This window comes from Vipera berus (genome assembly GCF_964194415.1).
Source record: "Vipera berus genome assembly, chromosome: 6".
Classification (NCBI taxonomy): Eukaryota; Metazoa; Chordata; class Lepidosauria; order Squamata; family Viperidae; genus Vipera; species Vipera berus.
Window position 1 is genome coordinate 74,413,270 of NC_138208.1, and position 61,676 is coordinate 74,474,945.

The following is a 61,676-nucleotide window of genomic DNA, read 5'->3' on the forward strand; positions in this document are numbered from 1 at the left end:
AATGCGGTAATGGATAGAATAAATAGAGGGTTGAACTAGATATCTATGCTATCCAACTCTTGATTCTGTGGTATTAATCTGACCGTTTCAAAAAATGGTGATAGAAAACTGCATGACCCTTTCTTTAAGATCAAAGAAATGTACAAGATCCTCACATAGTTCAAATAGTCATTCTTCATTCTTAACAGGATTCCATCCCTCCCTGCTGGGACTGAAGTACCCATGTTTACTCTGGGGATCCATAGTGGAATTTTCTACATCCTTTTAAAAATGAATGTAGACACTAATTAAGAGAGGAAAAGCTAGAGGGTAAGTCCCTTACGTGCATGTGTTCTCTTTTACGCTTGGGCGTGAGTCAGGCTTCTTTCCATCTTTATTCTTCAAAAGAAGCAAGAGCCCATCTCTCGTGCTTCTGCTGAGTTATCCTCGTTATTGTCTGTATTGATACCTAAATATTCTGGAAGAGAACGTGACATTCCACATGGCAGCAATTTGTTGATTGGTCGAATTATAGTTAACATAAAGAAACAGCTCTTTCTGTAGGTTGTAACCAGCTTTGGATGCAGAGGCATCGAAGTGCAGTTATCCCAAGCTGGCTTAATACTTTCTCTTTGGAATTTCATCAGACAGGAGGTGAAGTAGGCTGTAGTCCATTCTGTAATGCACGCCTCAATTTTAAAGCCACTGCTTTGGGGGACGATACTCACACCTTCAAGCCAGGAAACGTGGGAACCTGGGAATCTCACGGAAGCATCCCAGGGTCCGGCACGCTCCAACCCCGATGATTCTGGAGCAGGGGTCTTCAAACTTGGCCCTTTTATGACTTGTGGACTTCAACTCCCAGAATTCCTCAGCCAGCATGCTGGCTGAGGAATTCTGGGAGTTGAAGTCCACAAGTCATAAAAGGGCCAAGTTTGAAGACGCCTGTATCTGGAGCAACGATCTTTCAAAGAGGGAATGGGACGCTTTGGCCCCGCCCCAATCCCGACATGCCTCGCGCTCAGCGCGCAGTGGCCTTTCCGTAGGCAAGATGGCGGCGCCCACGCTCCGGGTTGGATGCCTATGGCTTTTTTCGGCTCGGAGAGGAGCGGCGCTGTCCCGGCTCCTGGTTTCGCAGGCGCGGCGGCAGCGTCATGACCAGCAGCCAGACGCTCGGCCGGCGCCGGGTTCGCCTGTGGCGAAGGGGCTCTTAAGCACCCAGTACCAGCGCGGTCTGTTCCAGGAGGTGTTCCCGCCTCAGCCCGCCGAGGAGCAGCTCCTCGACCTCCTCCAGCCGGGCCGCCCGCCCGTTACGGCCTACTGCGGCTTCGACCCCACGGCCGACTCGTTGCACGTCGGGCACCTATTGACGGTCCTGGGCTTGCTGCATTTCCAGCGCGCCGGCCATAACGTCATCGCCCTGGTGGGCGGAGCTACGGCGCAGCTGGGCGATCCCAGCGGCCGCACCAAAGCGCGCGAGCCGCTGACGGCGGAGCAGGTGCGGCAGCGCGCGGCGGGCGTCCTGGAGGGGCTGCAGCGGCTCTTCCAGAACCACCGGGAGCTCTTCTGGGCCGAGGATGGCGACCGCCTGGGCAGCGTCCATTTCCTGGACAACGCCAGCTGGCTGGAGCGCGAGTCGGTCATGGGCTTCCTGGGCGGGATCGGGGGTCACCTGCGGATGGGCACGTTGCTCAGCCGGCAGAGCTGCAAGGCCCGCTTGAGCAGCAGCGAAGGCCTGGGCCTAGCCGAGTTTCTGTACCCGGCGCTGCAAGCTTACGACTTCCTGCATTTGTACCGTCACTACGGCTGCCTCGTTCAGCTGGGTGGAGCGGACCAGCTGGGCAATATCATGTCTGGATACGACCTCGTCTCTAAGTAAGACAGTTGGAGTTGGAAGAGATTTCAGGGAGCCCAGCAAGTCTTAATGTTGCAAAGGAGTGTGGGTGGGTGCATTAGCCTGTCATTGTGTACTTGCATGCGGTACAAGTATGCGGTACAAGTACAAGTAAGGGACGCGGTGGCTCAGTGGGTTAGGACGCTGAGCTTGTCGATCAGAAGGTCGGCAGTTTGGCGGGTCGAATCCCAAGTGCCGCGTAGCAGAGTGAGCGCCTGTTACTCGTCCCAGCTTCTGCCAACCTAGCAGTTCAAAAGCACGTAAAAATGCAAGTAGGAAAATAGGGACCACTACGGTGGGAAGGTAACAGTGTTCCGTGCGCCTTTGGCGTCTAGTCATGACCACATGACCACGGACAAGCGCTGGCTCTTCGGCTTTGAAACGGAGATGAGCACCGGCTCCTAGAGTCGGAAACGACTAGCATGCATGTGCGAGGGAACCTTTACCTTTACCTTTACAAGTATGTAAGTCACAGATTTTGTGTGATGTCACAGTTTTTGTCATTTGTCTCTCTTGGTCTTCCTCTTATGGGTTCCATGGGAGGTAAGCTTTAATTTTACAGTGTCTTGTGGGGAAATGCCTGCTTTAACTAAACCAAAGTGTTTGGAGATAGATGCAACAAAGTACATTTTATTATCATGCACAACTACGCTGATTTCTTGGCCACAAGAAAGCAAAAGAACTCCAAACTAGCCAAAGTTGTTTTTTTTAATCCCATTTATATCCCGCCCTTCTCCGAAGACTCACGGTGGCTTACAATCTAAAGCACAAATCAATGTGCTTAGCAATAGCCTTCATTCTATGTATATGCCTGCTTATTAGGGCTTTCGCCCCCCCCCCCCCCAGCGGCATTATTACAAAGTCAGCTTAGTTGCCCCCAACAATCTGGGTCCTCATTTTACCTACCTCGGAAGGATGGAAGGCTGAGTCAACCGTGAGCCTGGTGGGACTCGAACCTGCACTAATTGCAGGCAGCTGGTGTTACTTAAGGAGGCATTAGCCCACTGCTCCACCAAGTTATGGGTTATATACTTCCAGAACTGGCCCATGGTAAGAAAGCAATGTAAATCATATTATCACTTTTATAGCTGGAATGTAACATCTGATAATACTATAGAATGCCCTTGCTGGAGTCTCCACCCAGAGCCTCTATGACAGGGGTGTCAAACTCACAACATCATGTGACGTGTTGTGACATATCACAACTTTTTCTTCATTGCCAGCAATGGGCTGGGTGCGGTTTTGGCATAACGCATCAGGCCCGCAGGTCGGCAGTTTGACATCCCTGTTCTATGAAGACTCCAAGCCTCTTCTACTAATACTACGGCCTTTTAACATAAATATTGTCGTACTCATGTAGTATCTCCTTTCACACTAGAAAAAGGGGCACAGTTTGATTTCTGTCTCCTTCCCTTTTTGGGTCTTTGGGCTTTTTCAGATTTGCTCTGTCTAATAATACATTTCAGAATCATAAGGAAACGACTGAATATTATTTACCTCCCAGTCTCTTCGGGAGGGAGCTGAGGAGAGCATTAGTGGACTTTATTAGTGGTAGGTTTTCTAGTGTCTTTCAAAATTTTGGATATACATTCCTTCCACAACCTAATATGCATCCAATGTCCTGGAGTATATAGCTACTGTCATTCCCCAGCCAGTATACACAGGTGATTCAAAATAAAGGAAGTTGTACTATAGTTTGATATGTCAAGATGATGTTAGGTTGAGGGACATTGCTATAAAACATAAATATATTTGGTTTGTAAATGGTTGGGCTTTTAAAAATCTGTGCTGACCATTTAATATGACCTAAGAACTTTAGAGCCAATTTGGTCTAGTGGTTAAAGGCACTGTCTAGGAGCAGGGAAACCTGAGTTTTAATCAGGCCTTGGGCATAGAAGTCAGAAGTTGAAGCAGTCACTCTCAGACCTAGGAAGAAGGAAACAGCAAACTAATATTATGCATGAATTTGTCCATGTCGGGTCCAGTGTCAGTTGCGATCAATCAGATAGTATATCAAACTCTGTTGACAAATAACATTTTCATTTTTTCTCTCTCTAAGAGTAACTGACAACGAAGTATATGGAATAACTGTACCTCTTATTACAAGTACTGCTGGAGATAAGCTGGGAAAATCTGCTGGGAATGCAGTTTGGCTTAACAGAAATAGGACTTCTCCGTTTGAACTGTATCAGTTCTTTATCAGACAGCCAGATGCCACTGTAGAAAGGCAAGTCTATTTCTACACGAGGAGTTATTTTCCTGCTAAAAACAAAAGGACTTGTTTGCTAGAATAAAAACAAAAGGACTTGTTTGCTAGAATGATGATTTATAGGATGCTGGACTGTCAGTGCGGGAGACCAGAATTCAAAGCTTTTTAACTACAAAGCTCACTTTCTTTCAGTCTAGCACATATAGGTACCCAGATGCTTTCTAATAGTTTCTGTTTACATTTCCAATAATGTTGGTGTATAAAGGGCAGAAGATTGCATTTGTTTTAACTTATTTCACAGGATTGTTGTGACAATCAAGTTGGAGTGAGAACAGAAGTACTCATCTTGAATGTCTTAGAAGTTAGATAGAATGGTATATGTGATAGTTAAAAAATGATGCTTAGAGCACTCCTCACAATTGGTTTATGCCATCTCAAACTTCAGGAAGTAGCACTTTTGACACCCAAAGAGCCTTGTTCTGTTCTAACTGATCAACTGGATACTCTGACAAACTTTAAAATTAAATAAAATACTTAAGACTTAAAACACATCCTCAATTTTATGGGTTGATGAATAGCAAAGAAGGCTCCACTACTTGCTGTATAAATTACAATAGAACAGGGGTGTCAAACTCAATTTCATTGAGGGCCGCATCAGCATTGCGGTTGCCCTCAGGGGGCTGGGTAGGCGTGGCCAGGGTGGGTGTGGCCTACTGGGTGGGCGTGGCTAGAGTGCGTATGGCCTACTGGGTGGGTGTGGCCAGCTCTACATCGTTTGCATCAAGGGTGCCTATGGGGGCTTGGGCAGGAGTGGGACAGATCTGAGGGTCTCTGGCAGAAGGAGGGTCTCTGGGCCAAGGCAGTGGGGGCCGTTCCCTCTCTATTTCCAGGATGGCTTTGCGGGCCACATGAAACCACTTCGAGGGCCGGATCCGGCCCCCGGGCCTTGTGTTTGACATGTCTGCAATAGAAGTAATACATTCCTGATTTTCAAAAAAAATATCCCCTAATTTTCAGAGCTCCTGGTACACTTCTGAATGTTTCTGCATTTACTGTGGTTGGTTTGTCATATTATTTTAGCTCTATCTGATCAGAAATGATTATTGCTAGTGTCCGATTTTATTTTCAATATTTTTAGAAAAGGAAACAGTGTATTTGTCTCACTTTTAGTTTATATATACTGTATATATATATATATGTATGTATGTATGTATGTATGTATGTATGTATGTATGTATGTATGTAAATCTATATTATGTAATACTAAAACAAAATAATGCTACCCTCTCTTTAAGGTATTTGAAGCTTTTTACTTTCCTTTCTGGTGCGGAAATTGATCATATCATGCAAGTGCATGCTAAAGACCCTGAGAAGCGGGGACCTCACAAGCGGCTTGCTGCTGAAGTAACTAAGCTTGTTCATGGCAGGAAAGGTCTGGAATCTGCCAAGAGGTAAAGACAAATTGAATTTGTTAAATCTCATTTGTTGGACAAAAATCCTGTGAATGGATAAATAAGCAAGGACTGTAGCTTTACAGATAGCAAACAAGAACGCAATTAAATTATGGATTTCCCATCCATCCAAAGTTGGAAACATTTAAATTTTAAAAGGAAAATCTAACATAAGGAGACTTTCTCATCATTTATTTCATGAATGGTGCAGAGCAATGTTGAGGTACACAATTGGTGCAGAAGAACTTTGGAACTGAAGCCTTTCCAGTCTCCTAAACCTACTCTATCCCCAAAATGAAAATAGCTTCTCCTACTGGGAGCAGCAGAGGTTTATTTTGATTTTTAAAGTGAGGGAGAAGACATGAAGCAGTCATTATTACTGGTTTATTGCCAGCAGGATGATTGTAAATGCCAGAGCACTTTGAAGTATACAAATGCTCTGCCTAAATTGAGAAAGACTGATATAGCAAATAATGATGTTCATATTTTGATAGCTATTTTTTATTACCAGATGTACAAAGGCCTTTTATTATAGTGATGTAGATGCATTAGAAAGTATGTCTGATGAAGAGCTACAGGAACTCTTTAGAGAAGCACCTTACATAGAAATGCTACTTGAACCTGGAACAACAGTAATTGATTTGTGTCGGAAAGCTAATGCAATTGCAGATGGACCAAAGGGGTAAGTTGACACATGTTTTTGTCTCTGCTTTCTATATGATATGCTATAAATTGCCTTACATAGAAGTTATTGTCTATGAGTCCTAATGTACAGGTAGCTCTCAGGTTATGATGGCAATTGGACTTGGGATTGCTGTTGCTTAAGTGAAGCAATGGTAAAGCACATCACATGACTACATTGCTGAACAATGGCAGTCCTGGTTGCTGTCACAACTCTATAGGGGTCATTAAGTGGGAAACACGGTGAGTCCCAGATAGAGTGAAGGGGTGTCACAGATAGGTGGGAGAGGTCAGGTAGATCCTGGGAGTTTGGGGATCCTGGGAGGCTGGCAGAGGTGATGGTCATGTGTGGGCAGGAGATACTTGCAATTCTATCAAAATACAGGGTCTCTTGTTTTTTCCAAGTTTTAAAAATAACAGTCTGCCCTACTTAACATTTCTGATAAACGCCGATTGCTTCTAAACTCTCTGAGACTTATTAGCAGTAAATCCAACTCTGTAATTTCTTCTTCCAGATACCGTGACATAACAGTTGGTGCAGTTTCTATAAACCATATTACAGAAACAAATCCTGAAGCTGTGCTTATTCTTGGACAACATATTCTCAGTAATGGTTTATCGCTACTGAAGATTGGAAAGAGGAACTATTATATTATAAAATGGCTTCAGTTGTCACATGAAGAGTGACAACATTAAGGTTTGTAATACGTTAGGGAAGGTCACCTTTCTTCAAAGATATCAGAAAGGCATGACCTAGAGAAGTACGCATCAGATGTTAACAAGGACAATGGAGTAATGTGTAGTTTTTCCCTCACTAAGTGAGGCTTGCTTACCTACAGAATCATTTGGAAAATGGATGGTGTTTTACTTCATCGTTCAGTAATGAAATACATGTAATAGTTTCGGTTATAATGGAATTTAAATGTATAAATCATTGTGGAAATGTTCTCTGCAATAAGGAGATTAAACTGAATTTACAAAGATTTACTAGTTGCATTATTATTTGAATTACAAACTAGATAAAATTGGCCTATTCTAAACACTATAATTTTGCTCAGTATTTTCTATGATAAAGTTGTTTAATATCATTCTGTGGGATGGTTGGACAGTGTGGACAACACTTTCTGGAGAAATGCAGCTAAGTTGCTATTATTGAAACATAGTAATTTCAGCTTCAAAACAAATATTGGGATAGGTGAGAAATGTTCATTTTATTATGACTGAGCTTTGAAGTCTTATCTAACTGAAAAGCCACTATTTTTAAACTATCAAAAACATCAGGCACTGTATACTTTCCATATAAGATAGTACAGATATTTTGTATTGTCTTTACTGCTTCCCCAGCTTGCTTTTCTTTAAAGCTTAGTTTTTTTCTGAACTTATTTATTATCAAATTGTTATTTACTAACAGCAGTGCTGGGCTGTATCCCTAGTTGTATTTATATAATTGGAATCAGATCTGTAGTTTAATCTGACATGCCCAGTCTGTTATAGTGGGGAGTTAATCATATGCTGGCAATTAAATATTTCTTTGGATGGCCTTACTATCCACAAGAACCAGAATTGCTAATGTCCACAAAAGCTAAAGGCCATATCTTGCAAGTACATTTGATATATTGCTTCATATTTACTAGGGTAGAGGTTTGAAAATTATAAAAATTGGGACTAGTAATAAGCATTGTGTAAAACATGTATTGGGAATGGAACATTTTGGGGAAACCCAAGGACATTCCATCTTCTTTATCTTCCCTGACAGAGAACAAGCTTATTTGGAACATCAGAAACAGTTCCTGCTCCAAAAGAGCTACTTCTCAAAATTTGGCAGTCCATCACTAGAAAGATGGATCAGTGTAGTCTGAAGAAAGACATCATATGCCAGGTCTTCCCAAAACAGTTGTGTTGGCCCGTCTCTAGGTAGTCATGTCATTCCACTTGGATTGATTCAGAGCTGTTGTTAGTACTTAGAATTTCCTGTATCTATGTAACTTAGAACAACTTACTTCACTCAAAGACAAACTTGGGAATTAAATATTGCATGAAATATGAGCTTTGCCTTCAAAATTACATTTCACATTACTTTTAGAGCAAGACGGACTTTTATCAAAGACGGATGAACATGTTTAGTTTGATCCATGTTCTTGTTTACTTTTGAAGATGCAATGGAAACTTCACCATCCACATCTCGGTCACAGATCAATGCAAAAATTATCAGGAACAAGCAACATTACCTATGCGATGGAAAATCTTTAAATCCAGTTGGATGTTCCCACTTAATAGCAATAGCACTTATATGCCGTTTTCATATGCTTCGCAGCCCTCTCTTAAGTGAATTAGTGTCGGCATATTGCCCCCAACAATCTGGCTCCACATTTTGCCAACTTCGGAAGGATGGAAGGCTGAGTCAACCTTGAGCCAGTGAGACTTGAACTGCTGGCAGTCGGCAGTCTGCAGAATTAGCCTACAATGCTGCATTCTAACCATTGCACCACCACAGCTCTTAAAAGGTAGGATCCCGTCAGAAATTAATATAAACAAAGAAAAACGAATCCCAAAGGTGCTTTCCCCCCCAACTTTTTGGAGGCAACTGGACTTACTTTTAGAGTTCTTGAGGCCATTTGCTCCAAAGAATGCAAATGACCAGCTGTCTGCAAGGATTATAAATCCTTCCATTTCCTACTATTCAGTCACAGCTGAAAAAGCTTCTTGGATGAGAAGCAAAACATCTTCAAAGAAAAACAAGAAAGTCCAGTTGCCTCCAAAAAGAAAAGAAAAAAAAACACCTTTGGGATAAACCATGACCTGGATGACTGAGAATCCCCATGGACAAGAGAAACATATTTCTTCCATAGTTCCTCTAAAACTGAATAATTTCCCCAGGGGTTAATTTGGGCAAATCCTTGGGGTAATGGAATAATGTGTAATTGGTTGTTTGTGAGTTGAGGATACTGCTTTTAAGACACTTGTGTAAAACAACAATCTGGGTTTGGTGTGCTGGTGTGTGTTTATGGGGTAATGACTGGGAAAAGAGATAATACAATACTATTATACTTCTAACTCATATATGAATGCAATTCACTGAACTCTGCAAGAATCTTGGCATAGCCGTTATTAAATTCAAGACCATCTAGTTCCATAGATTTTGCAAAGGCCGCAAATGAGATTCAAACACAATTTTATTTTTCGTATGATTACATGTGGGTGTGAATTTCTGTAATAAATCACAGATACATTTAAGAGCAGTAAGTGCAACTATGTTTCAGTGTAAAATAAGGTCAGAATTCATACTTTCAAACTTAACCGAATATTAAAAATTTCTGGTCTCAAATGATTTAGGTCAACTTCTTTTCAGCCTGTTACGTTGACGTTATCAGGCAAAATTTGGTTTTCCATAAGAACTCATGGAAGCAAGCATTGCGCCTAATGTGTGCTGCTCAAAGGAAGCTAGAAATAGTCATTTCAAACACGACAGTTAATGTTTCCTTTAAAAAGGAAAAAAAACCTATCTGTGTACTTTAAAATAAAATATTCAGGGATCAGTATGCCATTGTTGCTTTTGCTAGTCATAGACAAGTCAAACAAATTGGCTGTATCACTGGTGGTTTTTTTTAAACAGGCAGAACTTAGTAATACATTCTGGTGATCCAAGTTGATCTGATGGACAGCTGCCTTTACTTCAGTGTTCTTTCAAAGATTATTAAGAGAGACATGATCTTTTCATACTATTTCTTATTTTTTTAAAGCCTGGTATTTTAGGGAACGGTCCCAGGTTTTTGGTCCCATCCAGAGGAAACTAGTGAATGGAAATTTCTTGCCAATTCTACCGTTTCTCAGCTAACATATTCCATATTTATATAACAAAGAGAAAAGTTCAGTAATACCAGAAGTTTAAACCATCTTTGAGTTTACATATCAAATAGCTAAAAGGCAATATTTCTCTTGTATGGTTTGTCTGCTTGAGATCAAGGGCATGCAATTAAATTCATAATTAAATATTGTAGAGTCCTTCTTTCACGGATAAAAACTTATATTGCAAAAGCAGCTGAAAAAGCTACATCACAATACTAAACTGCTCATCTTATTCACAGGCAACAAATTTAACCAAACCAGGCCCTGGGATTTTAACCTAGGTTTTTCCTCAATTTTAACTTAATTCAGTCCCACATAAAACAAGGTTATTCTTTGTATCAGGAAACAGCCGTGAGTAATGATGATTAAATATTACTTGCTTTGCAAAGTACAGGATGCTTTTCTGTCCATAGACAACTGAACCAAAGCAGACTTTACATGCTGCGATACACATGGAGTTTCATTAGTATATAACACCTAGCCCTTTTCAAGTCTCTTGTTTCTTCACCAAAGATGTGTTTCTCTAATCTCTGCAATAATTTGACTGGCTCTTTGCAGGGCCTGAAAAAAAGAAAGAAATCATATACCAATTAGGGCAAAGGACATCAACCCAGAAGTGCTTCTTTTCAGGCAATATACAGCTCTTAAATGTAAAGGTAAAGGTTCCCCCGCACATGCGTGCTAGTCGTTTCCGACTCTAGGGCCCGGTGCTCATCTCCGTTTCAAAGCCGAAGAGCCAGTGCTTGTCCGAGGACGTCTCCGTGGTCATGTGGCCGGCATGACTAGACGCCAAAGGCGCATGGAACGCTGTTACCTTCCCACTGCAGTGGTCCCTATTTTTCTACTTGCATTTTTACGTGCTTTCGAACTGCTAGGTTGGCAGAAGCTGGGACGAGTAACAGGCGCTCACTCTGTTACGCGGCACTTGGGATTTGACCTGCCAAATTGCCAACCTTCTGATCGACAAGCTCAGCATCCTAACCCACTGAGCCACCGCATCCCTACAGCTCTTAGGACACCCTTAATCATTCTGCTCAATAATAGTACTGCAATTTTGTAGGGAAAGGAATATATTAAACATTGTAAAATCAAGGGGGAAAAATCGTGGCTCAGATTTTTCGTGTGATGTTATTGTATCTTCACTGACTTCTCTAGAAAGAAAGATACTGAACATGCAGAAGGAGGGAGACGGAGATGCTGGCCCCTCAAAATTTGCTCACTATTTTATATAGACTTTGCCCTCTGTTATGGATTCAAATGCTCAGTTGGGTTATTTAGGTTACTTTAAAGAAGCTAATGCTAGGGGAGAGTGAATGTAATCAAAACTTAAATTATTTGATCTCCATGAGCATCGTGGTCCATTTGCATGCATTTATAGTAATTACTCCTCTATTACTGTTCTAGCAACTCAGTTATATCATGCTTACTTGAAAGTAAAAGTAAATAACAGAAATAGAAATTACAAGAGCTAGGGAAGTACATACTTCCTGCATGGCAGGACATTTATAGGAAAAACAGGATTTAAATAAGGATGTTCAGCTTTTAAAATGTGGGAGGTTATTTATGCTACAGGGGCAATGCGGTGACTCAGCGGTTAAGATGCGGAGCTTGACAGCTGGAAAGCCGGCAGCCCAAGTTTGAGACCCAAGCGCCCATACGATGGGGTGAACGCCCGTCCTTGCCCCACTTAGCAGTTCAAAAACATGGAAATGCGAGTACCAGCTGTTGTGATTCAGGGTCAGCCTGTGGGTTCGGCAGTTGGGTCGGATGACTCGGATGACTCAGATGAGGGGGAGGAGGGGGGTGTTGAAGAAGAACTTGCTGATGATGGCTTGGAGGCTCCGCAGAGCCCTCAGCCAGGCCCCTCTTACTTGGTGGAGACCCAGCTGCGTGAGCTCGACAGTGTGGATGAAGATGACCCACAGCTGGCCCTGTTCAAGGACGCCCGACGCAGGAGGCAGTCAAGTAGGAGCAAGCAGAGAAAGGCTGTGGGACTTCTCGGAAGGAGGCAAAGAGAGGCCACGCCCTGAACTCTTATAAAGGGAGTGTTTGGGGGAGGGCTGGTTTGCTGAAAGCAACCGCTCCGATAGAGGATCAAAGCTCCGGTATCTTGTTTCATGTTTTGTTGTTTGTTTAATAAATTTGGCAGACGTTTTCCAGCCTCTGCCGTTTGTACAGGAGTTGCCTTTCTGCAAGGCCGGTAGCAGGCTGGTACAGAACACCAGCACTCTGTGATGTCATGCTGGCCACAGGACCACGGGAATGTCTTCGGACAGCGCTGGCTCAATGGCCTTGAAACAGAGATGAGCGCTGCCCCCTATCATCAGCAACTACTAACAGAATAAAATCCACAAGGATTCCTTTTACCGTTACCTTATGTTTTAGGGCTAGGATTCTGCAAGAGGTTGTGATTGAAATAAAAAACTTCATTTTTTGACCTTCACACGCCAAGCACTGCTAGCTATAGATATATAAGTAGTTCTCAACTACAATTGTAATGTTGGTCTTAAGCAATGATGGTTGTAAAGTGGATCGTGTGACAATCCACAATTTTATGGCTTTTGTGGTGGTCGTTATACAAACCCATTCATATAAATTGAATAAATAAATAAATAACAGGCTGGGGTTTTTTGTGTTTGTTTTTTTTTTTGCCAGAAACTGGAAGTAAATTCCAAAAATGTCATAAAGTACGGTCGTCTGAAACTGCAAACGGCGGAAAATATGGGGTGGTTTTTAAGCACCCCAAATGTAGTCATCTGACTAGGGGGGGGGGGCAGGGAGCAGATGTTGGAACTCTGAATCCAGGTCATAAATAGCTTTTTTGGGGACCCATCGTAACTTCTAACAGTTGTAGGTCAAGGACTTCCTTTAATAACTTTCATGGAGAGGTTCCCTTAGACCTGAAAATTATTCCAACGGTTCCTCCAGGGTAAAAAGGTCGAGAAAGGCTAATCTAGGCACTGGGCCAGAAAACAGATTTTTACATTACAAAACTACTTTGCCCCTTTTCTGAATTATCACTGAATTTACTGTCCTAAAAAAAATGTTTCTCTGCTCACCCTTGTATCTAGAATTTACGTAGAACAAAACCAAATGTATACAGATTTATAATGCTTCAGATTTAAACCTTCAGCAAAAGGTCTGTGTACCTGTAACATGTCAGCTGCCTCCTTCCTGCGCTGAGCCATGTCTTCTGATTCAGTTAAAAGATCATCCAGCAGTAAAGCTTTGTACAGCTGTCCAACTAGCTCACTCTGAAGAGTATCTTTCACATGGTTCACCAAAAAATGCATCACTGCTTTTGGTACACTGAAAGCAAACAGCAACAGTTCAAGCATACTGCTGCACCTTTCTGAAAATAAACTGCTTTAAGCTTAGAAAATAAAGGGAAATCTCTCTTTAAACGGTTACATGTGTCTCTGCGGTCCTAGAAGTGAACAATCAAAACACAAGAAAAGTCAAGAGATGTAGCCTGTAGTTTAACAATTGCAGCTCTGTGGTCACATGATCAAAATTCAGGTACTTGGCAATCTGCCGACAATTACGACCTCAGGGTTTGCTTCAACTCCCCCCACCTGCCCATCTGTCTCCATCTTTGCCCTTTTGGCTGCCCTGCGGTCCACCACCTGTCGCTCCCAACTGACCTTCACCATGATGAGGTGTTCGAAAATCAGGTCAGTAGCTATCTTGCCAGGCACACCTCATCAGCAAGGGAAGGAGGAAGATGGTGAAGGTCAGCTGGGGACAGCAAGAGCAACGGAGCACAAAGTGGCCAAAAGAACCGGGGGGGGGGGGGGAGAGATAGGCAAGGGGCGGGGAGTTGAAGCAGAGGCAAGCATGGCACTGTAGAAGCATGAGGTTCTCCCCTAACGACGGTGGATTCCTTGCCTCACTCCTCCAACTGGGTCTACCAGTTTATCTTTTATCTTTTTCAAAACCAAAAAAATTGTTAGGAATTGGGCAGCAATCCAGATCTGAAAGGCAAAATATGATTGGAGCTTCTGCTGGCATGCATATCCTAGCAGACAGGAACTTTTTAAAGCAAGCACATATTTTTCTGCAATCCTGTAAAAGCTGCAGAAGATAACTGTGCGAGCCAGAAGAAAACTGCAATTGCTTTAAGATTCTATTTTGATGTATTCATTCAATGTACCTGGCCACCAAATCACATTGTGCCCTTTAAATATGGGCTTGTGCCCAGCACTAGAAACTGACATGCTGCTGAGTGAAGCGCCAACCTCCAACAGGGCAATGCTTCTGAGCCTCAACACTAGCTCCATGAACATTTTTACAAACTTAAAACTGGCAGGAGGCTGCAGATGAGTGCTTGTTTTAAATGCACAGGAAATAAGTGAAAGAGTGGCTGGGGTGTAAGTGATCTCAAACACTTTCCCTCTGCCCCCACCCCCAGATTGGTTTACTCTTGCTTTAGAATCATTATTTGCTTAAATTCTCAGTTAGCATAAGGAACTAAAATGGAAGCGAATTGAAGGACTGCATTCAAATCAACCTAGCTGTGTCTAGGTCTGCAGAAAGACTGCCATCAAAACATTCCTGTGATCATGGATGCAAGTTGCAACTATCACAATGCGAGCTTCTTGGGGTTTTAATATGGCTTACCTGTCTTGAATGTTCTTCCTGACAATTAGGAAATAGGATTTGATGAGACGTTCTATCACTTCACAATCTCTTTGTTCCCGGGCTGAAAGCTTGCGTGAAACAGGAACAGGCTAGGAATGTAGCAAAAGAAGAAAAATCACAAATAACACAAATACATTAACTGTAATAGGTATAATAAGCAACACTGGTAAATGCTGACCTGATTTTTTTTAATAGGACACTGCTATTATTATTATTATTCTGCCAACCTAGCAGTTCGAAAGCACGTAAAAATGCAAGTAGAAAAATAGGGACCACTACGGTCGGAAGGTAACAGCGTTCCGTGCGCCTCTGGCGTCTAGTCATGCTGGCCACATGACCACGGAGATGTCCTCGGACAAGCGCTGGCTCTTTGGCTTTGAAACGGAGATGAGCACCGGCCCCTAGAGTTGGAAACAACTAGCACGCATGTGCAGGGGAACCTTTACCTTATTATTATTATTGGTTCATAAAATTGTCAAATCAGAAAGAGTCCAGCTTAATCTCAGAAATAGTTCAAATGATGAGTTCTCTTCATTGTAATAGAATACTTGAGATCAATAACTTCATCCTCTACCAAATTTTAGCTTTGCTTAGTCAGGCTCGTGTAGGAACTTACCACATCTAGCAAGTTTACAGCATGGCCTCTTTGAGGGCTGGCAGGTAAAACTGTTACTGGTTTGGATTTTTCCTCTGCTAACGTATCTTCTGTCCTAGATGTTTTCAGCATTCCTCTCCAATTGCCAGTTCCAGATTCTGAAATTCCTTCTCCGGAAGCAAGAGATGCCTAATTTGAAGAAAGATATAATATGCAAACTCAACCCCTTATTTGTGAGACAAATGCTTACCTGAACATTTCCTCCAATTTTGTTCAGTCAATTTATTCAATTTTCTTACTCCATCACTAAGAATTGTAAGGCTTTCACTCTTCCCACTACCCCTTTTATTTTATCCTTTTAACTCTCTTGACAGGTTGATGTGACGGAGGTGTGTCACATTCAGAAAAGTATTCGGACCCCCTTCACTTTTGTTATGCTGCAGCCTGATTTTACGGTTGTTGAAATTCATTTTTTTTCTCATTAATCTACACTCAGTACCCCATAATAACAAAGTGAAAACAGAATTTTAGAAATGTCTGTAAATTTATTAAAAAGAAAAAAACCTGAAATATCACGTTGGCATAAGTATTCAGACCCTTCACTCAGTACTTTATTGAGGCACCTTGAGTCTTTTTTTGGGGGGTATGACCCAACAAGCATTGCACACCTGGATTAGGGGATTTTCTGCCATTCTTCCTTGCAAATCCTCTCAAGCTCAGTCAGGTTGGATGGCAACCATCGGTGGACAGCCATTGTCAGTCCCTTCAGATATGTTCAATAGGGTTCAACTCAGGGCTCTGGCTAGGCTACTCTAGGACATTCACAGAGTTGTTCCTAAGCTACTCCTGATGTTGTCTTGGCTGTGTGCTTAGGATCGTTGTCATGTTGGAAAGTGAACCTTCAGTCCAGTCTTAGGTCCTTAGCACTGTTGTGGAATAGGTCGTCATTGAGGATATCCCTGGACTTTGCTCCATTCACCTGTCCCTCAACCATGACCAGTCTCCCAGTCCCTGCTGCTGAAAAACATCTTCTAACTGTGAAGATCTGACCTGGAAAGTTGGGCTAGAAAGGCCCAACAGAGGCTTCACTTTCTCAGGGTCTTGCGGAAGAACAGGGTAGAACAATGGCTAATGCCCTCTTTTACCAGTCCACTATAGAGAGCATCCTCTCATACTGCATTGTGGTTTGGTATACTGGTCTGACAGCCGTGGATAGGAAAGCATTACAGAGGGTGGTGAGTACAGCACAAGACATTGTGGGCTGTCCCCTGACACCACTGGATGACATTGTCAGGGCTCATTGCCTTGGAAGAGTGAGGAAAATTCTCAGGGATGACTCACACCCTGGACGGTATCTCTTTACTCTCCTATAGGAGTATAGCCAGCTGCACCAACAGGCTGAAAAACAGCTTCAATCCATGGGCTGTTAGGCTTTTGAATGAGAAATAACTTTTGTGAACTTTTGTGAATTTTATGCAGAATTGACTTGGGAGGCCAGTGTGTGTAGTTGGTTCACATGACACGACTTCGCAGCTAACAACAACAACAACAAGTAAGATGGAGGGTTTGTTGTCACTGTGTGTTGGGGGGTGGGCGCACAAAGGGAGGTTCAGCTAATCTCAATGTACACATAGTTGTACTTTGACAATAAAGATTCATTTCAATTTCATTTCATTTCAACACACCCACAGCATGATGCTGCCAGCAACATGCTTCCCTGTTGGGATGATATTGGGCGGGTGATGAGCAGTGACTGGTTTCCTCCAGACATAACATATAGATTTGAGGCCAAACAATTCAATCTTGGTTTCACCAGACCAGAGAATCTTGTTCCTCACAGTCTGAGAGTGCTTCAAGTGCTTTTTTGCAAATTCCAAGCAGGCTTTCATGTGTTTTGCACTGAAGAGAGGCTTCTGTCCAGCCACTCTGCCCTAAAGCCCAGATCGGTGGAGGGCTGCAGTGATGGTTGTCAATTTGGAACTCTGTCCCATCTCCACACAGGATCTCTGGAGCTCAGTCAGAGTTACCATCGGTTTCTTGGTCACCTCTTTTACTAAGGTCTTTCTCCCCCTATTGCTCAGATTGACCGGGAAGAGTCCTGGTTGTGCCAAACTTCTTCCATTTGAGAATTCTGGAGGCCACTGGGCTCTTAGGAACCTTCAGCGCAGCAGAAATTTTATTGTAGCCTTCCCAAGATCTGTGCCTTGCAATAATCCTGTCTCTGAGCTCTGCAGGCAGTTCCTTTGACCTCATGGCTTTTGCTCTGCTGCAGTATGCATTGTCAGCTGTGAGGCCTTCTACAGAAAGTTGTGTGTCTTTCTAAATCATGTCCAATCAATTTAGTTTACCACAGGTAGTCTCCAATCAAGGTGTAGAAACATTTCAGCAATAATCAAGAAAAAGGGAGGCACCTAAGCTAAATTTCAAGTGTTGTTGCAAAGGGTCTGAATACTTATGCCAATGCGATAGTTCATTTTTTTCTTTTGAATAAATTTACAGACAATTCTAAAATTCTGTTTTCGCTTTGTCATTATGGGGTACTGAGTGTAGATTAATGAGAAAAAAGTAAATTTCAACAACTATAGAAGCAGGCTGCAGCGTAACAAAATTGACCAAAGTGAAGGAGGTCTGAATACTTTCTGAATGTGTTGTATTTTATAGGATTTATATGGCTTCTTATCTCAAATAATCATTCTAGGCAGCTCACAACTTCCCTTTAAAACATAGCTAAAAGCAAAGTACACCCCCGAAGTCGGACCAAACAACCTCCTAGCTGAAGTCCCATCCTAGGCCAATGTTTTGGGGAAGTCTTTATGGTCCCCTGGAAGGCAATGGTATAGTATCACCAAACAACACACAAGAGGTAAAGGCTCAGACTGATTCTTGCAAATGTACAATTAGCTTTTAGTCCAACCAACACTCCCAAACATGCAGATCTATAAACCTGTAAGTGGAAACTACAATTTTCAAAGCCCGTAGAATTTCTTTTAATTTCAGCAGCAACAATTTACCGTCAGGCTGAGTGAAAATGCATGAAAAAATTGTCTAAATCTTAAAATAAGCTTAACACAATTTCTCCAGAATAATTACCCAAAAAGTCTCATTTCCACTAATTCTGTATCACCATTTAAAGCTATATTATCTCCGATAGAAAGTATCATTCAATTTGAACATGCAGGTACACAGATTTACACATACACAATTAACTTGACTTTAAGTGCAAGGTATATATTTTTAGCAATCATACGATTTAATTCTTAAAACTTGTCATTTTTAAATAAGAATTATTCCAGAGGGTCAGCTTCTAATGACAACAAGAATCAAAATTAACTCTCTTTCCCAATATCAAATGTAACTGGACTTATGACTGGTTTTCACACTTACGACCATTGCAGCATCCCCATGATGACATGATCAAAATCTAAGCAGCTGGCAACAGGCATGTGTTTATAACAGTTACACTGTCCCAGGGCCATGTGACCACTGTGTATGATCGTCCCAGCCAGCTTCCAATGAGCAAAAGTCAATGGGGAAAACCAGACTTACTTAATGACCACGATTCACTTAATGACTGCAGTAATTCGCTTAACAAATGAGGTAAAAAGGTCATAAAATGGGTTAAAACTGCATAGCTTACGAATGGATATTTTGGACTCGATTATTGTCATAAGGACTACCTGTATGGTCACGATAACCTCACCCTGAGGTAAACACTGTCACGGCCCCTTCGGAGCCCGGTTCAGAAAAGGAGGAGGAATTGGAACTGGGATCATCTGACGGGGATGGCACGTCTCCCTGGGAATGTTTGGAGAGGCCAGCGGCTGAGGACGATGCTGTCCCAGGCTCCTCAGCATTGGGGGAGGTGGTTGACCAGACGGAGAGCTGCCTGCCCTTACAGACACAGTGGAGGATCGGCTGCTGACAGGCCATGGTGCTGAGAGGAAGCAGATCCCCTCTGATGTGGAACAGCTGCCTACTCCACTCGATCCAAGGGCAAGGAGAGCGGAGCATAGGCAAGCTCCGAGAAGGGTTGCAAGGCTACTCAGGAGAAGGTTGCCCCACTGCTCCTCACAAGGAACACTTGAAGTGGACTGACTTAAAGAGAAGCCTTGGGGAGTTAGGAACCTTTGCCAGGAACAATTGGCTTACATTCCCCTGGCTTTGACTCGTGCCTTTTGCCTTGCCTTGAGGACTGTTTTTCACCTTTTGCTTTGCCTAGCCTTGAGGACTATGAATTCTGAAAAATCACATTAGCCGTTTCTGAGAATCATGCTCAACTGACCAAGGTTCAGCACAAAATAACTAAGCATGCAGTGCTTAGAAGAAAGAGAGACAGACCTTGCCATCAACCTCAGCAGAACCAGCAGCAGAAGTCTCCTGGGAAGATGGTGCCATAACACCAGGAGGCTTAATGGACTAAAAAAAAGGCAAGAAGGGCAGAGAAGGATATCAGTACTGCTTGACAATACCTTGTGTGTTAAGTTTAATCAGTCTCTTTTACCCCCTTACTTGCTTTATCTCGGAAATAGAGGGAGACTAAACAGCAATTTGGACCACCTTGAGAGAAAAAAAAGCTGTTTGGCATTTATAATACTGTCAGTTTTATGAAGAGTATCAGACACATACTCACCTTGTCCCGTAATCCAACAGAAGACATCTCTCTAGCTAATCTGTTCCGCCTTTGTTCCTTTAAGAAAAAAATGTGTGATTAGAAATTAGCTGTCCAAGAGCAATCAAATCCTGATTGCTAAGGCATTAGCGTAGAAACCGGGGGTTCTAGTCCTCCCTTAAACCCAAAGCCAACTGACTGGCCTTGGACCAGTCATTTTCTCCCAGCTTTAGGAAGAAGACATTGGCAAACTTGAAAAACTTGCCAAAAAACCTGCAGACTAGCCCAGGTAGTCTCCAGGAGTCCATACTGACTCAAAGGCACACACCTATCTAAGCATGATTTCTGCACTGAGAAAGAGTTAAATATGTTTAATTTAATTTAATTTAATAATTTGATTTCTATACCGCCCTTCTCCCGAAGGACTCAGAGCGGTGAACAGGGCAATACACAATAAAAATCGAATACAAAAATTAAAAAGCCATTAAACATCATGCCCATAAAATCAATACATATTAAAGTTAAAACTAGTTTTAAAAACCCAACCCCATCCCGTCAGACCAGGCCAGCTTGTTCAAAAAAGAATGTTTTGAGATCGCGCCGGAAGGAGCGAAGGTCGGGGGCCATCCGGAGCTCAACCGGTAAGCGGTTCCAAAGGTCTGGCGTGCCCACAGAGAATGCTCTCCCCCTGGGGGTCACCAATTGGCATTCTTTGATCGGCGGCACCCTGAGGAGGCCCTCTCTGTGGGAGCGCACTGGACGGAGGGAAGTTGACGCCGGCCGCAGGTGTTGCCGTAGGTAATCCGGACCCATGCCATGAAGGGCTTTGTAAGTCATAACTAACACCTTGAACCTCACCCGGAGAGCAACCGGTAGCCAATGCAGCTCGCGGAGCAAAGGTGTAACATGGGAGTATCGGGAAACTCCCAAGACAACTCGCGCGGCTGCATTCTGCACCAGTTGGAGTCTCCGGGTGGACCTCAAGGGCAGCCCCATGTAGAGAGCATTACAGTAGTCTAGACGAGAGGTCATGAGCGCATGAGTGACTGTGCGCAAGGCATCCCGGTCTAGATAGGGCCGCAACTGGCGCACCAGGCGAACCTGGGCAAAGGCCCCCCTAGTCACAGCTCCAATATGCTCTTCCAAAGAGAGCTGTGAGTCTAGAAGGACCCCCAAGTTGCGAGCCCTATCTACGGGGGGTAATAGCTCACCCCCCATGGCCAATGATGGAATAATCGGAATTTCCCAGGATGCCGGCACGAACAGCCACTCAGTCTTGTCAGGGTTGAGTCGAAGCCTGTTCCTCCCCATCCAGACCCGGACCGCCTCCAGGCAACGGGACATCACGTCGAGGGCATCGCTGGGGTGGTTTGGGGTCGAAATAAAAAGCTGGGTATCATCAGCATATTGGTGATACCCAACTCCAAAACCACGAATGATCTCACCCAGCGGCTTCATATAGATGTTGAACAGGAGAGGCGAGAGAACCGATCCCTGAGGGACTCCACAAATGAGAGGTCTCAAGGTCGATCTCTGCCCCCCTGCCAACACCGACTGCGAACGTCCCAGAAGGTAAGAGGAGAACCACTGGAGAACTGTGCCTCCCACTCCTAACCCTTAAAGATGAGTTAGTAGCAATAGCACTAGCATTTACACTTTTATACCACTTGATAGTGTTTTACAGCACGCTCTGAGCAGTTTATAATATCAGCATATTGCCCCCAATAATCTGGGTCCTCATTTTACTGACCTTGGAAGGATGAGTCAACCTTGAGCCAGTTAGGATCTAACTCCTGGCTGTCGGCAGAGTTAGCCTGCAGCGGACCTGGCCAAAGCCATTTTCCTTGTTTCCGGTTGCCACAAATGAGACGTTTTCTATTAGACTAAACATTTTTCTATCCCGTGGGAACCAAGGTCATTTCTGTTTCCCTCAGCTGGGGAGGATATTTTTAGTATTAGAAAGGCCACCTGGATGTGTTATTGGGGGACTAATTACATAGCCAGTGGGGTGGGTCTGTAACTTTGTATTACTGTTGCTTTTGGGAGGGAATTTTAGTCTTGGTTTCACTTTTGACCATGCCAATACTTTGTATCCAATAAACATGTTCAAGCCTCAGAGTTCTGTTTTATTTGGCCTCATCTAATGGAACCATGATAACTGTATTCTAACCAGTTAAAGATATCTGAACTTCCTAATGACAGGAAGACTTGCAGCCTGTTCTACCTCCAAGAATTGGAGGCACAGATGTTTCTGTCACACAGGCAAGATGATAATTTATGTTTTAGCTAATATTCCCAATCAGGCAAACAAAGAATCTACCCTCAATAGTTGATATGAAAATCTAGTAAGTTTAATAATGTGTCGTAAACATTTGAAAAGATTATATTCTCCTTTACCTCTATATTATTGTTTATTAGCCCACAAGCATCTGCAAAATCTGGATGCTTGGTGTTGATATAAGCCAATTCAATGGCTACTAAATTGTGAACCTAGAAAAAATAAGAGAGAGAGAAAAAAATCAAAACTTTAATTCCACTGAAACATAACTTCAAAACTTCAGTTGGCATTGAACACTGCATCAAGAACAAAAATGTTTCTTCTCAGTCAATTTTTCATGATACGTTTTTGTAACATGCTTTCTGTTTCAAAGTGATTTTATAGTTCTCAATGTTTATGCCACATATATTTCTATACTTTGCAGCCTTTAATTCAGCTCAAAATTTTATAAATAAAATGTACAGTCAAGTTCTGGATCAAGTACATTTCATTCAGAATTAAGCCCTCCATTTATAGATGACCCTATTGTCATGGCCCCCTTGGAGCAGGGGTCTGAGGAGGAGGAAGAGATGGAGCTGGGGCTCACAGAGGGAGATGGTGCTGTCTCTCTGGCCCAGGAGGCATGACCGGAGGACGAGGAGGCAGTTCCGGGTCCCTTGGGCCGTGGAAGGGTCACCAGGGAGGAAGAGAGAGCGCAGGATGACTGAGCGAGGGGGGAGGAGATGGACAGAGCAGGCAGCAGAGGAGCGATGGAGCTCCGGAGATGAGCAACTGCCTTCCCCGCCCAATCCCCGAGCGCGGAGAATGTAGAGGAGGTGGAGTCAGCGCAGAGCGACCCGACTACTCAAGAGGAGGGTGCCCCGCCCCTCTTCACAAGGCTCACCTGGGGAATAGGATTTAAAGAGATGCCATGGGGAGGGGCTTTTGTTGGGAACAAGTACTGCATTTTTCGAGCCACACTTGCTGTTACCGACATCTTGCCTTGCCTTGCCTCGCAGCGACACAGCTCTGCTCCAGGTTATGCTGCAGTTCCAGCAAACAATCCGTGCCACAAGGATGCCCAATGACCAAGCTTCTTGAACTGTGCTGCTACCCTGGATTCCTAGCAGCCAGGAACTATTGGTGATGGGTGTGGGTGTGGATGTTTTTAGAGCTTTGGCTCTTGGACTTGCAGTGAATTGTGCTGATCCCCTGGACTTCTAGCAGCCAGGAACTATTGGAGGGGTGTGTGCATGTTTAGAGCTTGCTGTTGGACTTGCAGTGAAGGGTAGGAATTTTGGGAGAAAGCTGGAGCAATAAAAGGGAGTTAACCCTTCACTTCGGCTGTGTCGCTTCTGTGCCCAGCCCCGGGTTATAACACCCATGTACTGAATATAATGAAGTTCATTACCATATAAGGATATAACAAACTGAAGCTTAAGTCCTATGAAGGAAGCCTATTTTATGTACTTCTACAGAAATTGTAAATGTCACTTGCAAAACTATTTGATCACGAAAATAATTCTTCAGCAACAAACCCCATAGTGATATCTCATAATATCTAACTCATGTTTTCATGCAACCAAAGGTGTCATAATACAAGAATCTCCACCCTGATTACCATTTCATTTGTAATTGGTAGCCTTCGACGCAAAAGACTGGTCACAACCTCAACAATGGCATCGTGGAGTTTAGGAAATCTCAGCAATTCCTGAATACAAGCAAAACAGCACAGGATTTCATTTGCTATAATCAAAAACAGAATGGTCAAAATGAATGAACTAGAATATTTAGTTTCCAGAAGAACTGGTCTTCATAAATAATGTAATTCCCATAAACCAGCAGAGACCACCGAGTGCCCCCAAATGGCTCCCCTGACCCTGGTTGTGAACTTCATTTCAACAGCAAATCTAGAGGAGTTTTGCCTGAGTTCCACTTAGAGGAATCCATCCCATTACACTGGTGTCAATTACTCTTCTCTAATTATCTCAACAGAGTGGAAGTAGGAGTCCTTCTGACATGCCCACCCTCTTACCTCTATACTGTAAGAGAACTGTGACGGAATGGAACAGGGCAGTGCTATACTCTTACTTTATGCACTCCACATGCTTCTTTCTCCAAGTGCCTCCACAGGCACATATTTAAGATATACCAGCCCTTTCCCAATCTGACGTTATGGAACACTGACTTTCAGCCAACAACCATTCTGCCTGGCAATTATGGAATTTGTCCAGAATAATTTGAGGAAACTACACTATGTAAGGGACAGCAAAGCAAAGCATTTGCTTACATGTCTATACTAAAAAGATACCCCTGTGTCCAAGTATGCACACAGCCTCTAGGAGAATCTATTATTATTCCAACACCTGTTCATTTACATCTTTCTCCTTAATGAGAAGAGTTCTCCTTTATCGCCAAAGAAATTATACGTTACAGATGCATTACTTTGATAGCCTTAGCAGACACTTCCGAAGTGCCAGATTATGTCAAGCTCTAACAGCAAAAACGTTTATACACCAGCTCCTTCTTTTACCTGAGTGCTGTAATTACTACAGTGCTGAATAATCCGTTGCATTTCCTCATGAACGAGTTCCACACATCGTAAGCTGGGCTCTTCCAAGCGTTTGATTTGCCTTTTTACTAACAATTCAAATGAAACTTCAGGTACAAACAACGCAGGCCGGGGACCCTGATCAAAAGGAAAGCAAAGAGTTACTGTTTTGTTGTCAGACCTCACTATACTGAATGGGGCAATGAAACATTGGGCAGATCATTCCATTATTAACAACAACACCCCGACCACAGAGTATCTGTTTCAATGAGAAAAAGTATCTTACTGAGTAGTTATAAAAGGATAATACCTACAGTAGCATTTCTAATGGCAGTCAAGATGTCAATGGTGTTAAGGCCACCTAATGGATCCACAGATTCTAAGGTGCGCCCGAAGGTTTCATGAAAAATGTAGCAAATTCTAGCTCCGCCACACCTAAAAGATGGGGAAAAAAACAGGAAACGAGTAAGCCAAATTGTATTATATGTACTTAATTTTTGTGAGGACAGCACATTTCAATTCAAGTTTTAGAAACTTACTAATGAGGTAAGCTTACCAATGAGGACCCACTTACCAATGATAATTGGGACCGGGAACTCCTTTGCTAAACAATACAGTTGGAATGTGTAATGTTATATGATTGTACCAACTTACAACAACAGTTCCAGCTGTCTCAGTTGCCATTGTTAGATCAATTCTGTGAAGTTATAGCACCCCAGGACCACATGACTGCCATCTGCAACCTCTTGCTGGCTTCCCCTTTGCTTCTCAAAAGCTAGCAGGGAAGATTGCAAATGACAATTATGTGACCATCAGATGCTGAGACAGCCACAACTACGAGGACCAGTTGTACAGGTAATCCTCAACTTATGACCATTATGGAGTCATGAGATTGGGGTGGGGCCGGGGAAAGAGCCATTGAAACTTTGAATCCAGGTCAAGTCCATCTTAATTCTGAATAGTCACTAAGCAACAAGTTATAAGTCGAGGACTATCTATAATTACCTCTTGTTCACTGCTGCTTAACTTTGAACAGTTGTTGAACAAGCGGACATTAAGCAAGAATTACTTGAATGTAAGTATGTATCAATCTAGAAAGTACGTATCCATCTATCATCTATAGCAAAATGTGTAACATTTGCTTACAGTTCTGAAGTCTCTATGTATTTTGCTGTCCCTTCAATGGTGTTGCAATATTCAGTGGCAAATTTGGTAATAAGCTGCAAGAATGTGGCACTCTTATCATCTACTGGTTCTCCATAGCTGTTGAGCAGAGACTGGTACTGGGCAGCTAAAACATTGATTCTGGTTTTCAGTTCAGGTAAGCAATCTCTAATGTGATGCATGAGTAGCCTAAAAGCAAAGTTTGAAGGGGGAAAATAAAATGTTAAAAAGATGATTTAAGCATGCAATCTATTCAGGTTTTCATTTCACATTTTGGCTATTAAACAAATGAAGTTCTAGGACAGGGGTATCAAACTGCTGGCCCATGGGCCGGATCATCATAGCGAAACTGCCCACACCATTGCCGGCAATGGCAAAAAAGTTGTGATACGTTGAGACATGTTGCGAGTTTGACACCCCTGTTCTAGGAGCTGAATGTCAGCAGTTTTTGACTGAGAAATATGTGAGGTTTTTGAAAGAAAAAGCTATGAATTAATAGTAGGCTAAAATATTTTACTGAGATATTCTAGACCATTCCTCAAAAACTTATATGACATACAATCTAAAAAATCTAACAGTATTTAGCTTTATAAGCTACATTATTGATTAGCTTTAATTATTTAAAATATTTTTCAATCTCCAGGCAGGATACTTAAATGCAATTACAATAAAAATAGATAAATGTAATAACAAAATGCACAATATAATAGTGATCATTACCCAGTGGCCAGTGTGAATACTAATCTTTAAAACACCTTTAAAGGTGACCAGGGCATGAGTAAATATGGTAGAGCCTCATGGTCCAGGAAAGGGCACAACTGGCACACAATATAAAGCCTTTCTAGGGAAAGGCTATTTCAAATAATAGGTGCCAATGGCCTTTGCTTATAAGGCCTCTCTCTAGATGAACATCAAGTATTTATTTACAGGATATGATACAACTGGGAGAGTCTCTGAGGCGGCAAAAAACAATGAAATATAGCATAATTGTACAAAAGTAATGCCCTTAACCAGATATGGGTGAGCTGTAATTAGAGGCCCCTGCATTGTTTATTTCTTTTATTAGCAACCAGGCTGGTTTGGAAGAGATGGTAGTATCAAATAAACCAAGTTACAGTATAATAAATTGACATGAAGAAATATGTCAGCGAGGATTCCATTAAATTATGTTAGTTTATCTATTGCACAGAATTAGCACTTAAATACACATCAAAATCTATCATTTGTAAGCAAAAGCTTGTAATTTCCCAGGATAGGGAGGAATCAAATTAAAACTGGCAATTTGTTTACCTCACAAAGCTAACCCCATATATAAAATCAACCCATAATAAATGCCAGGTTTCCAACTGTTCCTGCATATATGAGAACTGCAAAAATAATTCTGCACTCAGAACATTATTTTACCTCTGTACATCACTGACAAAAACTCTTCAAGATTTTCCCAGAACGTTGTGTCCCTAGAATTGACACTTTGTGTATCCCTTATTATTACTCACCAGCAAAAGAAAAAATTTCTTTAACTGGGGCCCCGATGGGGGAATATCAATCTGGAGGTGATTGGTTGACTAACAGGAGCCATGGTGGCATAGTGGTTAGAATGCAGTATTGCAGGCTAACTCACTGCTCAGTGCCAGGAGTTCGATCCTAACCAGCTCAAGGTTGACTCAACCTTCCAGCCTTCCGAGGTCAGAAAAATGAGATTGTTGGAGGCAAAATGCTGACTCTGTAAAGCACTTAGAGAAGGGCAGTATATAAAGCACTATGGAGCGGTATATAAGTCAAAGTGCTATTGCTTTTGCTAATATCAGTTCCCACCTCACCCGCTGTGTATTCTCCTCGCTTTCTCCCCATCTTTAATTATAACTTATTTTTTATTGCAATTTTACTGTGATTTTATACATTTATACATGTATTTATGGTTTCATTTAATGCTGTAAACTGCCCAGAGTTGCCTTGTGGCAAGATGGGAGAGCAAATTTAATTAATAATAACAATAACAGGCACAACAATAATAATGAAAAAAATCAAGTTGCAGCTTAAGATCAGAGCAATTCCATGTACCTGTTAAGTGTTCTAGCTAGATACTTTGTCCCATTGCGGTTGGCTAAAGAGGGATACTTCTTCTGGAGAAAACCATATTCATCACGAATTGAATCAGCCACACTCTTCTTGGTGTTGATATCCAGCTGACTCCTGCAGGTTAATGAGTTTAAGTACTTATTGTGAATACTTTAATAAAAGATCACATCTTATTCATCACCAATCAGAACTGACCATTGCAGCATATGATCTAGATCTTATTCCTATTCTTTTCCTGTTGATGGCCCATCAACAAAGTGTTATATTTTGGATTTTGGTTTTTTTTTATTTTTTTGCTTTCCATGCAAAAGTGCAACCACAATATGACTTCTACTGCTTTGCCTATATTAGGGGTGTCAAACTGCCAGCCTGTGGGCCAGTTGCATCATACAGAGGCAATGCAAAAAAAGTCACAACACATCACAGCACATCACATGATGCGGCAAGTTTGACACCCGTGGCCTATATGATTGTCTGACAGACCTGGCATAAAACTTTTTATCAATATAGGGTCTACATGATGCCAAATCCTAACTCTGCTTTCATTCGTCTTATCTCCTGTCATAATTCCCCTTGTCTTTTCTTTATGCCAGACATAGGAATACACTATTTATATCAGATGCAAGCAGGGTTTCCCAGCACTAAGGCATTACTGACGAACTGTGACTCCACCCGTCCCAGTGAATCACTATTTGCATTCTTCAGGAAGGCCAAGTTGCCACCTAACCTATTAAATGTTGCCCATCTCTTTTCTGTATCAGAGGCAAAGGAACAGGCACTTCTGGGGATAAAGAGTGTGGGGAGCAGGAAAAGGGTGCCCTGCGTGCCGGGCAAGGGCATGTGTGTGCCCAGTTTCTTCAAGGTTGGAAAGGTTAATGGGGGAGGGGAAAATTTATTTATTTATTTATTGTTATTTCTATTTCGGGTCCCATCCCACAGTGGTATGTGTTTTCTGTTTCAAAATGACTGCAGAAAAGTAATATCTCCTAACCGCTAGTTTGCCCAATATAAAAGTTTGAGAATATTAAGTTATCCACTACCTGCAATAGTTTTACTGAACCCTTAACGGCAAAATGTGGCGATAAATGTCTGGGGAGTGTGGGAATAAACGGACTTGATACTGGCTCTGTCTTGGTGAAGAACATTGTGTATAAATTGTTTATCTTCATTAAACAAATATATGTTTTAATTTCTAAATGTAACAGTGAGCAATATAAATGAAACCTTCTCTATGTCTCAAAGACGTTTTAGTAAAAAAAGCTAATGATGATAATTTGCAGCAAGTTTGTACAGAGCAAAGCATTGAAAACAAATCTCTGTTGCTTTAAAGTTTAATAAATAAAACAAAACAGAAACAAAATCAGAACTCTCATTCCACTCCGCACTCACCTGTTGACCACACCAATGATGCCAAGCTTCACAGGTATTACTCTTCCCATAAGCACATCCATGGCATCTGTGCCAGCATCCATGAGATCCAGCTTTGTGATCACAGCAAGGGTACGCCGCCCTATCAGAGCGGCAGGAAAACTGTCATTTACATTAAGCTGGTCATGTATTTAATTTTTCAAGGCTAGGAAATATCTACCCAAAGCAAAAACAAAACAAAGAGGAAAGGGGGGGAGGAAAGGTGAAAAGGTACAAAGTTGCCCGTTAAACAAGGCCACACAAAAGGGAAATTCACTATTTAAAGGTTGAGCCATTCTCTGATTTAAAGCAGATTGTAAAGTTACGCTAAGCTGCCTCATGCATAGTGCTAAGTTAAGAGTTTTTCTGACTTGTATTTTCTTATAGTCGAGCCAATGTACTGGCTACTGAATCACCATCTCTTGACTTGTTCTGCCAATAGGAGCTGCCAAGCAAACCAGGAAAGCTGAAAGCATTTGAACTGGGACCTTTTTGGCTTGATACTGGCTCTGTCTTGGTGAAGTACATTGTGTATAAATTGTTTATCTTTATTAAACAAATATATGTTTTAATTTCTAAATGTAACAGTGAACAATATAAATGAAACCTCTATGTCTCAAAGACGTTTTAGTAAAAAAGCTAATGATGATAATTTGCAGCAAATTTGTACAGAGCAAAGCATTGAAAACAAATCTCTGTTGCTTTAAAGTTTAATAAAACAAAACAGAAACAAAATCAGAACATGGAAGCAAAAATAAATCAAAATGTAATCAATTAACAACAGCATACATTTCCAAAGCAAAACACTTCCCCACCTGAGACAATTGTTCTAGGTTTCATAAACTAGGATTCATAAAGTGAAACAAGCTTCAGGGTTAAGCATTCCTCCTATTCTGTTATTTATTCTATGCTGCTTCCAGGTACCATTCAGCAGGTCAAACAAACGTGGCTTGCATGAAGCGAGGGCTCAAATCTGGTGAAACACTAGTCTGATAGTGTCAATAAAGTTAATGAAACAAGTAGGGAGCCACGGGGAAGGGTATTTTGCCTCCCTCATTTTATATACAATTCTGTAGTAATCCTTGAACAGTAACTGAACACCTTCCCAGCTGTTTTTGGTAATTTATGGGACTTAGCCCTGCCTTTTGTCTGAAATCCCCCAATCAGAAGATACACTGACTCAATAGAGAATATGAATTTTCTAAGAACAGATGTTAGTGCAAGGTGACATCAAACGATCAACTGGGCTTCAAAATATTGCTTCCTGGACACAGACAGACCATCTGGAATATACCTTTTATACTTACCATCTGGATCTACCTCCCGGGCTATTTTCAGTGCCTCAGAGGTGGCCATGTCTGTGTTGGCAGCAGTGACTGCCAGAATAATTGAATTGGGGTTACTAATGAAGCGAAGGATTAGTTCTCGGATCTGAAGTTCAATATCTTTTGGCTGATCACCTACAGGTACCTAAGAGGTAAAAAATTAAACCAACTGAGTAGGGAATCCCTATGAATCTTTTTCTTTAAAGTCACATAAGAAACTCAAAGTGTTTGTTTAAACTCCCCAAATTCCCAACTAGTACAGCTGCAACGATAAAAGTTGTATTCAAACAATGCAGAGGAAGCCAATTAGGGAAATGCATGTAAGATGACTATTTGAAGAGATCTGTGCTACAGGGTTACAAGAAAGGACTTCATAGAAAAGTGTTTCTCAATCTTGGCAACTTTAAGACGTGTGCCATCATGTGGTTGGGGAATTCTGGGAGTTGAGGTCCACACATTTTAAAGTTGCTAAAGTTGAGAAATACTGCCACAGATAGTAGTGCAGACTGATGATGTAGACATAGCTAGGACCCAAGTAAAAATCATTTTGAAAATAAGTGCAGTACAGTATAATTTGCTATCTTAAATTTTGCAAACCCAAAAGTGCAGTTAATATATTCTTACCTTTGTCATTCCTGGCAAATCTACAAGGGTCAGGTTGACAACATTAGGTGAAAAAATCTTTAGGTGAATTGGTTCAGGACTGATTCCCTGCAGAAAAAGAAGCCAAGAATAATGTCTAAACCAAGGTAAAGGTAAAGGTTCCCCCGCACATGCGTGCTAGTTGTTTCCGACTCTAGGGGCCGGTGCTCATCTCCGTTTCAAAGCCGAAGTGCCAGCGTTTGTCCGAGGATGTCTCCGTGGTCATGTGGCCGGCATGACCAGACGCCAAAGGCGCACGGAATACTATTACCTTCCCACCGTAGTGGTCCCTATTTTCCTACTTGCATTTTTACGTGCTTTCGAACTGCTAGGTTGGCAGAAGCTGGGACGAGTAACAGGCGCTCACTCTGTTACGCGGCACTCGGGATTCGACCCGCCAAACTGCCAACCTTCTGATCGACAAGCTCACTGAGCCACCGCGTCCCTTCAATGTTGGGTTTAATGGTAAAGCAGCCTCTCCCACCCTCTGGATATAGTGGGACCACAATGGCTGAAACATATGAAAACTGCCATTACAAGATATCTGAACCAGCTGCTGTAATTTTTACTGAGCAAGCTCTCATTTATTTCAGATGCACTTCTGGACCTCAGCTGTTCATAAACTAGCACACAAGTTTATATACTCTGAGTACATTATTAATATTCTAAATAGATTTTTTCCCCCTTAAATTTGGCTCATATGCCATTTTCCTTTAAATGTGACTGACAAAAATGCCTATTTTTTTAAAAAGCACTAAGAGGAAAAACAAAGCAAATCCTTGCACTGTCAAGGGTAAACTGCTAGGGATGACATCCCAAGCTACAATTTTAGATACTATGTGCATCGTAATCAGTGGCACATTCGGTTTCTGGACAAAGAAATTTGAACAGAGAAATCAAGATTAACTTTGATCAATAGGAAACTTCCAGTTCATGCGCTGAAGCAATTCTTATTTACAAAATATAATAACTGTGAGTGCCTACCTTATTATTTCCTGAAATCCTTTCAGTTTCATTTTCTATTTCTTGTCTAATGTCATCAAAATCTGTGTAGAGCTGAAATAATGAAAAAGCAAAGGAGCTGAACGCCTTTTGCAAGTGACTCTATTCTTGTCAGCCTATTTATTTGGATGTTTACAGGCAACTTAAGTCATAATAATTATTTAACAAGTTAATGTATCCAATTCAATAAAAACAAAGAAAGCCATAACCCAGGGACTAATACATTGACAGACAGGATGATAGCGTCAGTGCCGCTTAAAATTTCCGGATGACAGTGTTCCAGTGGGGGACAAGTGTTGTGTTACAGGAGACATGTCAGCTGGGTACCACTGAGTATCACTGGAACATGCCCACTTGTTTTATCTTTCTGGAAGGGCAGAAACAATGGGAAAACACAGTCTCTCTAATAACGAGGATCTATGCCAGACATGTCAAACTCGCGATGTCACGTGACGTCGCACAACGTATCAGAACTTTTTCCCTTTGCCAGCAATGGGATGGGCGCGGTTTCTCAGTGACGCTCTGGCCCACGGGCCAGCAGTTTGACACCCCTGATCTATGCCATCAAAGCTTTATAAGTGACAACCAGCACCTGGAAGCTGAAGGATAACCAGTGAGTTCATATAGCAGAGATGCAAAACTGCTATTCTGGATTCTTAGAGATTGTGAAAGGCTGCCAGATGTAGAACACGTTTAATATTCCACACGCAAGATGATTGTGGCTTGAGTGACTGTGACAAGGGGCTCCTATTCCAGGTAATAACACAACTGGCACTCCATTTTAATCTGGGCAAAGGCCCCTTTGGCCAGTTCTGTTTGGGGGAGTGCTATCCCAGTCTGAACTACAGATAGAAAATCCATGGCACTAGGGAAGCCAAAAACAGAGTCATTCAATCTTGTCAGTTTTGAGAGGAAGAAGGTGAAGATTAGAGAGATGCAGCTTTATTTTTATTGCCAGAAAACCCTCTTTTTAACAACCTCCAAGGGCAAGAATGGCTGTCCTACACCCGGAAATGAAAGGCAGTTTTCTGAAGCTCATATTGTTGCACTTTTTTCTCCTCTGCTAGGGGCTGTGGTTTGGTTGCATTACAGGGAGTACTCATCTTATGACTCACAATTGGGACTGAAATTTCTGTTACTAAGCAATGCAGTTGTTAAGTGAATTGTGCCAATCTGATGATCTTTGTGCCACAGCCATTAAGCAAATCACCATGGTGGTTAAATTAATCACATGGTCATTATATAAATCCAGCTTATTCCACTGAAGCTGTTTGGAAGCCTGCTCAGAAGGTAACAAATGGCAATCACACATGGTTCCAGGATGTTGGAACAAATGTAAAAACATGCCAGTTGCCAAATGCCCAAATTTTGATCATGTGATCACAAGGATGCTATAACAGTCCTAAGTGTGAGGACCAGTCATAAGCCATTTTTCCCAACACTGTTGTAATTTAAAATGGTTGTTAAATAAATGGGTATAGGTCGAGGATTATCTGTATTGCAGCTTTTCTGCAAAACTCAAGATAACACCTTCCTGTTTAAAGTACTCACAATGTACATGCAAGTCTTGAAGGAAAGTGTTTCAATACTTGCTTCCAACATTTGTCTTATGAGTGTTGAAATACATAATTATTAGGGAAAATGACACTCAACAACAAAACAACAAAACTGTACAGATCTAGGATAGACATGAGGACCTAGAACTCATTTGTTTTTGCAAATTGCCCATTTTGCCTGAATATAGACAGAAATTGGGAAAACACAGGAAATAATTGAAGAAGCCAGCTTAGCTTAGTGCAGGTTCGCATCCCACCAGGCTCAAGGTTGACTCAGCCTTCCATCCTTCCGAGGTAGGTAAAATGAGGACCCAGATTGTTGGGGGCAATAAGCTGACTTTGTAATAATGCCGCTTGGGGGGGGCGAAAGCCCTAATAAGCAGGCATATACATAGAATGAAGGCTATTGCTAAGCACATTGATTTGTGCTTCTTAGATTGTAAGCCACCCTGAGTCTTCGGAGAAGGGCGGGATATAAATGGGATTAAAAAAAGAAAAGAAAAGCACTGACCATAAGAATAATCTTCGCTTATTCAACTAGCTATAGTTAAAACAACTATGGCTTATATATACACCGTGATCCAGCCAGAATCAGAAACCACAGGGTGAAACAAGCCATCACATTTATACCAAGCATCACAGAATATGTCTCATGCACACATGAATGGCTAGTTTGAAAACCCTGGCATTTTCAAGGAACTGCATATTCACCCTCAATGCTTTCCTTGATCCCCCTTAAAAAGCTGCTTCAGAACCTTGTTCTGAGCTAACCCATTGACCATCTCTATCTTCTATTTCTTTTTCATCGTGGCCTTGAATGCTTATGGATGACTGTAGAGTAGGGGTGTCAAACTGCTGGCCCGCAAGCCAGATGCGTCACAAGGAAACTGCACCCACCCCATTGCCGGCAATGGGGAAAAAGTTCCGATACGTCACGCGTTTGTAGAGGAATCAAAATGATAGTCTTCAGCCATCTTACACAGCAGGTGCTGGCCATCCTCTCCATTACTACAGATCATGAGCAGCAAAGCCTACCTTGTTTTTGGTGTGTAGAAATTTTCCCCATTCTTCAGCATCAATCCCTGAAAAGAGATCATCATGGCATGAGATAAGAGGTGAGCAACATAAACAAAGTTTATCTATACATATGGTTTCTTGAGCTATGTTCTTGGAACTATTCGAGGGGAAACTAAAAACAAGCAACATTAGTCAATTATACACAAAAAATAGCATTTACAAATAATGTACACTCTAAAAATTGGTAATACCATAAAAGGCTCCTTCTTCTATTTAGATCCATTTTAGGCCAGTCTTTGAAACAGCCACAGAGCAGGAAAGTATACCTATGTGTGCGTTTTTTTAATATCATCAATAGAGTTAAGAAGACGGCTGATAAAAGTCATAAAACTAATAGTGACTAGGCAAAATCTTGTTGCTTGATATGTAACTTGGTCATAAACAAATACAACTGAATTGAGGCCATTATACAAGCAGACATACAAGAGAATGCTTCTGTTACCCTGTTTTATCTATACAGGATCTTCTGCAATTCCCTTGTTTTACATGCCAAGAAGAAAGTTACTATAAACTTTCAGAGGAGAAAAGGAACAATGAAGGGACAAACATTATAAAGGGTAATTATAGAAGTATTGAGTAGATGTCTAAGGCAGCCCAACACTTCTGTCAAGGAATTTCATACCCCCTGACCCATTTCAATTCTATGCCCACTTTTATCCTTATATTATCCATAACTGTGGCTTCCTGGGATAACAGTTAAGAATATTCCCTTCATAGAATCATAAGTATCCAGATTTTACCTTATAATAATCTGTGAATGAATATCCCTTTTTCTTTTTTTTAAAAAGTGACTTGTCCAAAGCAGAATTCTCAGCTTTTAATGTGCCAAATAAATTATAATTCCAGTTCTGAAACTTATCGTCCCAATTGTCCAACTGGGACGTTTATTGGGTGCCCATATAAATATTAGATATAAAATAATATAATATGTATATTATCTAATACATACAAAATAATATAAACATCTGGGGAGAAACCGTTAGGAAAACACTTGCTTGGAGGCACTTGGTAGCTATGGTCAAAATTCATCCTAATTTGATGAATCTTGCTTAATAAGAAAAGCATGCTGATTTTGTGACTCTACTTTAAAGCAACTTTTAAAAAGAAAGCCAGTTTTTGGGTGGCCTGCAGATCCGTCATGAGACCAAGCAGCTTTTCCAGAAACATTGGCAGATGCAAAACAATTTACTTGCAGATGGTTTCTCAAATTAGCCTATGTCACATTTCCATGACGCTAGACAGTCTTCTTTTTCCAGTGCTACTTATTGCAATTATTCACCATTTACTACTTCCAAGAAATGCACACTACCCATAGCTTGAAGGAAAAACAGAAAGATGATAAACAGTTGTGTTCAAGCATTTATACCACGTTCCAGAAAAAGGACAGATATTCTAGTTAAGGTTCTAATTGGACACAAAATGCAGGCAGAGAGATGGAAAGGTCCAGATTAAGGCAGCCAACCAAAACCAGAGACTTAGCAGAGCAGCCAGTGTGTGAATGCACAAATATAGGCAGCAGGCAGCAATAGAAGTGACATGGAAAGCTGGTGGCTACACTACATAAATAAGCATGCAAATTCCGTGTAGTGGAAAAAAGAAGTGAATAGGAAACCTTTAGTAAGGTGCCTTGAATGTTTCCATGTTGCAGGGTCTGCAGTTAAAAAGAAACAGCATCAAAGGTTTAGTTCTACAGAGGGTTGTCTTGTCTGTCCCCTGCCCCTTTCAGATCTCTGTGTGTTACTTCAAGCTGCAGTTTTTTATTAGTCCTGCAAAAATTACGGCATGCACAGACATACGTACTGAGAAAGAAACAATTAATGCAGTCGAAGATTTCATCTGAAAAGCTGGAGGCATCAAGCAGATAATCATCAAAGAGGTGGAAAGGTTTGCTGACTTTGAAATGACCATCAACTCTCTTAAATCTTATACCATGGAGCAGGGCTTTTCAACCAGTGATATGGGTACCACCTGTGGTACATTGGCACCTGGCAGGTGGTATGCAACCATCCTAGAAAAGTGTTAGCAGGGGAGGGGAATGAGCTGAACTGATGGCAGCACCGCACAAGCCTGAGCGAGAGATGGCTGGAGCTGCAAGGCTGTCAAGGCTCAGCGAAAGTGCCAGGATCAGCGCCAGGCCCCAGCTGGAGCTCGGCGCTGATCCCAGCACGTCTGCTGAGCCCAGAAGAAGCGCCGATTAGCTGGAATGTTGCAGCATCCCCAGGGTCTTGTGATTTACATTCAGATTCATATTTATGACGGTCACAATGTCCCAGGGTCATGTGAAGTGACCAAAAGCTAGCAGAGGCGGGGGGGGGGGAAATAAAAACCAAACACCCCCACCCCACCCCCACTGTCAATCCTCAACAGAAATGCTCACAACAATGAAAACCTCAGACAGGAGGAAGAGCGCCGCCGGGCGGGCAGGCAGGTGTCTTGCTCGGCTGTGGCTTGAGGGGCACTTTTTTCAGTGCCATTGTAACTTCGAACAGTCACTAAGCAAACTGTTGTAAGTCAAGGACTACCTGTACTTCATCACTTTTTTTCTTTTTTTGGGTGGTGGTGGTGGTGGTGTGTCATCAAGTTTTTGACACCTTGCTAGGTGAGTGATGGTACTCGGATGTTGCCATATCCTAAAAATGGTACAATGGGTGAAAAGGTTGAAAAGCCCTGCCATGGACTACCTCCATTTACCAAAAGCAGAATTAAGCACCAGAAAACAGTCACACTGGGAACAGAACCATCCATTTTTTAGAATGCAGAGCTAATGTCCCAATTTGGGTTAATGTGTATAGACATCAACATGCTCATATACTGTAGCTCTACAATGGTTCACTATCAAAAAAATGTTTACATGAACTCTATCAGAAAAAGGAAAGAAGGCGAGGTTGTCAGAATACAAGCGAATTTGAGGGCTAATCCACATGGAGCCCCATTTCCATCTGTCCTGTTTGCCATCGTTCACTCCCTAGAGACTAAAATGGACAATGTGAAATTTGAGCGGGCCACGAACAAGGAGTATATATCGGAGGTGGTGACCCTTTGAGAGCTGTATGCAACCAAATTTCATTTTGATGTATGTCGATTGGTGTACATTCAAAGTGACAATAAAGTTATCATCATCATTATAGGCTGCCTCAGCCTGAGTCCCTCTGCACAGGTAGTCCTCACTGAATAAAAACAATCACGTTATTCAGTTCCATGTTCACTAAGGGAAAAATCATGTAATTGCAACAGGGTTACAACATCACTTCCCCTTTGGTTAAGTGAAACCTCACATGACCACAATTTATGATTTTCCTGTCACCTTCTTTATTAACTGTTTGTTCCAAGCTAGTTGCAAAGCACATAAATGGAGACCCAGTGACCAGCGGATGCTGCAATGGTCTTCAATGTGTGCCAACTGCAAAGCACCCAAAAGGCAATCACGTGACCACTGGGCAGCATCATCAATGCAAGGATTGATTGCAAAGTTTTTACACTGTCATAATGTCAGTCACTGAACAAGGCAGTCGACGAGCAAAGACTACTTGTATATATTTGGGAACACTACCAGAATTCCCTGCCTACATCAGGAAACTGCAATATAAGACTGACTAATATATTGATGATCTACACTGTCACAATCCATGTAATTAAGCCAATTAAAAGTTGGTGGCTGCAATTTACACAATATACTAACCTTAGTAAGTTTTAACACTAAAGCCAGTTAAGCACAGTGGTTACAGTGGTGGATTAGAAACTGCAGACTATGAGTTTCAGTCCTCCCTTAGCATGAAACGTTTTGGCTAGTCACACTTTCTGTTGACCTAACCCTCTTCATAGCATTGTTGTGGTAGACAAAATAAGAGATGGGCGTATTATCAACACTGTCTTTAGATATACAAGAGAGAGAATAGGATGTCATCAATAAAAGTTGGCAGATTATATTGCAACATAATTAAATAGTGTTGATTTAAGCATCCACAATTGAGGGAACTTTACTTTTTCAGGTAGCTCAATATGAGAGGCTCATAGCGCTCGCTCTCTCTCTCTCTCTTGCTCTCTCTCTTTGTGTGTGTGTGTATGTGTGAGAGAGTGAGAATGAACAAGAGAGAATGAACGAGAGAGAGAGGAGAGAAAGAGGGAGGAAGGGAGAGAGAGAGAAAGAGAGAGAGAGACTAACTTACAAACAGACACACTTACAAACAGAAATACAACCTTACTTGTGGGGACAGGAAAATCAAATCTCCAGGACAGATCTCAGCTGGAGTTAGGAACCCTTGTTTGACAAACTGGGAAAGCCAGGCACTACATAGAATTTATATTTGGTTTCCTTCTATTTTTTTCCTTTTTGGGAAAGAAATGTCTTAAAGTCAGTGTCATCTTTTTTTCATATAAATGCAGTTAACTAGGATTATATGCTCTGTTCTACATGGTTCATTCTCACTGCATTTTATTCTTTTCTGATTTAGTCTCTTTATAAATTTGCCTAAACTATCAAATAAACAGGCATATAAAACATCGCAATCTGGCTAAACTCAGCGCCCAGTATCTTCAACTGTGAATACAGGAAGATCTTTAAAGTTCTGATGGCTACAGACTTGTTCAGATGTTCTTTTAGGATTTGTCCTGTGACACAACGTGTGGTTCACATCAGCTTCGCTATATGCAGTACACCCGATACATTTGATCACAACTCCCATCATCCCTAACCAATTCCCTACTGTTATCTCCTCCAACTCTGAAATGCCATGGAAAACAACAGAAGAGATTATTTATTATTGTCAAGAATCTGGATCAGATATATTTTTTCTGCATTCAAGCTACAGTGCCCTTAAATCTGGCTACCCACATAATTCTACAAAATGCAATTCAGCCTGACAAAGATCAGCAGTCCTTAACACAAAACAGATCAGAGCTTATGTACCAATAGACTAAGTCTCAGCTTGTCTGCCTAAGTCAAAAAAGAAAAGACAACATGCATACTTGGTAAGCCATTCCATCACAACACTGTAACACAGAAAAGATTCTAGGGCTATCCATGAAGCAGAGTAGAGGCATAAGTATTAACCACTAATGCAGGGGTCCCCAACCTATGGGCCATGACCCACTACCAGGCCGTGGCCTATTGGCCACCAGGCCATGGGATAGGCTGGCCAGTGCACACACTCACCCCCACTTTTTGCTAGCGCCGTCGCTATGCAAATGGGTCACTGCACAGCAAAAACAGGGCAATGCTAGCGCTCCTGCGGGGAAAATGGGGCGGTGCTAGCGAGTGTCATGCGGACACTAGGACCGCCCCATTTGCATCACACATGCTCACAGCCCTGTTTGTGTGCGCATATGCATAAAATGCTTCCCCCTCCCTTTCCCTCCAGTCTGCCAACCGAGAAACGTTGGAGACCTCTGCTCTAATCCTTACCTTTTGCATGCTTCATTAATAATAATAATAATAATAATAATAATAATAATAATAATAATAATAATAATAATAATAATAATAATAATAATTATAATAATAATAATAATTATAATAATAATAGTAATAATAATTTAATTTCTATACCGCCCTTCTCCCGAAGGACTCAGGGCGGTGTAAGGTAAAGGTAAAGGTTCCCCCGCACATGCGTGCTAGTCGTTTCCGACTCTAGGGGCCGGTGCTCATCTCCGTTTCAAAGCCGAAGAGCCAGCGCTTGTCCGAGGACGTCTCCGTGGTCATGTGGCCGGCATGACTAGACGCCAAAGGCGCACGGAACGCTGTTACCTTCCCACCGGAGCGGTCCCTATTTTTCTACTTGCATTTTTACGTGCTTTCGAACTGCTAGGTTGGCAGAAGCTGGGACGAGTAACAGGCGGTGTACAGGGCAATAAATACAATAAAAATAAAGTATACAAAAGTTAAGAAAAAATTAAATATAAAGCCCAATTACAATAAAATTAATTAAAATTAATATTAAAATACCCCAAACCCATCAGACCAGGCCGGCTTGTTCAAATAAATACGTTTTAGGTCACGGCGGAAGGGTTAATAGGGTTAATAAGAACAGAGTAATGCAGAGATTTCTTCATTAAGTGCACAGGAGATTATAGTTTGCAGTGATTTCATGTTCTTCAATTTAAAAAGCTGCCATTAAACCCAATGTATTCAGTGTCTTCAGAATACATAAACTGGGTGAGGAAGGGGAATTGCTTTTTACTAAATTCACAATCAAGGGCTACAAATGCATCCTAATGAAAAAGGCAGGACTAGAGAGGCTATAAAAACCAATGCAACATATAACAGGTACAACTTGATTTCAGCCAAGAATTTTGTGAAACTCTGTAATATGCAGCAATTTTTCTAAATGGGAGTTAAAAAACATTTATTCAGACCAGACAACTCCCCAAATCCCAGTTGTTATTAAAGGAAGCTTTAGTAAAAATTCAACTGTCTGCCAGGTATTATTCACCAACACTGATCTCTTCTCAAGTAATCTAGTATACAAATGCAGCAAATATTTTTGAGGGTTTCTAATAAATTTACTATGGGATATATATTTATGCAAAATGTCCTCCACCAGTGAAGCCAGCTGCAATCAATTAAATATATTTTGTAAGGATGGCAAAAATTTGGTATCTTTCTTTCATCATCTAAACCTTTTAATTTCAGTACACTTCTCAATGTATTTTTCATTGAGAGAAATATACTAGTCATACAAATAATATAACTTCTTGATATTTTTTTTCTTTCCATAATAAAAATAGATCCAATATATTCCATTTCCCCTGTTGCCCAATTAAAATCATTTTCCCGGAAGGGAAAATTATATTTTCTTAATCTCCTGATTAAGCAAAGGGCACCCAAATATAAATAAGACAAAGGATGATTCTTCAAGAGGACAAACTCCTGCTTTTATAGTAAATAAATGTTAATAGAGCTCTAGAAAGTACTAATCACTGTTTGCTCATAGTTGCTAGTCTCCTTATTCTTCCTAAAATTATTTGTTCAGCTATATGTAAAGAGGCCAAAGAGCCAAGCCCTTTATCCTACCATCAATAGGGTGGATTTGATTAAATCAAGTTTAATCATGATTTAAATCGTGATTTAAATAACTAGTAAAAAGTCTTGATTTAAATTAACTTGATTTAAATCATAATTTTTTTTAAAGAGCAGCTGTCATCTCCTCCTCTGACCCACTCTTGACTCACCGACAGCCCCATTCACTTTAATGGGATGGCTGGTGATGCGGCAGTGACACAACAAGGTGAGGGACGTAGTGGGCAGCAAGTGAGTGGATGCCCGCCAACAGGCGCTGCCATGATGGATCTGAGATGACAGGTACTCTTTAAATGTAAGGACTCATTCTTGCTGGTAGTTAGAATCTTTAAAATTATTATTTGCAAACAAAATGAAGGTTTCCTATTTAGAATAATAAGCTGTCAGGTTAGTAAAACAGCGATATCAGAACCGATTTTAGGTTAATAGGTTAATCACACATAGCATGTTTCCCCGAAAATTAGACCTACCCCCTAAATAAGACCTATCCTGTTTTTTGGGGGGGCTAATATAAGCCCTACCTCAAAAATAAGAGTTAGGACCCTGCCCACTCCATCCCATCTCGCTGCCGCTATGGGGCAGGAGAGCACGTGTCGTTCCGCTGCTGCCACAACGAGGCAAGGCAGGTGTGGGAGTGGGTGGAGCTGCCCCACACACCCTGCACCCGCTTACTTCAGACACACACGTATACCCAGCCAGGCCAATCCTTGCTCGACGACCTTCCCCTTCACTCTCCTCCCGAGCTGAGCTACCATGCTACGAAGGATGGGTGGGATAGGCCCGGTCCCCCTCCGCCATTTTGGAGCCAGGGGAAATGACAGCGAAAGGCTCCACTGCCGCTGTTCACCGCTGGAGGGGCGTTTCTCGTCCTTTGTGCAACAGATCACCTGCCTGGCGACAGCCACCTCCCCCTACTCCACCAACTCTCCAATGGCTTGAGCCATAACCCGGCAGTGCAAGCCTCCCCTGCCACCTCTCTCCACCAGCCCTCCGTCGCCACCACTGGAGAGAACGGGGAGGGGAACGGCTCTGTGCAGCGGCGCAGAGCAAAGAAGAGCACTTGCTTGCCGCCCTGCATCGCCCCGTGTCCCCCTTCTCAATTCTGGAAATGGCAGCCCCGTTTCCTGCCGCTTCTCCTCCTGGCACTGCTGTAGAGTTTGGCGCACCACTGCCTAGCTCCTCTCTCTTCCCGAAAGCATTTCTTCACTAATCTGCTTTCCAGCTATGGCCTGTTTCTCTCAGGAAAACGGAGTTTGTGGGACTAAAAAAAATTCAGTCATACCTTCCAACTTCTCACGGGGAAAAAAAAGGTCTCGTAAGAAGTTAGAAAGTCTGACTGAACTTTTTTTTTTTTTACTTTTGGAGAAACCCGATACTTGGAGAACTATTCAAATTCTTTTATTTAATTAAAACACTTAAAGAGTCTGGTACAGATGCATTTTTCTTCAAACAACCATAGAGTTTGTAGTGTACATAGATTTGCAAAACAATGGGATAAAAGAATGTTCCTGAACTTTGTTTTATGATTTAATCTCATGGTTACTGTGAAATTGTGTGAATGCATCAATGCAGTGCATGTTATCTCAGCTTGCAAAGCTTGGATTCACTTAATGAGTTTACTGAAAATGTAAATATTGCAGAATATATAGCCTCATGCTACATAACTAAGCTCCATTTCACGCAGAATAAACTAAATTATTAATGTATCTTAAATAGAAAACTATACTTAGATTTTTACTCCAAAAGCATTTTATTAAAATTTGATTAAAAAAATTAAAAATCCAATTTAAATTTTAAAAAATCCATTTATTTATTTTTTAAAATCATTATTATCCATCCTGACCATCAACAAGGTTAGCCATACTTCCAACACCTATCTGCACGAATTTAAGGTATTTTACACAAACAGGTCCTTCTTTATGTGGGAAAGTGTCTCCAGATGCTAAAGCTCTGAATATAATACAATATAATACTAATATACTCTAACTTGCTGTCAGATATAGTGAAAGTTATCAATAAAATGCTTTGAACATGCTAAAGCAGGAGTTTCCAAACTACTTCAACCTCTGGAACCCGATAAAAAAATTCATTCCCAAAACTCTTATCAAGAGAAAAAATTCTAGTGAAAGAAAATTGGCTGCACTCAAATGAATTTTCTCACCTGCGCAGAACCCGTTAACTTTTCACAGAACCACTAGGTTCTATAGAACAGTTTGAGAACCCTTAATCTAAAATGCTATTAAAATACTATGCCTAGTTTTGATTACCCCAACATCCCATGTCCAAAAAGAAATAAAAATATTTTAGAACACTTACATATACCCATATACAAGATAAACCTATTCCATTAGATTTTTCTTTCTTTCCCCACATATTAAAATTACTGAATTCCTGTTGCAATTTGCTACCTGTACTTTAATATCAGAATGTATAAATAATCAAAAAACCTGAGGCATAGGAGAAATTTAAGTACTGTTTTTTCTCTGTACTGATTGCATAACAATGGCTCACAATCATCTATTGCCATTTAAATATCCATTAATCTCACATGCCTTACCATTTTCATCTCCAGCAGTTTTCCGACATTCTTCTGTTGTAACATGTACCAGCTGCAGGATGAGTGGCCTTCGAGTAACAATCCCAGTGCCTCTTGGGAGCAGATCTCTCCCCACCAAGCTTTCTAGCACAGAACTTTTGCCACTGCTCTGAAAATGAGAAGAGAGGACTTAAATACTCATGCCACTACTCCAATAACTTTGAACAGAGTTTCCTGCATCTCAAGCAATCATCAGTATGAACGCCCATCGAACCACGGGAAGTGAATTTGTCTTTGGCAATCCAAGTTCAAAGGGAGAAAAGGAGATGTTGAAGTGCACAGGATGCTTAGATAAGCACAGAATAATCAGAATTTCAAGCAAGAGGTTTCCTTAAAGAACATTTTATTTGGCTACACAGTATTGGCATGATCAAAAGTGAAACCAAGACTGAAGTTTTTTTGTTGTTGTTGTTGTTTTTAGTCCCATTTATATCCCGCCCTTCTCCGAAGACTCAGGGCGGCTTACAATCTAAGCACAAATCAATGTGCTTAGAAATAGCCTTCATTCTATGTATATGCCTGCTTATTAGGGCTTTCGGGGACCCCAAGCGGCATTATTACAAAGTCAGCTTATTGCCCCCAACAATCTGGGTCCTCATTTTACCTACCTCGGAAGGATGGAAGGCTGAGTCAACCTTGAGCCTGGTGGGACTCGAACCTGCACTAATTGCAGGCAGCTGTTGTTACTTAAGGAGGCATTAGCCCACTGCTCCACCAAGGCTCTTTCATTATTCCCTCCCAAAGGTTACAATGTTACAAAGTTGAACTTCCCAGCCCAGTATTAGGTCATAAATCACATTCCCCAATAATCTACTTTGGCAGGCTAACAAAAGCTGCAGCCCGCCAAAACACTGGCAATGACCTTGGTTCCCACAGGACAACTTATTGTTTGGTCTAACCTAAAATATACATCCCCTCTCCCAACTCTGTGGCAACTGAAAACAAAGGAAAAAATGGCTTCACCCAAGTTTGTTGCAGCATTGACACCTACCTTCCGGCGCATAGTATGAATATATCAGTCAGAATCAATGGCTAACTAATGATTGCAGAACATTCCTGGTGATGCATGTTTAATGTTATGTTACTGAGTTTTAGAGCAGAACTAAAACTTTATTTCTAGAATCAGGTGTTTGCAAAAGAGTTCTGCAAGGCCTTTCATTGACAGAAAGGCAAGGAATAAATGAAAATGAGTAAACATTTTGGGACTTTGAGATTGTGGATTTGTGGGTTTTCATAATGATTATGAAGCCATTTAATATACTTCGTGCCAACCTGTGTTTCTTTGGCTTAAGTATACCTTGCCTATTTAAATCTGCCAGGAACATGAGCATACAAAAAAAAGCACACAACTACTACAGATATCTACACAACACTCTCACCTGGACCTGCAATGAGAAGACGACTTGCAAAGTTTTGATGACCCATGTGTATTCTAGTTACAGAAAAGTAACATATTAAAAATATGATATATGATTCCTTGTAATAAACTCCCTTTAGATACAATTTTTAAATTTTAAATTTCTACTTCACTCATAAGTGTGTAAAAAGAACATTTGGAAACAAAAGTTATTACTCCACCATATCAGACTCTTAAGTAGATAACTTTAAGCAGCATGGATAGATTAAACCATTATTTCATCAATACCAAACAGTTATCAACAAATCAGTTTCAGAAATTTGATTTCAGCTACAATAAGGAAACCATATCAGGAACAAAGAGAAAGCAGAAGTCACATTCTTGTACTTCAGCGACAATCAGTAGAGTCACTTGACTGTAAGATGGAAAGTACTTTAATTTAATAAATATAAATAAACTAAATTTTTCTTTAATATTTCTGCTTAGTATATGAAAAACAAACAAAAAATGATAATATACTGTGCAGTATATTATTAAATACAATTTAACTGCATCCCTTGCAAATTTTTTCATTTGGCATTCTCTGGGCTGTAAAGAATCAAGAACTACTGGTAATTAGTCTCCATTTCATTTATCATGTATCCCAATACACCAGGGGTGTCAAACTGCCGGCCCATGGGCCAGATGCATTACGAGGAAACTGTGCCCACCCCATTGCCAGCAATGGGGGGAAAGTTCTGATATGTCGCACATCATGTGACGTCACGAGTTTGACATATCTGCAATACACAGACCAGAGAAGGAATAAAGATATCTTGCACAGACAAGATATAGACAGAAATAAGAAATTTCTGTCTAAGAAATAAGAGTAGCCATGTTGATCTGTTGCAGGAAAAAAATAACTCACACCTACCTATGTTATGACACAGGATTTATGGACTGTAAGCCAGTTTTATTAGGTCAGGGGTCTTCAAACTTGGCCCTTTTATGACTTGTGGACTTCAGCTCCCAGAATTCCTTAGCCAGCATGCCTGCCTGAGGAATTCTGGAAGTTGAAGTCCACAAGTCATAAGTGGGCCAAGTTCGAAGACCCCTGTATTAGATAAATTATGTGTAACCCTGAGGCAAAATTATCAGAGACTAGGCGGTGATGTGTTTAATAGTGATTATTTATTAAAAATTGCTAAGTGGTATACCAGATATTCTTGTGGTTTGGTGGTTAATCTAAGTACATCACGAAGGAAATTTAAATCCAGATCCAAATGAAAATAGTGCTATCATTTCAGATTCAAATCCCACTTTAAATTTTCTCTGTTAAAGAATTGCTACCTTAATGTCCTAGAATGCTGAACAGGTCTGAGATCGGAGATGGAGGAAGCATTGAGGCCATTTAAGCCTACAGGAGGCATCATAGCAAAGCATCCCTGACAGATGGTTGTGCAGCCTCACCTGAACACCTGCATGTACTAAACGGAAGACTGTGACCTCTCTGGGTAATTTGTTTTACTATCAATCCACTCTTACTTGTTAAGAACGTACTTCTAGCCTTTGATCAGAAATTGTCTTCCATTAATACCATTACAGGTATTCCTTGCTCAACTACCCAAAGTGGGACTGGAATTTTGTCCCCCCAGGATCATATTCCTCACGCTTTGCAAACCTCTGACAAGCAAAATCAATGGAAAAGCCAGATTCACTTAACAGCTGTGTTACTGACTTAACCACTGCAATGATTCACCCAACAACTGTGAGAAGAAAGTTCGTGAAACGGGGCACCATTCACTTAACAAAAGTCTCACTTAGCAACATAAACTCTGGGCTCAGTTGTGATTGTAAACTGAGGACTACCTATACTATGAGTAGTTTCCAGTTAAGTTTGCCTCCAGCACACTCCCAACCCAGAGCGAGCACACATGTCCTTCATTTCAATTAGCAAAAATATAAACCAATATTTATTTACTAAATGTCAGGGAACATTTAAAATGTTAATTGGCACGGCTGAAGGAAAAGGGAGTCCAGAGCAGAGAAAGATATTAATACCAAGCAACAGCTTACATTAACTATAGAAACAACTATAGAACTTTCCCGAGTCTCTGGAAACAGTGCTGTTGGTAATTAGCACATATAATCCACAGACAGTGGCCTTTAGTTATTCCAGGGGTAGGCAACCTCGGCTCTTTTATGACTCATGGACTTCAACTCCCAGAATTCCTGAGTCAGCATAGCTGACTCAGGAATTCTGGGCGTTGAAGTCCATGAGTCATAAAAGAGCCGAGGTTGCCTACCCCTGAGTTATTCCAACCTTAACCCCATTAGGAGAACACCAGGTGAACCCTCCCCTTCTCTGCACTTTAAATAATTTGATGGATGGAGAAGATGTATTCAGCAATGACACATACACATTCCTATGAGGGAAAGAGGCTCTAGGTAACTAACAAAGTCGAATACCCCAGTCCAGGGGTGTCAAACTCAATTTCATTGAGGGCCACATCAGCATTGTGGTTGCCCTCGGGGGGCCGGGTGGGAATGGCCAGGGTGGGCGTGGCCTACTGGGTGGGCGCAGCTGGAGTGTGTAAGGCCTACTGGGTGGGCGCGGCCAGCTCTACATCATTGGCATCAAGGGTGCCTATGGGGGCCTGGGCAGGAGTGGGACAGATCTGAGGGTCTCTGGCAGAAGGAGGGTCTCTGGGCCAGGGCCAAGGCAGCGGGGACCGTTCCCTCACTGTTTCCAGGATGGCTTCGGGGGCCACATGAAACCACTTTGTGGGCCGGATCCGGCCCCCGGGCCTTGTGTTTGACATGTCTGCCCCAGTCCTTCCCTGCCCTATATAAATGAGGTTAGATTTCCATATAATTTTCTTGTAATCTACAGCATTAATTGAAAGCTTATTTAATATCTTCTCAGACATCCTAGCCGATAAATCTCCATTTGTAAAAGATAGATGCTATCTGGAACATTTTTTTCCCTGAATAATTAAGTTTAATCTTGTTTTTCTTATGTGAGGTTGGTCTCTATCTCCCACATAGGGAAGGAAAAGCAAGACTTTATGCTTATACATCACAAGACCAGGAAGCCACATTAGTGAAAACTATTTCAACTGTATTATTTTCTTGATCTGGACAGGGTGCACAAGGTTTGTAGTATCCTCTGTGTGACTAATTTTGTCAATCAAAATGCAGCTTTTTTCAACTCTGCCTTTCACATGCATTGGGTTTCAACTTCATGTGTTGGATTACAATTTCCATCATCCTAATTAGCATGCTTGAATTAATATAAGCAAAGGCCGGAGTCAGAAAATTTTAATGATAAGCCATGGTTCTCCTTCAGGATGGATTAATAGGAAGAGAAAGAGTATTAGGTAAGTTAGCCACCTTGCATTATTTATCAAAATAATAAAGGCAGGAAATAAATATGAGAACAGAGTTTCCATTTGATTACAATATATACTTTGATCATCCATTTAAACTATTTTCCATTCTGTAATACATTACCCAAATCTTCTGAATAAACATATATCCTAATTAACTCTAATAACTGACATTGCATTTCAGTTTTTAAAATGCAACTGATGTAATAGTTAAAGATTTCAATGAATTTGGTTTTCTCCATATATACGTAAGGAGTCTAGACAAGATCCCTTCATTAAAACTATGAGCTACAATGTGTTTGATATTTGAATTAAGTTGCTGGCATTTTTCTGTTAGTAATTGGTTCTTAAATTATGCTAAGACTACAGCCTTTTACAAACTTATTAGCAAGTGTTTGCCAATGAACTTTTGTTTGATTTTGATGAAAAAAAGTACTTTTAAAACTATGCATTTTTAGCTACCCTATTTTCTTTATTTTAGCCTTTTCTTACTTTCTAGGTTTATTTCATTTTATGTCAGGGCACATGCAGAAACCTATATAATACTTCTATCCCTATTGCAACAAAAGCCATGTTTCTTTGGCCTTTAGCCATTTAAAAATGTATTTGGCAAAGGATTAGACGTGCCTCACCCAACTAAAATTATATCTCACAGACCTACAAATCCTATTCCTAATTTTACTTTATAAGATTAGTAGATAAGTCAGGCTTTCCTATTTATATAGGCACAAACAGTACCATGCTTTTCTAACAGGTGGGTGAGTATTAACATTTCTGAATAAAGGCCAATATTATCTTGCTTAAAATTTTAAATTCATAGCTACAGCTACCCATCACCAATCTGGTGATATCTAAATGTGTTCAACTTCAGTCTCTAAAATTTGTAGGCTGCTCAGTTGGGGACAGTTAGATATACACTTCTGATTTTAACAAACTCTGAGAGACTAAGAAAAATTCCATGGATGAAAATCCTAAAGGGGAAAACAACTCAAGAAGCGTGGGAAACTCTGAAAAATATGATAATAAAAGCCCAGTCCAGCAGAATACCACCGAAAAAGAAAAACAAGAAAGTGAAGAAGAAACCAACATGGTTGCACAAAGATCTCCCTGATAAACTGAAAAAACCCACAAGTACAAAAATGGAAAGGGTAACACCTAACTAAAGCAGTGTATCAGCAGCTAGCCAGAATCTGCAAAGAAGAAGTCAGGAAAGTAAAGGCTCAGAATGAACAAAGACTTGCAACAAAAGTCAAAGATAATAAAAAAGTTTTTCAGCAAATAATAAGAAAAAAAATCAAGGAAACAGTAGGTCCACTTAAAAGAGAAGATGGCAAGGAAGTAATAGGCAGCAGAGAAAAAGCAGAACTGCTTAATTCATTCTTTGCATCAGTCTTCATGCAAAAATACAGCCCAATCTAGCAAAAACTTAACTGTAAAAGACAGACTAGAAATAAAAATTACAATAAGCAAGGAAATGGTTAGAGAACAGCTATCTGATCTTGACAAATATAAATCCCCAGGACTTGATGGATTACATCCCAGAGTTCTAAAGGAACTGGCAGATTTTATCTCAGAACTATTGTACCATATCTTTCCAAAATCCTGGAACACCGGGGAATTACCTGAGGATTGGAAAAGAGCTGTTGTGGTTCCCATCTTCAAAAAAGGAAAAGAAACAGACCCAGGAAACTACAGACCATTCAGCTTAGTATCAACACCTGGGAAGATACTGGAAAAGATAAATCAAAAAACAGATCTGTAAACATTTAAAAACAAAAAAAGGTATAACTAAAAGCCAGCATGGGTTTGTTAAAAATAGAATATGCCAAACCAATCTTATTTCATTCTTTGACAAAGTGATTAAATTAGTAAACCAGAGAAATACTGTGGACATACTGTAGTATGCTTAGACTTTAGCAAGACATTCAACAAAGTAGACCACAACCTATCCTACAACAATGTGGGATAGACAGCATCACCACCAGATGGATTTGTAACTGGCTGACAAATTGTACTCAACGAGTCATCCTTAAAGTACTACATCTACAGAGAGGGAAGTAAGCAGTGGGGTATCATAAGGTTCCACCTGAGGTCCTGTACTCTTCAATATCTTCATAAATGACTTAGATGAGAGAATAAAGAAACTCATCAAGTTTGCATACGACACTGATCTGGCAGGAATAGCCCACACTCCAGAATATAAGCTCAGGATCCCAAAAGATCTTGACAGACTTGAACAATGGGCCCTATCCAACAACATGAATTATAATGTGGAGAAAAGCAAGGGTTTACATGTAGGCAGGAAAAAACAAAGGTACAAAGTACAAATTATGTGAAATCTGGCTCAAAAACTGTGAAAGGGACCTTGGAGTCCTAGTAGACAATCACTTAAATATGAGCCAGCATTGTGGCAGCAGCCAAAAAAGCTAATACAATCCTTGGTTGTATAAACAGAGGCATAGAACTAAAATCACATGAAGTGTTAGTTGTTGTTGTTGTTGTTGTTAGTTGCGAAGTCGTGTCCGACCCATCGCGACCCTATGGACAATGTTCCTCCAGGCCTTCCTGTCCTCTACCATCTTCTGGAGTCCATTTAAGCTCACGCCTACTGCTTCAGTGACTCCATCCAGCCACCTCATTCTCTGTCGTCCCCTTCTTCTATTGCCCTCAATCTTTCCCAGCATTAGGCTCTTCTCCAGTGAGTCCTTCCTTCTCATTAGGTGGCCAAAGTATTTGAGTTTTAGCTTCAGGATCTGGCCTTCTAAAGAGCAGTCAGGGTTGATCTCCTCTAGGACTGACCGGTTTGATCGCCTTGCAGTCCAAGGGACTCGCAGGAGTCTTCTCCAGCACCATAATTCAAAGGCATCAATTCTTTGGCGCTCAGCCTTTCGTATGGTCCAGCTTTCACTGCCATACATTGCAACTGGGAAGACCATAGCCTTGACTATACGCACTTTTGTTGACAGGGTGATGTCTCTGCTTTTTAGTGTGCTGTCTAGATTTGCCATGGCTTTCCTCCCCAGGAGCAAGCGTCTTTTAATTTCTTGGCTACAGTCCCCATCTGCAGTGATCTTGGAGCCCAGGAAAATAAAATCTGTCACTACCTCCATTTCTTCCCCATCTATATGCCAGGAATTGAGAGGGCCGGATGCCATGATCTTGGTTTTCTTAATGTTTAGTTTCAACCCAAGTTTTGCACTCTCCTTCTTCACTCGCAACAAGAGGCTCTTTAGTTCCTCTTCACTTTCTGCCATTAGAGTGGTATCATCTGCATATCTTAGGTTGTTGATGTTTCTTCCGGCAATCTTAATTCCAACTTTTGATTCATCTAGCCCTGCCTTTCTCATGATGTGCTCTGCATATAAGTTAAATAGGCAAGGCGACAGTATACAGCCTTGCCGGACTCCTTTCCCAATTTTGAACCAATCAGTGGTTCTGTGTCCAGTTCTCACTGTTGCTTCTTGGCCCACATATAGGTTTCTCAAGAGACAAATAAGATGGTCTGGTATACCCATCTCTTTAAGGACTTGCCACAGTTTGTTATGATCCACACAATCAAAGGCTTTAGCATAGTCAATGAAGCAGAAGTAGATGTTTTTCTGGAACTCTCTAGCTTTCTCCATGATCCAGCGTATGTTAGCAATTTGATCTCTAGTTCCTCTGCCTCTTCGAAATCCTGCCTGTACTTCTGGTAGTTCTCGATCCACCTACTGCTGGAGTCTAGCTTGTAGAATTTTAAGCATAACTTTACTAGCATGAGAAATGAGTGCAATGGTGCGATAGTTTGAACATTCTTTGGCACTGCCTTTCTTTGGAATTGGAATGTAAACTGATCTTTTCCAGTCCTGTGGCCACTGTTGAGTTTTCCAAATTTGCTGGCAAATTGAGTGTAGCACTTTTACTGCATCGTCTTTTAAGATTTTGAATAGCTCAGCTGGAATACTGTCACCTCCACTAGCTGAAGTGTTAGTACCACTTTATAAAACCTTAGTAAGGCCACACCTGGAATACTGTATCCAGTTTTGGTCACCACATTACAAAAAAACAATGTTGAGACTTTGGAAAAAGTGCAAAGAAGAGCAACTAAGATGATTAAAGACCTGCATACAAAAACATATGAAGAACAGTTGCAAGATTTGAGTTTGGCTAGTCTAGAGAAAAGAAGGACTAGGGGGGACATGATAGTAGTATTCCAGTATTTGAGAGGTTACCACAATGAGGAAGGAGTCAACTTATTTTCTAAAGCACCAGAGGGCAAGACAAGAAACAATGGATGGAAACTAATCAAGGAGAGAAGCAACCTGGAATTAAGGAGAAACTTCCTAACAGAGAGGACAATTAACCAGTGGAACAGCTTGCCTTCAGAAGTTGTAGGTGCTTCATCATTGAAGGTTTTTAAGAAGAGACTGAACAGCCAGTTGTCTTAAATTGTATAGGATCTCTTGCCTGAGCAGAGGGTTCAACTAGAAGACCTCCAAAGTCTGATTCTGATACTTTTTTGGTATATTTTGGGAAATTTAATTTTGGACCCAGGTTACTAACATGCTTAAAACACAGTTTATAAACAGCATTTGCTTCCATGCAAACAAGGAACCAAGTACCAACACCAATATATGGTGTCAGAAAAAGATGGCTGAGACAAACCAAAGATAAGAGGAATCAAAGTTAAGGTTTCATCTAACTGATTTTGACTGGGTGATCAGGATCCAAGCCCAAGACAGAGAACACAAGAGAACTCAAGGAAAACCTGTATTTTATGGTATGCTTCAGATACTTTTATTTATCTAATTTATATACTACAGTTAAATTTGTTTTCATTGAATTAAGTCCCACAGATCCAACAATATGCAGGGTGGAACTTAATTCAGACCTACAACTCCAATAATGCTCATTATTCACTATTGATGATAGGGCTTCTGGGAAATGGGATTTACCAGACCTACCATGGCATGGAATTATTAGCAATAACCTTTTTAAAATGACATATTCTTTAAACATGAACAGCGCATAAACTTGTTTTCCACTTAGAATACATAACAGAACACAAAATCTTTCCTATAATGTGTATACAATATAATGCATTATTAGCTAACATGATAAACTAGGTATTTATATTATCTTAAACGCTGTAGTAATTTGATCTGAAATGTCACTTAGCCATAATTCTATGACTCCTGATGTCATCTCAGAGGTCAGAAAATAAGTTTAGCTTTGGAAAAGAAATATGGCTTCAGATTCCCTCTGCTATTCTCCCTTCAACCTCTGTATAATTGCACTTTCTAGTAATGGCAAGCCTGATGTTGAAACAGCTGAAAACTGGATGCAGGCAGATTGGTTGGATCAATGACTTTGCTGGCTGCAAATTGAGATTTTCAACCTTTCACTGTACACGTTTAACAGCACCAGAGTAAATTTAGCCCAGAATATATTATGGAAAAATAATACAAGTCTGTTAACCAAAATACTTACATTTTTTTCTAGAAAATGCTATCCCTTTACACATGTATTTGATTCTTTGTCAGTTTGTTTTTATATTTATAATTTTTATATATTTATTAAAATGTAAGCTGCCTAGCATCGCTTTGGAAAATGAAGTGACAACTAAATTTAATAAAGAAATATATTCACTTAACCTTCTGATTTTCATTTCCCCTAATTTTCATAATATTATATCCCTGAGATCTAATCTCTTGTGGTTTCTACAGTTTTAATCCTTATTTATCGATCACAATTTATGCATATTTTCCTCTGAAGAACAAGGTGTGGCATTCATATTTTTTCCTAGCTACTCACCCCTGCAAGCATCTGACAGAATAATCGGCTTACTGCATCACCTCCAAACTGTTCTCTGAATAACTTTGTTTTAAAACCCTTTCACATTAAAACATTTCTCATTATCACTTCCAAATCCCTCCATAGCACCTTACCTATACTGTCTATATAAGACTGCATGTGTTTACAAGATGCATTTCCTCATTTGTAAAGCAACAGCAAAAAGACCTACTTAACACAGTTGTTGCAAGGATAAATCTCCCTGCACAGTAGTTCCAGACAGCACATACTGAGACAGACAAAGACCTACAAATTTCTCTTACTTTCCACATGGGGACAGAATGTTTCCATTTTTCCTTTTAGCTTTAACAAGCTCAGGACTTTACCTGCCAATGTGCCATTGCATAATTTCCAAGCACCTTCTCCAATTCACTTTAAATGTTAGTCAAATGGCTTAACACAGGGCTTTTCAACATTTTCACCCATTGTACCACTTTTAGGATATGGCAACATCTGTGTACCACCAGTCGCCTAGCAAGGTGTCAAAAACTTGATGACCAAAAAAAAAAAGGAAAAAATGATGAAGTACAGGTAGTCCTCGACTTACAACAGTTCGCTTAGTGACTGTTCGAAGTTACAATGGCACTGAAAAAAGTGCCCCCCAAGCCACAGCCGAGCAAGACACCTGCCTGCCCGCCGGCGCTCTTCCTCCTGTCCGAGGTTTTCATTGTTGTAAGCATTTCTGTTGAGGATTGGCAGCGGGGGTGGGGTGGGGGGGTGTTTGGTTTTTGTTCCTCCCCATCTGCTGGGTGGTTGCAGCAGGTTTTGGTCGCTTCACATGACCCTGGGATACTGTGACCGTCATAAATATGAATCAGTTGCCAAGCATCTGAATGTAAATCACAAGATCCTGGAGATGCAGCAACATTCCGGCTGATTGGCGCTTCTTCTGGGCTCAGCAGAAGCGCCGGGATCAGCACTGAGCTCCAGCTGGGGCCTGGCGCAGATCCTGGCACTTCTGCTGAGCCCTGACAGCCCTGCAGCTCCAGCCATCTCTCGCTCAGTCGCTCAGGCTTGTGCAGTGCTGCTACCAGTTCAGCTCATTTCCCTCCCCCGCTACCACTTTTCTAGGATGGCCGCGTACCACCTGCTAGGTGCCAATGTACACACGTACCACTGGTTGAAAAGCCCTGGCTTAACAAACTTACTAATCCCATCCTTAGGATTTAACATCAAAACAAACCACTAGAGGCCTTCTGATAACCTTAAAATGTAGAGTTAGTGCAGCTTTCCCAAAAGTGATCAGTATCAACTCCAGAATTAACCCCCCACTATCCAAGGGATTACTGTTATTATTGTTAGTAGTGGTGCTATCAAAGTAGAATTCATCAAATTCTTTATTATGTTATCGAAATAAATGTTTGCGAACTGATGAACAATCTGAAGGGATCAAAGTGCTGAAGAGTTGGAAGACCCCTGCTTTAGAGGGCTATCCCCCAAATTTAAATTGCATATTTGCAACCTTCGGGATGTCAGACCAGTCTCCTGTTGTGTTCCCTTTAAAAATCCCCCTTGACTAGCAAATTAAGTCAGGATTGGAAAGAGTCTATCAACAGGCTTCTCCTATTTGGGAGATACTGGGAGGGGAATAACACATGGTTCAAAAAAATAAAGAAAAACCTTTTATGGCAATACCACTGTTGATCCCACTAATGAACACATCACGACCGGTTACTTATTTATATAAACGTAACCCTGCGCCTCAAGAAGCCTCTAAATCAGGGGTCTTCCAACTCGGCCCTTTTATGACTTGTGGACTTCAACTCCCAGAATTCCTCAGTCAGCCTGCCTGGCTGAGGAATTCTGGGAGTTGAAGTCCACAAGCCATAAAAGGACCAAGTTTGAAGACCCCTGCTCTAAATACTTCCAATACAATTACAAATAAAGCTCGCGTGCATTCTAAACCAGACCTAACAACTGGAAGACTGCCAATACTAATCACAACTGCAACAGCCATAAACGCATTTTTTTAAAAATTTGCACACCTTCCAGACTCGCTGGGAGTTGGGCGGCATATACCTTTAGAGAACAACAAGAACAACAACCCCCAACCCCGCACAGTGCAAGACTCGCATTGGCCGACCTTAATATTTCCTTCCCTCGGATCCACAACAGGAAGGAAACCCATCTCTCCTTGCACCCGCGTCCCACTTAACGCTCCGCTCCCCCGCTTGGAGGGTCCCCACCAAGGGCATCTGTTCGCTTCCTCCTCGGGCGGAGGTCACCCTGGCTCAGGCCCCGCCTGTCTCACCTGCGTCCCGACCACCACGATCTGCGGCAACTGGATGATATCGGCGCCCACCGTGTTGAAGACGTCCTGCAGCTTGTTAATGACCGGAATCAGCGCCTCCATGGCGGCGGCGGCAGAGGCGGCAGCCAGCGGAGAGGAGGGCGCGGAGAGTCCGCAGGGCAGCAATGAATGGACAGGGAAGGGAGAGAGGAGAGAAGGCGCCAGGGAAGGGCGCTCGCTTCGCCACTTTCCCCGGCCGCCGACACACGCGCGCTCCCAACAGGCCCTGCGCGCGCTTTCCCGTCTCCAGATCATGGACGCAAAGCATGGCGGGTACTGTAGTACGATCCTTCTGGGGCGGAAAAACTGCGGTAGATTGGATCATGCGCACGTACACTTTTGGTAGGTCTTTGAGCATCCCGCTGGTACTGGGTTCACTTGATTTATTTCTTTTCAATAGCTGTGAAGTCTATCTAACTGGAAGGAATAATTTCAGAATTCTTTTGCTTTTCCGTTACTTTCTATAACTACTTTGACGTTGTTACAAATGAAATTGTTGTAAGTGTATTCTAATAGTTTACTGGTTTTGTTGTTAGCTGCGAAGTCGTGTCCGACCCATCGCGACCCCATGGACCATGTTCCTCCAAGCCTTCCTGTCCTCTACCATCTTCTGGAGTCCATTTAAGCTCACGCCTACTGCTTCAGTGACTCCATCCAGCCACCTCATTCTCTTTCGTCCCCTTCTTCTATTGCCCTCAATCTTTCCCAGCATTAGGCTCTTCTCCAGTGAGTCCTTCCTTCTCATTAGGTGGCCAAAGTATTTGAGTTTTAGCCTTCTAAAGAGCAGTCAGGATTGATCTCTAGGACTTGACCGGTTTGATCGCCTTGCCGTCCAAGGGACTCACAGCAGTCTTCTCCAGCACCATACTTCAAAGGCCTCAATTCTTTGGCACTCAGCCTTTCTTATGGTCCAGCTTTCACTGCCATACATTGCAATTGGGAAGACCATAACTTTGACTATACGCACTTTCGTTGACAGAGTGATGCCTCTGCTTTTTATTTTGCTGTCTGGATTTGCCATGGCTTTCCTCCCCAGGAGCGTCTTTTAATTTGTTGGCTACAGTCCCCATCGGCAGTGATCTTGGAGCCCAGGAAAATAAAATCTGTCACTACCTCCATTTCTTCCCCATCTATTTGCCAGGAATTGAGAGGGCCGGATGCCATGATCTTGGTTTACTTAATGTTAAGTTTCAACCCAACTTTTGCACTCTCCTTCTTCACCCGCAACAAGAGGCTCTATAGTTCCTCTTCACTTTCTGCCATTAGAGTGGTATCATCAGCATATCTTAGGTTGTTGATATTTTTCCCGGCAATTTTAATTCCAATTTTTGATTCATCTAGCCCTGCCTTTCTCATGATGTGCTCTGCATATAAGTTAAATAGGCAAATAGATCAAACCGGTCAGTCCTAGAGGAGATCAACCCTGACTGCTCTTTAGAAGGCCAGATCCTGAAGTCGAAACTCAAATACTTTGGCCACCTAATGAGAAGGAAGGACTCACTGGAGAAGAGCCTGATGCTGGGAAAGATTGAGGGCAATAGAAGAAGGGGACGACAGAGAATGAGGTGACTGGATGGAGTCACTGAAGCAGTAGGCGTGAGCTTAAAGGGACTCTAGAAGATGGTAGAGGACAGGAAGGCCTGGAGGAACATTGTCCATGGGGTCGCGATGGGTCGGACACGACTTCGCAGCTAACAACAACAATCACATAGGAATTATGAGAATATGAAATTAATTTTTAATGATTACAATTGCACAATATTTCCAACATGCTGCATGAGTTTAGCAGGGCTAAAGGTTTCGTTGCTAATTTCCATTTGTACTTGATGTGATGAATTTTGCTTACAGTAGCCATCAGTAGTCAGCCAGCATTAATGGATTCTGATTGCCCTGATATCTTTTTTCCATTGTGGCAATATCCTGGTGAAAATGTTCACCATGTTTGCCACTGACAGCACCTAGATTTTCAGGAATGAAGTCCAAGTGTGAATGAAGAAAATAAATTTTCACTCACGTGTTGTACTTCAAGGTCTTGTATGCAATAGGAAGCTTGTCCACTAGTTGGATTGGTGCTCTGTAGTTGCCGAGAAAACTATCAGAGACATCCTTGAATAGTTTCCAGGCTATTTTCTCTGGCCCCATGATGTTTCTGATCTGTGGACCAACATCAATCTTTAATCCTGGCATCAGTTATTCTTAGAAACATCTGTCTCAAACAATGAAAACCTTCACCTTCCTTGTGCACTGCTTTCACACAAAATTTTCATCGCTCCAAATTTTAAGTGATGCAGTAGCATCAGTGGTTCTTGTGCCACATTTTCTGTCCTGGAACCACATTATTTTGGAGTGGCCATTTCTTTTTAATGTAATACATCTGTCCCATTTGCCTATGTAATAATAGCACTTGATATATCTGAGCTGCATTCCAAGCAGCAGAGCCATACTTTGAGATCTCCACAGATATTCTAGTTGTACTTGCTGTGCTGGATGTTTTTCAACAACAGTTCCATATTTTCGTATGTTGCTTTCATGTGTGCAGCACAGCCAACAGTTCTGAAGGGTCTGTTGTGTAAAAACAGAAAATTTCTATTAAAAAGTTACATGATAAATTAAATTTCAGATTGTTTTAGTGATCCGGAGCCAAAAATCTATAAGGTATGCCCAAAAGGGTTCAGGAAGCAAGATCTTTTTTGTCCAATGATATTATAAAGAAGAGAAAAAGGAGTCCAAATAAAATTATCAAGGAAGATGATAATTTCATATTATAGTTTGAGAAATAAATGGTCAGATTTAGGTTGGAATGTTGAGAGAGACTATAGTCATTCAAAATGGGCTTTACCTGTTCTTGTGATAACAATAAGGTCATGGAAGCAAATCACCATTTTTTAAAAATAGAAACATTCATGTTCTATGTCAGACATGTCAAACACAAGGCCCGGGGGCCAGATACGGCCCGCAAAGTGGTTTCATGTGGCCCGCAAAGCCATCCTGGAAACAGTGAGGGAACGGCCCCCACTGCCTTGGCCCTGGCCCAGAGACCCTCCTTCTGCCAGACCCCCTCAGATCTGTCCCACTCCTGCCCAGGCCCCCATAGGCACCCTTGATGCGAACAATGTAGAGCTGGCCACGCCCACCCTGGCTATACCCACCCGGCCCCCTGAGGGCAACCGCAATGCTGATGCGGCCCTCAATGAAATTGAGTTTGACACCCCTATTCTACGTGAACCGTCCCTGGACAGTTCCTACTGAAATTGAGAAAAACTAAGTAGTAATCTTTATATTAACAACTTGATAATAAGAACTCATAAGAATTGCATTTATTTTATTAAAAAGGGAAAGCTCTTTTTTCTTGCTGCAACACTATCCTTATTCCAGAATCTGCAGTACACTTAATTTTATGGCTTCATTTATTTTTATGGACCATTCAAAGGCAATGGCAAACTGCTTATTGTTGCTAAGAACACCACAAGGAACTTTTAAAAGGAACTTTTTATATTTTATTAGATTCCTATGTTTTAAAGAATTACAAGTATAAAAGAAGTTTGGTAACTGAATACCCCAAAAGAAATATTCTCATAGAAACTTCTTTTACCAAACCTACTGAGAGGGGTTAAGTTACAGAAATTCACAACTGGATTGTGATCACTTTCAAAACCATTTTTATTTTCCAGCCAAGGCACAATTTTTCTTAGCCATAACATCTATTGGATTGCCAGACCACCACCCCTCCCCCAAACTGCTCATCACCTGGTTTCAAAGTTTCGACAATTGGGCATCTCACCCTTGCAATCACACGACCATGTTTTGGATGCTCAGCCACTGACCCACATATACAATTGTTTGCAGCTCCCTGTAGTCATGTAACCTCAATTTACTATGGTTTTGCTAGAGGTTGGCATTTCTAGTACCGGTAAAAATTGGTCCAGAGCAAACAATGGTTTGCTTAATGACAGCCAGATTCATGTTGTGACTGCTGTATTCACTTAATGACTGCATAAAATTGGATCAGTCTCATGATGACCCACTTTATGGCAGTCACAATTTATAACCGTAATTGCTAGGCTCAACTATGGTCATAAGTCAAAGAGTACCGCTATCACGATCAAACCATCATTGATCATAACTGAGTATCTTACTGAAAGTGTAAGGAAGCAAAGTAACCCTAGAGATATTATTTGTTTGCCAATTAAATATCCACAGTTTTCTAAAATAAATTTATGTAAACTTATAATATGTAATGATAAATGAGATAA

General features: G+C 41.4%; 2 protein-coding genes across 3 annotated transcripts; one reads left to right on the top strand and one right to left on the bottom strand.

The window, feature by feature from the left end:
- Nucleotides 1-1,030: 1,030 nt before the first annotated feature.
- YARS2 (tyrosyl-tRNA synthetase 2) lies at nt 1,031-7,191 on the top strand (the record flags this gene model as incomplete). Its single annotated transcript, XM_081330615.1, has 5 exons — nt 1,031-1,854; nt 3,933-4,100; nt 5,378-5,533; nt 6,045-6,215; nt 6,730-7,191. The coding sequence occupies 5 exons, from the start codon at nt 1,031-1,033 to the stop codon at nt 6,899-6,901; spliced, it is 1,491 nt and encodes a 496-aa protein (XP_081186741.1). The 3' UTR covers nt 6,902-7,191.
- A 1,116-nt stretch (nt 7,192-8,307) lies between these two features.
- On the bottom strand, nt 8,308-57,712 carry DNM1L (dynamin 1 like). 2 transcript variants are annotated; one of them, XM_081331727.1, is made up of 19 exons: nt 57,385-57,712; nt 44,538-44,685; nt 34,924-34,970; nt 32,315-32,386; nt 31,313-31,399; nt 30,671-30,833; nt 29,346-29,466; nt 27,939-28,070; nt 25,860-26,066; nt 25,028-25,148; nt 24,696-24,851; nt 23,784-23,873; nt 22,303-22,395; nt 19,927-19,983; nt 19,635-19,712; nt 15,318-15,485; nt 14,681-14,790; nt 13,210-13,369; nt 8,308-10,621 (listed from the first exon to the last, which is right to left on the bottom strand). In XM_081331727.1, the coding sequence occupies exons 1-19, from the start codon at nt 57,676-57,678 to the stop codon at nt 10,565-10,567; spliced, it is 2,361 nt and encodes a 786-aa protein (XP_081187853.1). In that variant the 5' UTR covers nt 57,679-57,712; the 3' UTR covers nt 8,308-10,564. The 2 variants fall into 2 exon arrangements, with proteins under 2 accessions (XP_081187853.1, XP_081187854.1); XM_081331728.1 differs by lacking the exon at nt 19,635-19,712.
- Nucleotides 57,713-61,676: the final 3,964 nt, after the last annotated feature.

What these genes read in the sequence shown, in the direction of transcription:
- DNM1L (XM_081331727.1), bottom strand. Translation starts at nt 57,678, where the DNA reads ATGATCTGGAGACGGGAAAGCGCGCGCAGGGCCTGTTGGGAGCGCGCG. An exon ending in CCGGGAGGTAGATCCAGATG is followed by an intron (nt 29,467 to 30,670) that starts GTAAGTATAAAA and finishes CCGCTCTGATAG; the next exon opens with GGCGGCGTACCCTTGCTGTG. An exon ending in AGGAAGAACATTCAAGACAG is followed by an intron (nt 13,370 to 14,680) that starts GTAAGCCATATT and finishes GTTTGCTTTCAG; the next exon opens with TGTACCAAAAGCAGTGATGC.